At 38.1% G+C, this 72089-nt stretch overlaps 1 protein-coding gene and 1 long non-coding RNA gene across 3 annotated transcripts in view; both read left to right on the top strand.

The window, feature by feature from the left end:
• The window catches only part of MYBL1 (MYB proto-oncogene like 1), a 30703-nt gene extending 1546 nt beyond the window's left edge, over positions 1-29157 (top strand). The window contains exons 2-16 of one of the 2 annotated variants that reach the window (XM_061171375.1): positions 7089-7194; positions 7512-7583; positions 9029-9121; positions 10510-10730; positions 12750-12924; positions 15107-15181; positions 15794-15898; positions 19065-19295; positions 20338-20706; positions 22877-23019; positions 23446-23560; positions 26825-26941; positions 27030-27134; positions 27576-27755; positions 29014-29157. In XM_061171375.1, coding sequence (XP_061027358.1) covers positions 7089-7194; positions 7512-7583; positions 9029-9121; positions 10510-10730; positions 12750-12924; positions 15107-15181; positions 15794-15898; positions 19065-19295; positions 20338-20706; positions 22877-23019; positions 23446-23560; positions 26825-26941; positions 27030-27134; positions 27576-27755; positions 29014-29139 — 2233 coding nt within the window. In that variant the 3' untranslated portion in view covers positions 29140-29157. The remainder of the gene's footprint in view (positions 1-7088; positions 7195-7511; positions 7584-9028; positions 9122-10509; positions 10731-12749; positions 12925-15106; positions 15182-15793; positions 15899-19064; positions 19296-20337; positions 20707-22876; positions 23020-23445; positions 23561-26824; positions 26942-27029; positions 27135-27575; positions 27756-29013) is intronic. The other variant, XM_061171376.1, reaches the window with a different exon arrangement.
• A 24955-nt stretch (positions 29158-54112) lies between these two features.
• Positions 54113-71713, top strand: LOC133076828 (uncharacterized). The gene is made up of 3 exons (XR_009697628.1): positions 54113-54177; positions 66327-66397; positions 71626-71713. It is a non-coding gene; the product is annotated as an uncharacterized LOC133076828 (long non-coding RNA).
• Positions 71714-72089: the final 376 nt, after the last annotated feature.

Raw genomic sequence — 72089 nt, 5'->3', positions numbered from 1 at the left:
GAATTACTACTCTAGAACATCAAGGACCTGATTGACTTCTCAATCTTCAGAAAAGATAGATATTAAAATCTCCTGTAACTATAATTACTGAGGTATTGATTTAGGCCTTTTCTTTTGAATTTTTAAATATACCTTCATTAAGCAAGGTGACAAGTGAATATTGTCAACTCAATAACAGGAGTTTGTTTATATTCAGTGTGTGGCATTATCTACTTATCAGTATTGATGTTAATCTTATTTGAAACAGTTTCTTGGCTAATGCTGTCATTAGCAGTTAGTTATGGTTAGACATGGATGCTTGAATGTCATAACCCTGCCTTCTCCAGTTAGTTTTTCTGTCCATAATTTGTGTATGCTTCATAATAATAGGCTAAGAAAGAAGTGATTTAATGATTAATTTGCCTGTATAAGTTGTTTTATTGACAATACTGTGAGCTTTGAGATCTAAACATTAATTGCACTGTTGACTTTTATTCCTGTCAGCTGTATAAATTAATTGAAATGTATTACAGAATGATTGAAAGAGTCATAAGTCTGGAGTAATTGAATGTGGTGGGGTGAAGCTACACTCCCTATGGGAGTATACAGGTAGAAGATGTGATGAGGAATTATCATCTCTGAATGGTATATTTCTTAGGGTGTTCATACTTGAATGTGTTTTGTGCTCTAAATTATATTTCTTGTATATGTAAATATGACTTATTTATCTTAGAAAATAATAGAATATGAAATGTTTTAAAGGATAAATCTATTTATTGGGCAAAGTCTAGTCTCATGCCTTTAAATATCTTAATAATAAATATGAACCTAATTTATAGTTGAATGAAAAAGGACATAATTCAGTCACTTTAAAATCTCCACTATACAACCATTTAAGTATTTGATTGAAAACTATACTTCGCTGTATAAAAGTTTTGCATAAAACTGCAGGCATAAATCCTGTAATAACCTCTCCTGTATGATCGGGAAAAAAAAAAGGAGTAAAAAATGTTACCTCAGGTTTAAACAACTGAAGGATGTTAGCTCTTTTGATCTTTAAGATAGCTGTATATCTCTGATCTGGATTTACATAAAGGAAAAGGTTTATTTGGTGTTGTGACTTTAAATAGTTTTTAGATCCCACTGGGGGTTTTAATGACATAATTTACAGGCAATACTAAAATTGGTATATCTGTTATTAACATGTATTTGATTTTTAACCATATTTATGTATTAAGTAATTAATTTTAGGTTTTAAAAGCCAGTTCCACTCTTAAAAATAAGCTTTAGAAAGTGTCATTTAGAAGCTAGAAGGCCTGTTTAAGTAGGAACAGATTCAGGTATTTACAGTTGAGGTGACTGGTGACTATACTAAACTGGAAAGACAAAAGCCAGCTCTTGAATTGGAAGATGTTTTTCAGTGCGGTATGTGTGTGTGTAGGAAGCAATTTTACTATGTTTCTAGTGAGATGGGTGTTGTGGGTGAAGAATACTGAAATATGAGAACTGATTTTTAAATCAACTTTGTAATTAGCAATATTGTTTGGGGAAAGCAAGTAAACTCTATAGCCCTGTTTTTTGTCTGTTAATATAAGGGGTTTGGATTTTGTGGTCTATAAGGTACCATCTAGCTTTAATATAGTTCCTCTTTTGAACTCTTTTTGTAATCATCTTTCCTCATTTAAAAATATACACACGCTAATGGAATAAAATAGAAATGTTCTCGCATTGTTTTTGTTTATGGATAGCTAGGTAGAAATCCCTTCAGTATTTATTTCATTATTGCTATTAATGGTCAAATAAAGTCGAATTTGTCTTACTATAATGATGCTAGTTTGCAGTCCAGATTTGGAAATAAAATATTCATGTATGCAGTACATCGTATTAACCACTGGGTGGCCTGATTTCACTTTATTAAATCAAACTGGTAAATTTTCATACCTTGAATTCGACTGAACTTAAAAAAATTCACAGTTATCCTGTCAAGGCAGTATAATAAAGATATATTTTTTGATTATGATAAAAATATTCAGACTTGATGCAGTTTGATTTAAAATATTATCAAGTTGAAGTGATTTTACTGGAGCAAATTTTATAGAACTACTTATATTTCTCTAATTCAAATCAGTTTCTATTCAAATAAAAATAAATTTTAAAAAATCTCAAATTCTTCCTTTGGCACACCACGTTTTACTCTTTTTTAGGTGGAATAATTGTTGTCCTTTAAAATTGAACTTCTCTCGAATGTTTTATCTTAATATTGCCAAGTGTGAATAGTTTGTGTATTATTTCACAGGGAAAGTTATGACTATCACATCCTATTAGCTTACACCCCAGTGTAGAATTACTCGTAACCATTTTCCTGGCCTAATGAGTCATAGTGTTTTTGTGTGTGTGCATATGCTCTTCATTTTGCAGTTTCATAATCACCCTAATCACTTTGTTCATTCATAATCTACAAAAGTTTTTGAATATGGTACTTAGTTTATGTATTAGACAGTTACAGAATAAATATTTTCTTTGACTTAAAAAATAAAACTGGCAGAATGATTCTGGAAACCAAGTCCTGAATGGAGATTCAAAGACCAAATTCCTCTTCAGTTTTTGCTTTGTGACTGGAGAAATAATTTCACCAATTTTTACTGTCTTCTAGATTAGTCACCCTAGGCTAAAAATGGTTTATCTATTTACAGATAGATAGTAGGAAGTTGATTTTATTTAACTATTAGATATTACCAGCATTGATAGCTATAATACAGAAATACTAAAAAAATGAAGTAGAAAGCAGGAAAATAAAGCAAATAAAATAATGATTTGTTTTGATGGTGTCTAACCATTATTAAGCAATGGGACCTTTTCATTGTTAAATGGTGAAAGTAGAATATTGGTGAAGTTATTTGTGGGGTTTTATCTCTTCCCGTTTTTCTTTGCAAATTGTAGGCATTCTCAGGCAACTTTATGTTGTAGCTAGTGATGAGTTTCTAGGATCTTCTGTCACGCTTACTTGAAAGTTTTATCATCCTTTCAACAATTACTTAAATAATATAGAAATAACTTAATGCTAAAACTAAGAAGTATTTAGGTAGATAGATTCTAGGGAAGTTCCAGTGGTAGAGAGATGGATTCTAAGAATTCTACTTTAATCCTCCCTCACACTCAACCACTCAAAAAACCCAGCTTCCTGAACATGATGGCCATACTGATGCAAGACAGAGAATGAAACCTCTTGTAGAAGTAGAAATTTCTCATAAATCAAGTATGTGGTTAAAAAATAAGGCAGGTTTTTGAAGTTAAAATGAACACATTTTCAGGAATATTACTCCTTGGAAACTAGTCTTTTGACCAAAATAACATTTCTGGACTCATATCTTTAACTTAACATATTTTTATAAGAATACTGATAAGGTGAATTTTGTACAGATTAGATGTGATGTTGATATTTTTGTGAATACTCAAAATTTATATGGGTGAGTCCCCAAATTAAAAATTGTTTTCAAATAACCTAATTTTTAAAACAATCTCAAATATGCTGTTATGGAAGGTGTTGGGGTCTGAGGGGAGGGAAGAAAAGAGGGGAACCTGTAAAAAGCATGACTGAGAGCTGTTTGGGATGACAGGAAGTGATAATGTTGCAGGGGACAGTTCTAGGAAAGGTTAGGCAATATTAGTAGACACCGCAAAGGACCCCTTCTGTACTGAATATTTTTTTTATGTTTGTTTCAGCAGGTTATGCTTCTTAAAATTCTACCACTTGGAGGTGCATTTGGATTTTGAAAGTTCTTTTTAATAAATGGGAATGCTTTTTACCTCCTCTTAGAGGTATTTGCATTTGTTAAAAAAAAAAGTTTTCTTTCTCATGTCAACTTGAGATCAGCTGTATTAAGGGAGGTGAAAGTTTTGATTGGGTTAGGAAGGAGTGAGGTAATTTTGGAATACAGAATACTTGGAGGAGGTGAAAGAGTAAGCAGGATCATTCAGTAATTTTACAAATGTTTGAATGGCAGGTACTGTGCTTGATGAAGAGAAGTGAATGTATTAGACATGGTCTTTGTACTCCTGAGTTTACAATCTGGTTGGGAAGGTTGGCAAGTGTGATAGCATTGAGAAGGATGGGTAGGTTCCATGAGTGTGTACAGTGGACAGCAAGCTTCAGTATGGTGTTTTATCTGGTTTACTAGCCTTCTTAGAAATTTATGAAGTCATTGGATCCTGAACCATCTCCAATTTAACAATTTAATCGTGGCTAATCAAGTGATATTTCTGATAGCTGAAGATGGCTGCAAATAACAGGTATTTAATTAAACCAGTGCTTTTATTTTCAGCATAGTTTAACAAAACAATCATATATGGAAATAGGACTGGCAGATTATTAAAATAGACATTAGCTTTAAGGGAGAAAGTATTGGAATACTGAAGTGCATTAAACTAAAGAAGCAGTTAGGTGTCATAGGTAGGTGGGTGGGGGATTTTGGTGTCTTGTTTGGTCGGATAAGAATAATTTTGGTCCTAATGGAATTGACAAATCAAGGGAAATTAAAAGTTCCTGCAAAGGATCTGTAAACAGTATATATTAAATCTAGGCCTTCATTTTCCACAATGTCTGGTACTTAGAAACGTTAAGTAAATATTAGCTCATGTTATTTTCAGATGCTCATAACTTTATTCAGTCCATTGACTACTCAAAATCCTCTAATTCGGTTTATCATAAAGACCTGCCCTCTTTTCTGGGGTTTTGTGCTCTCATGGCTTTAACTGTTCTCTTTGTGCTGGTGATTGCCAAAACTGTATGTCTACCCTAGACCTGTTACCTGAGCAGAAGATCCATGTGCCCAGTTGTCTTCTAGATCGGCTCTGCCTAGTAGGAGAGCCACTAGTCACTTGTGGCTGTTGAGCTCTTGATATGTGGCTAGTCTGAATTGCTATGTACTTTTAATTTTATTTTATTAAAAAAATTTTTTTTATTTAATTTAATTTTTATTTTTCTGATTAGCTCTGTCTGTAGCTAGGAATTCACTTTGTTGCTCCTGGGCTCTTTCTATCAGCTTCATCTTCTTCATTTTTTTCTCTTTCTCTTTTGCCTTTGGCACTCTCTTCCCTCCTGGACAATGCCACACCAGATTTTGAAGACTTAAGTAAGAAGAAAAGAATGTAAAAAATTTTGTGATTATGTTGATTACATGCTGAATTGACAATTTTAAAATATATTGGGTTAAATATTATTTATTATTAAAATTAATTTCACCTGTTTCTATTTTTTTTTAATGTGGCTACTAAGAAATTACATATGTGGCTTGCATTACATTTCTGTTGGACAGTGCTGTTCTGGATATATCCAGTATCCACCTGTATATTTCTCAAGTGCCTTGAAATCAGTCCAGACTGCTTACTCTCCTCATTCCCTTCTACCTCCCAAAGTTCTGTTTCTCCTTCTGTTCCTTATCTCATTGGATAGCTCTATTTATGCTCCCAAAGCCAGAAATTTTGGAGTCGTCCTTGAATCTTCCTCCCATGTCTCTCAGATTCATCAGTTGAAAAATCCTTTTGTTTCTACCTTTTTTGTATCTCAGTTTTTTTAATAAATTTATTTATTTATTTATTTATTTTTGGCTGTGTTGGGTCTTCGTTTCTGTGCGAGGTCTTTCTCCAGTTGCGGCGAGCGGGGGCCACTCTTCATCGCGGTGCGCGGGCCTCTCACTGTTGCGGCCTCTCCCGTTGCGGAGCACAGGCTCAGTAGTTGTGGCTCACGGGCTTAGTCGCTCCGCGGCATGTGGGATCCTCCCAGACCAGGGCTCGAACCCGTGTCCCCTGCATTGGCAGGCAGATTCTCAACCACTGCGCCACCAGGGAAGCCCTCGTATCTCAGTTTTATGTGCTTCTTTCTATAGCTACTATCACGACCTTAGTTGGTTTATTCTTTTATGGTTTCTTGATTTTTGTCACATTTAGATTTCTTCTACTCAAGGATGTAAAAAATAGAATTCTACCCTATTATAGTACTATTATGTTGTAATTTTTTTAAGTGTAAAATATTTGCTTCATCTGAATTTTTTATTTTAAAGTAAGACTTTAGCTTTATTTTTTAAGATAACTACCCAGTGTCTTACCCTTTATTGAAAAGTCCATCTTTACCCCACTGATTGATATGTTACTATTATAATTTACCAAATTCCCATATGGGTTTTGTTTTTTTCCTTAATGTTCTATTCTGTTCCATTGATTTAAGTATCTGCGCATGTGTCAGTACCATTCTGTTTTATTTATTGTTTCTCTACCGTATATTCTGATATTGGGTAGTGCTAATTCTCTCTCTCCTTTTTTAGAACTTTTTTGGCTATTACTGCCTGTTTATTTTTCCATATGAACTGTAGAATCAGCTTGTCTGAGTTCCTCTGAAAATCTATTGGTATTTTTATTCATTTAATCTAAATTTATGAATTAATTTACAGAGAATGGGCATCTATAATATTGTTTTCCTTTCCAAGAATGTGCTCTGAATGTTTTTTCATTTGTTCTTCTGTGTCTCATAATAGTGTTTCATTGTTTACTATAACTTGATCTGTATACTCAAATTATTTCTACATATTTTAACTTTTTTTGTTGTTGGTGTTGTAAATGGCTCATTTCTTCCATTGTGTCTTTTAACTGACTGTGTTTTGTATTTTACCATTATCGTTGCCAGGCCCTAATAATTTCTTACTTGGGGTATTGTGAAAGATTACCAACTGGTCTTCCTTCCTCCATCTCTCCACATTCCTGCCAGTGATTTTTGCTGAAACACAAGATATTGGTCTTTTACTCCCTTACTTAAATTCCTTTAACTCTTTAGGTTAAAGGTCAAATAAAGAATAAAGGCCAAACTCCTTAGCATGACATAAAGGTTATCACTTGGCCTCTGCTGACATATCTAGCTTCATTCCTCTGTGTCAGTAAGAACTACAGCTCCTCTCCATTGTATGACTCTTAATTTTTTTTTATACTTTGAATAATCTCGTCGGACATATGTCTGCTAGTCTGAGTGGCTTCTTTAGTCGTAACTGTGTATTCAGATTCAGTGGTTGAATTCACATATTTAAATAAAATTCTTGATTTCACAATTGTGTTCTTTTCAGTGAGGATGAGGACGATGACCTTCAGTATGCTGATCATGATTATGAAGTCCCACAACAAAAAGGGTTGAAGAAACTCTGGAATAGAGTAAAATGGACAAGAGATGAGGTGATTATGTGATAAGGCTTACTAATTCCATGCTCGTATTTAATGATTAATAATATATATTAAAGATATTTAAAAACAAAACATGAGAAAAGTTATCCATCAACTAATTTGCACATTATTTTTCTTCAACCATACATGAATAACGGGTTGATGTTGAGACTGACAGAATCAGTTTAGTAAATGGGAGAACTTGTGTTATAATGGCTTCAGTCCTTCTAAAAATGGCCACCAGATATGACATGGAAGAATTGGAGAGTATCTATATTCAGGAATAAGGTGAGGGAGAACTTTCTAATTTTTCATACCTGTTTTAATAGGATGATAAGTTAAAGAAGTTGGTTGAACAACATGGAACTGATGATTGGACTCTAATTGCTAGTCATCTTCAAGTAAGTGAAACATTATCTTATATTGCTGACATGAATGATTTAGGCCATGGGGTTACATTTGCTATTTTTCAGAAATGTGTCTACATTATTTTAGATTTAGGTTTCCTTCCTAAAAACATCTCTTTTGTTCTGATTTTCCTACAGTTGGAAGCTTATAAAGTCTGATTTTCTAGTAATTAGTTTATCCAGGGATCTAAAAAGATTACTAATCTAAAACAAAAATGATATGAAGTTTGGGTAGGGCTTTATAAATATTTGCTGATAAATGTTAAAACATTTTGAGAGAAGTTAAATATATTGAAACATTTTGGTAGCTAATTAATAAAACCAGAAAAAGCTACGTTGCTGTGAGAATTAGAAGTAACATATAGGATGTTTGGCACAGTTCCTGACATTAACATGTGTTCAATAAATGGAAGCTAAATTAGAAAAGCTATTTACATTAGCTTTATCAGTTTAATTTCAATGGTATAACAGCAAATGAAGTGAACAGAGAAATGCTGCAAGGCTATACAGGAACAGCCTGATTATTTTGAAAAATTGATAACCTTAAAATGGATCAGCATTGATGTACAGAAGCTGTAAATGAAGAAGCTCAGTTTGAATAAAAATAAGTCCACTAGGCACTAGGACAGAGCTATTGGTAAATAAAGTATTTGTATTTATATGCTTCTAAATTATCTGTAATCCTGTATATGAACTAATATCTTTGGAAACTGAATCACTAATGAAAAGTTAAGTGTTATTATTATTATCCTTGTAATACATAGGAGTTACTAGGTTGTGACTTGACTAAAATAAGGCTACACTTATTAATCATTTTTGGAGTTTGGGATGTTTCTACGTAAGGTTTTATCCTGGTAAATTCATTTTCCTTTTGAACTTCAACACTTAAATAATGTAACTGGTATATAATGCACATCTTCTATCTAGGTATATTTAGTTTTTACTTGATAACTTGGAGGTTGTCATTTATAAACATCCTTTAAATACCATGAGTGGTCTAATAATGCCTTTCAGGATTTTTTAATTGTCTAGAGTTATGTACTGCTATACTATATGAATCCAGACTGCTATGCTGTTTGAGTTTGTATGTCTGCTTTGTATAGTTGTCTGTTTACTCCCTTTTATTCATCAATACATTTCTTTATGGCAGTATCTGTGTTGTAGCTTTGCTTTTTGCTGTGTTATAAGGCAGAGTACAGAGATACATAATTTAACTTCAAATATATGTTGTCTTTATTTATAGTCTAAGCAATGCCGACAACTTTAATTAAAAATGAATTGGGACACAGGCATGTAAAATGAATACTACATTTTTAAAGGATGCTATTGAATGCATTATTCTTGAAAACTTTCTTCTTAAGGTTGTGAGATTTAAGTTTGGGCTGACTTGCTTTCTGGAAGACAATTGTTCAATAACAAAATCATCTGAATTCTTTCAGAATCGTTCTGATTTTCAGTGTCAGCATCGGTGGCAGAAAGTTTTAAATCCAGAATTGATAAAGGGTCCCTGGACTAAAGAAGAAGATCAGAGGGTAACATGTTCATATTCTTTATTTTCACTGTGTAGGTGGACTTGCTTTTTTTCTTCCTAATACATTGGTTTTTTATCACATAAATACATGTTTAAATCACTTTGATTTGTTCTCTGAGTTACTGCTTGCCTAAGAATTGAAACTTGAGTATCTTGAAATGTAGTTTTTTCAGAACTGAGTCAAACCAAATATAATATGTATAGCCTTTGCTGTCTGAAAGTTTGGTTTGCAGAAGGAAAAATACTATCAGCTTAGTCACCTTCTTTAGAGCTTAGGTTAGCAACATTTAGGATATAATTTCTTGTTGAAAATTGAGTTAGCATTTTAAAAACAGAATTTAATTTTATTCTTATTTTATCTGAAAATGTGAGGTGTACGGAGGTCATTCTTAACTTTCCCTCTTGACCTATAATGAACCCCCAAATAAGACAGATATCAGAGCATCATGTTCCCAAAGAGCTGGATGATTCAAAAACCAAGGTAATTCTTTGTGTTATGAAAGTGTGAGAAGAATGGGAGAGTTGCTGTCCTCTGCTGAGAGTTGCTCTTTAGTTCATGCTCTTTATGGCATAAATGTTGTTAATGTAGTTGGGAAATTAGAGTATTCTTACTGCCACTCAAAGTAAAAAAAAAAAACAACAAAAAACAAAACAAAACAAACAAAAAAACCCCAAACTTCACCAGGCTCAGAACTGATCTGATTTACTTGATGGCCAATGGTAAGTTTTAAAATGTATGATTTGTACCCTTTCAGTTTGAGAAAGGAAAAAATGAAAAGACAGTAACTGTAGATCCTTCCTGCTTCCATAATGATTTATTTGGCTTTCAGCTGAAGCTTTAAAAAAAAAAAAAAAAAAGTAAGAGTAGAAAATGCTTAAGTCTCAACATTTTTACTGTTATTTCATATTAATTTTGTATGAAACAATTTAACTTACAAGTCACTTTAATTAACACCTTGTATTTTAGATAAGTTTGGGATCAGTTTTTGAACTTGGCAAATGCTGAAGGAATAGTTACTAGTAAAATTGTTTTTTTAAGTTGCAGTTGTGGTTTGGATTTAATGCATTAAAAATGGCATTCTTGAGTTATGTTTTAAAATTCTGTCAGGGTAGTGCTTTTTAAAAATTGAGATATAATTATGTATTAGTTTCAGATGTACAACATAATGTATATATTGCAAAATGATCACAAGTCTAGTTAATATCTATCCCCATACGTAGTAAAAATTTTTTTTCTTGTGATGAGAACTTTTAAGATCTACTCTCTCAGCAACTTTCAAATATGCAATACTGTATTACTAGCTGTAGCCACTATACTCTACATTATACCCCCATGACTTATTTATTTTAAAAGTAATGCTTTTTTAAACTTTGTTTTCTGTTTCTTAGGTTATTGAATTAGTTCAGAAATATGGGCCAAAAAGATGGTCTTTAATTGCAAAACATTTAAAAGGAAGAATAGGCAAGCAGTGTAGAGAAAGATGGCATAATCATCTGAATCCTGAGGTAAAGAAATCTTCCTGGACAGAAGAGGAGGACAGGATTATCTATGAAGCACATAAGCGGTTGGGAAATCGTTGGGCAGAAATTGCCAAACTACTTCCTGGAAGGTACTTATGTAAATGTATATACATTTTTCTGTACTTAAACTTGATCTTTATTATGTTACTATTAAATATATTTATAAGTACCCCATGACTTTTATTTATAATTAAAATTTAGACTGCAGAATACAAGCAACGCTTTGCGATATTTGTAATATCAGTACATTTTGTGGTAAGGGATATAATTACTTTTTTAATGAAATATTTTATAGCAGTAATTTGTGCAACAAAATGATGGACTTTTAGATTATGTAAACGTTTAATGCACTACCAAAATTGTGTTTACACATCAGTGCCATTTAAGCAACCTTCTTTGTACAAACTAAGTTGGAATGGAATCTGAGTTGAAGAGATTTCTTTCATATTGGATTCTGTGTATAAGACCAGAGAATAACAAATACACTGGCTGAAAAAAATTGCTATGAAAGTGCATTTGAGAAAATTCAATTCTTAATTAATTATGGTATCATTCAGATCATGAGTAGTGTGTATATATCCATGTGGCTAAAATATAGCACTTCCCTCAGGGGCAGTGATGTGCTAAGTACACTGTACACGGCACTGGTTCAAATGTTTCCTAGCTGTCTGTAGTACAGTAGACCAACAATCTCGGGAAAATCCATACCTCACTCGGAAGATGCGCACTTGTTTTTTATTGCTGTAATCTCTGTATAGTACTTAATAGTTTATAAAATGCTTTTACATATATTCTTTTTTTTCTTTTTTTTTTAGAGAAAGAAAACACTTTTACTGTTGAATAAACATTAAATCAGAATGTGATGCCCATCATAGGCAATCTGATAAGAGATTGCAAAAAACGGAGAGAAATCCCACCTTTCACCCACATAGCCAAGCAGATACGACCCATTACATACAGGTTCTCAAGATAAACAATAACTAGTCCTTAAGTCAGAAGACTTGACAGCACCATTTTATTTCACATAGTTCATCCTATTGTACACTTACCTAGCAATTGGAGTGCCCATCTGTGGTAGTTACTTGGCTTTATATAGAGGAAAAACAAACTTCTCGTATCTTTTTTAGAAAGTAGTTTTACAACTTGGATCCAGGTCAGCTAAAGTTGGGCTCCTACCCTCCTGCTGAAACTTGGAGATAGGGTGCTATATTCTTAATTATTCTTCATATACTTGTGAAATATGCAGAGCAAACATTGCTGTCTTTGTTTTATAGATAAGGAAATTAAAGCATAGTGTTAAGGTTTTTTATCCAAGTTACTGAACCTGGTCTAGGAACTTCTGATGTTTTCAATCTTTGATACATCTTTTTACTGTCCATAGAACCTAGCTTAGTGCTTAGCATAAAGTAGATTCTCAGTAAATGTTTATGTATTTTTAAAAATTTATACTACAAGTAGCTGTAGGTTGAAGACTTCCATTTTTACAAGGGGAACTTAGGTAAAAGGGGAGCCAATGAACTCTTTCTTTCATAGGTATTTTGTTGTAAGAAGTGAAAAAGAATACTGGGATTCTGTATTTTGTGGTTTGCATTTTATGACCATGTTTGATCTTGGCTTTAGGGCTTTTGGCCTCACTATGCCCTTTACCTGGAATGCTCTTTTTTTTTTTTTTTTCCTGTTCTTGTATGGCTGGTTCATTCTTGTCATTCAGACCTTAGCTTCACTGTAACCTCACAGAGGACTTCCTGGACCACCTAATCAAAATTACTATAGTTACTCACTTTTCTTATCCTACTTTAAATGATCTGCATTGCACTATTTTTCTTTTTTTTTTTTTTTTTTTTCTCTTCCTTCCTCCTTCCCTGCCCCCATGCTTCCAGTGAGAATTTAAAGCCCCATGAGAGCTGGGACTTCCTTTATCTTATTCACTGCTGTATCTCCAGTCTTTAGAATTTTATCTGACATAGAGACATACAGTTTATTTTTTGAATTAAAAAAAGTGTCTAATTTCACCAGTTGTAAAAATTTGTTTTAAGTACTTTGTATACTTTATACAGTGTTAACATTTATGGAATCCTCTTTTTCTTTTTAAATATATACTTTCTTAGGACTGATAACTCTATCAAAAATCATTGGAATTCTACTATGCGAAGAAAAGTGGAGCAGGAAGGCTACTTACAAGAAGGAATAAAATCAGAACGATCTTCATCTAAACTTCAACACAAACCTTGTGCGACTATGGACCATTTGCAAACCCAGAATCAGTTTTACATACCTGTTCAGGCACATATTTTTAATACCTTTATTATTTAAAAAATATCTTTATTTTTTCTTTAGTTTCTTTAGGGAAGGTGTTTTAGTTTCTTAATAGGACAAAAACAACGTATATTAAGAGGAATGGACATTTAAATTTCCAAACTGAAGAAATATGCCATGACTAGCTGTTAAACCATTAGTGGAAGTTTATCTCTACTTGTTTTGATTGATAAATATTTTGAGAACAAACTCATTAAAATATTTCCTTTTATATATAATTTTTACGTTATCTAGTTAAGAAACTTAGTATGTACATTTCCTAATACTATCATTCTTTGAATCTTCATGATTCAAAGCTAATGATCATTTGTGCTTTAATAGTGATTGTAGTTTACTTTTTAAAAAAATTTTGTGTAATTGTAGTATTGCTTACCTCTAAGAGGTAAGTGTATATAAAATGGTTTAGAGGAGAAGATAGTCAAAAATCATTCAAGCCATCATTTTGGAGTGTGTGGTAAATAATTGGTTCTTTGATGGCATTCAACTTTGCTTTTCCCTCATCACTCAACTGACTGAGTGACTTCAGCCTTTGTTTACACAGGTTCATTGGAGATGACCCACGTTCATCATAGGGCAAGCTGTGTTTTCCTTACAATGCATTTTCCTACCTGCAAGAAATTAGGAGTTTTCATAAGATTTGTTTTACATTTTCCTGTCTATTTGTCTGTCATGCTATTTTTCATGTTGAGCAGTGCTTGGTTCTTGTCACATAAAATGTAAAGATAAAGTATCTACCGAAAGATAAAATTTGGCTAGTTGTTAACAATCTGTGCTAAGTATGCCACAGATTTGATTTTATTCCACTAAGTGGACATTATTTTTTTAGACATAATTTTAAAAGAACCACTTAAAAAAGGTAGTGACATCTTAATTTACAAATAGGAAAACACGTAAAGACGGTATAGTTATCTGCTGATACTCAGTACCTTAAGGTTTTTATGGTCTGTTTCTTTACATTTTTCTTTAGAGTCCTAGATTTCAGCAGCATAAACTGAAACATTCTGCTTCTATCTTAGAAAGGTTATCATTTAAATTTATTTTTTTAACTCATAGGCAGATAATTTTTTAAATTTTTGGGGGCCAATGGAGTGTTTAACACTCTCAATCAAAATATATTGGAAAGTAAGGATATTTCTTGTACTTTAAGAATTATTTACCTTACTTTTAATAATTCTTGACAGGTTTGTGTATTCATAGTTCAATTCATTTAAACTGCTAAAAAGATAATACTAATTTTGACTTGAAAGAAAAAAATGGATTGGTTTGAAATCCTGTCACAGATTAAAATGAAAAGTTTGAGAAAGATAAGTTTCTAATTCGTTGGAAGCTAAGCAATAACTGATACTAATGAAGTGTTGTGAAAATTAAGTTCCATGTTAGAAGTTATATATAATGTTTCTGCATTATATAGTGATTTAGGTAGGCCATTATGGAAAATAGACAATTTCATATTTATATTTATTAGATTTTAAGGTTTTAAAAAACACTTCTCATATTTCTCCCTACCACTGCTCACTAAGTTTGCATGCAACTTCAAAATTTTTATTACAGATGCTTTAGAAAAGAAACAGAATAATTCTTAGTCTATTTTCAGAGTATTAAAAAGTACATGAGTGATTCTGATTGTTTTTCTGAGACAAGTAATAGAAGCAGCCTCTGTTTTCATATCTTTCTGTACAGAGATTGGCATGGGGTGGTGGTAGAAGTAGGAGATAAGAATATTGAAGACTTGCTTTAGGCTCCAACTTCGAGAGTGCTTCATATGGACCAGCCCCTTCCTCTGAAGGATAGGAACACAATTACTTTGTCTTCTCCAGGAGGCAGAGCAATCCTTTAATAGCAGATTTTTAAAAATACTTGGTGGATATTGTAGATAATAGATAGACTGACTGGGTGATAAATCTAGCCCAGGTAATTCTCATATTTCATTCAGGAGAAAATAGGTCTTTGCTAAGAGTTATGACTTTTAATCAGTAGGTCCTAAGATTAAAGATGTAGTTATTAAGGAACTATTATATGTATAAATATTCAAAGTTAATAGAGATACTGAGTTTTTCATGTTGATTTTCAGTTTTTGTGCTTTGCCTCAGATTTTAAAAATTTTCTAGAGTGTTATATGTATGATATTAATGTTTTAATTACTTTTTAGATCCCGGGCTATCAGTATGTGTCACCTGGAGGCAATTGTGTAGAACATGTTCAGCCTTCTTCTGCCTTTATTCAGGTAACTTTTTATTTATAAAAAGCAAAAAACCAAAACAAACCCAAAGGAAACACTTTGAAACATTTTCAGATCTAATAGTGCCTGTTTCCTCATCTATAAAATAAGGGCAAAAATAGTACTATCTGGTCTATTTACTTTGAGTATTATAGCATTAAAGGAGAAAGTTTGTGTGTTTGAGAAATATAAACTGTACAAATGAAAAGTAGTTCACAACACCAGTAAGGTGGTTCTTTCATTCTTCCAACTTAGAGCATTCAGGTTATGAATGGACATATTTTTGCTAAATTGGATAGAATATATCTATTAACATTCAATAAATTAAAACAGACTCCACACATAAGTTTTTAAGTTGATACAGATGATACAATGTAAGGTTTTTCATGCATTTAAATTTCCCAAATCCTTTCTGTTAAATTGAAAATATTTACCAGCACCTCTTTAGATACCAGCAGGATTGTGATACTGAGTATTTGGGATTTAGCAGTATTAAGCTTTATTAGAGAAAATAGATTTTATGTTGCATAGAAGAAAATAAAAATTAGAACATTAATAATAATAATAAAGCAATTTTGTAAGTAGCCTGTTTCTTTTCTTTTATTTAACTTATTTTAGCAACCCTTTGTTGATGAAGACCCTGATAAGGAAAAAAAAATAAAGGAACTTGAGTTGCTTCTTATGTCAGCTGAGAATGAAGTTAGAAGAAAGCGAGTTCCATCAGTAAGAAATAAGCTTAAGTGTTTAGATTTTATTGTTAGAATCTTTTATATGCTTTATATGCTCTTATAGTTTTAATCAGGACTGACTTTCATATGCCAGCAAGTGGAAAGCATATTCAGTGTGACTTCAGATTTTAATATGGACTAAAAATAGTTTTTCTAATTTGCAACTTTAAAGTTGCCTGTTTTTGATATGCATCTCTTTGAACATATTTTACAGTGTTCTGTATTAAGATGCTTCTTGAGTCATAAATATCAAACAAACTTAAGGTATAACCTTCAATATGTATATCTGTGAAAATGTCGTGTGGTTTAGATTAGGCTTTGGTTTTACTTTGGACATTCCATGTGATAATGGCGTTAATAGAAAAAAAAAAAAAAGCTTAAAAAACAAAGAATTTAATAGATGTGTAGAGATTTATGTGCTTCAGAATTATTTTTATTCTCTCTTTGAAAATGTTTTCCTGTTTACTATATTTAGAACACAAATTCAGTAAATTGGAAGAAGTTATAATGTTAAAAATATGGGAAAAGGAAACATTTAGATTTTATGCTCTCTAAAGAAATTTTTCTATGGATGTTGGGTTTTGGTTATCAGGTATGAAAAGTATTGTCTGAGATTTGGTTGATGAGAACAACTAGGAGTATTAAATCAGGATAAATGGTAATGATTCTAGCTAAGTTAAACAGGCTATGCTAGATGGATTAAAAGGAAAAAAAAGTTTATATTTAACTGACAATTTAAAAAGTTTAATACCCTGGGACTTTTTACATTTAGGAAAGTGTTTTTCTTGGTTTGGGGCTGAATGAGGGGACAATATATTTAGAGTAACTAATACAAAATTACTAAACAGAATAACCTGAGGACTTGAAATAGTATTATGAGGCAACTGGTGATGTCTTTATACCATTTCAGAGAGTATTAATAAAAAATGACATTTGTTAATTGTAGTAGATGAGATATACACCATGAGAAAAGTAATTTTTGTTTTGAAACTGCAAAAACCGTGGGCAAATAGGGAGACCTGAAGTGTACTTATTTTAAAGTTAATTTCAGTTTTATTAAGAAGCTGCAAATAAATAATCATGGTTACAGAGTTCACATTTGTAGGTTATCATGTTTAAGCACATTTTAAATTTTTTGATAATAGTCTGTCATTTTTACTGTAACAGGAAAATATAATTAGCTAAAAGAATTGCCATTTGCATTAAAAAGGGAGAAAGTTATTAATTTTTTTCATAGTTTGTCTAAAATCCACTCTCATAAAGATCTGGTTGAATAGGGAGATTGGAGGTTCTAGAGGGAAATTGCTGCACCCAGTATAATAGACTCCATATGCATATAAAGTATTTATTCTAGACAATTATGTGATAATAATGATTGCCACTTTACTGAGTATTCATTATGTCCCACTGTTGTAGATGTGTTATATGTATTCCTGGTGATCCTTATATTAGCTCTGCAAATTAGGTGGTTGGTTGCTAGGGATTCAGAATCGGGCCAGGGGGCCTAGTAACCTCCCTCTTTGAATCTTTTTCCTGCCCGCAAACTTAGTTGAAATGTATATGGTTTGGAAGTTATCTCCAGAAAGTGATTGTAAACTGGAAGGTGGCTGTGCTAGTGAAATAAGATTGCTTTAATTTCTTTTATTTATAGGAATCTTTAAAACAGGTGGAACCTGTTTTGCAACAATGTTGAAAATTTGTTTTTTCACCTTACTTAACTCAAAACTTAACATTTTGCTATTGTGAATATCTAGAATGTTCTAGTAATTTTTTATTTTAATAGTCATAGGTACTGTTTATGGAGTGCTTCCTATGGACTGAGCAGTGTGCTCTCTAAAATATGGTAACTGTTAGATACATTTAATTCGAAATTTAAAAATTCAGCTCCTCAGTTACACTAACCACATTGTTGTTGCTCATGTGGCTGGCGCCCATATTGAGCAGTTTCAGGTGCAGAACATTTTCATCACCTCACAGGTTCTGTTGGACAGTGCTATACACTTTACATCCTGTTTCTTTCTGTTTTTTTCCTAGTTTTTTGGAAATATAATTAACATATAGCACCGTATAAGTTTAAAGTGTGCAGCATAATGATTTTACTTACATATTGTGAAATGATTACCACAATAAGTTTAGTGAACATCCATTGTCTCATATAGGTACCAGAAAAAAAAAAAAAAGAAAAAGGGAAAAAAAGTTTTTTTCCTTGTGATGAGAACTCTTAGGATGTACTACTCTTAACAGTTCTCAAATTACGTAATGTTTCTTGACCATGGCTCTTCAAGGTCTCTCTTCTTGTTTTTCATTTTGAGACACTAGGAAACTAGGCTCAAAAGATAAGTAAATTGGCCAGTGTACATCTCTAGAGAGATAAAGAAAAATGACACAGTCCCTGAATTCAAAGGACAGTGGGGACACAGATAAGAAACAGCATCCAGTGTGATATAATAAGTAACACAGTTTTATGGGAGCTCATAGAAGATTGAGATTTAGGTAGTCAGAAGGGTTCCTGGAAGAAACCCTATTTGAGCTCAGTCTTGAAAGACAGGCGGTGATTATATATTAGCAAAAAGATAAACTAGGACATTATTATAAACGGAAACAGGTAGAAGTGTATAATCAGATGGAGTGCTTTCCAATATTTGAACTGTATCTTAAATGAGGAATAAGAATTTTCCCTGGTCAGTAGGTTGAGCATTCCAGATGAAGGGAGCAGCAGTGTGTGCAAAGGCAGCTCCCTTTATCCAGGGTGAAAGACCAAAACTTACCAGGGAATTGCAAGTACTGTGCTATAGTTGGGTATTCAGTATTCCCTGGGAGGGGGGGCTTGTGTTGGGAGATGAAGTTAGAAAGGTAGAGAAAAGCCAGATTCTAGGAGTTTGGACCTTATGTAGTAGTATATATGGTACATACTAGTTTTATCTCAACATGACTTTATAGATTTTTTTAAAATTTAGTTAGAAAAAAGAAATATCGTCAAGATGAGGTTTAATGAAAAAAGTTTTTATATCAATTTTGAGGAAAGATAGTATATTTGCTACTATATTTTTAGCTGAAATGTTGTGAAGTATGTTGGTCTAGAAAAAATTTTTACTTAAAATCCAAATTTTTGCTTAGATTGGGAATGACAAATAATGTTCCAATTTCTTTTGTACTTTTAGCAACCTGGAAGCTTTTCTAGCTGGTCTGGTAGTTTCCTCGTGGATGATAGCATGTCTAATACTCTAAGCCTCGAGGAGCACACTAGTGAGTTTTACGGTCTGGATGAAAATCAGGCTGTGTCTGCTCAGCAGAACTCACCCACAAAGTTCCTGGCCGTGGAGGCAAATGCTGTGCTGTCCTCTCTACAGACCATCCCAGAATTTGCAGAGACTCTAGAACTTATTGAATCTGTAAGTTTGAAATTGTGAGATTATCAAAAGCTCAGTTTTAGTTATGTGGTTACATGTTCAGAAACTCAGTTTAATGGACACTGACCGGTTTTATGTTACACATTACCTTGTATGTCATGCTTAATTTTGTTCTGATGTTTTGCAGTGGTTTCTGGCAAAAAAAAAAAGTATATATATATATTTATGTATTTATTATACAAGTTGTATATTAGAGATAGTTGGAAAGTAGAGAAAACTGTAGGAAGAAAATTAAAATCCCCCATAAACCCAGAGTTAATAATTTGAGGTATTTCCTTGCAGGCTGTGTTATAGACATATAAAACACATATATATGTATACATTTTTAAACCCAAATATATACTAATGTATTATGTTTGTGAATTTTTTCCCCACATTATATTATGAGCATGTCTCTGTTTTCTTAACTCATTTTTAAACTTGAGTTTTAACGGCTTCATGGTATTCTGTCATATGAATGTAGCAAAATTTATTTATCCAACATACTATTATTACTGGACATTTATGTGGTATCCAGTTTTTCAGTATTACAAATTAAAGTACGTACATAAAGCTTTGTGCAAAATCATGATTATGTCCTGAGGTTAAACTGAATTTTTGGATCACGGTGTATGACCACTTTGAAGATATTCCATACATATTACCAAATGATTATGTAGATGTGGAATAGAGTAAAAAGTTTTCTGATGTGGAATAGAATGCGAAGTTTTATGACAAACTGTACTCTTTTATAAAAATAACTTAAAATAATTTGTTCTTTTCATTTAAAGTACTTTGGCAGTAAGCTTCAGCTACTGAATTAGATGAAATATTACTTTGGAATGTTCCAACTGCAGTTGTCGTAAAAGCATAATCTGTTCCTCTCAAATGGGCTTGCTTAAAAAAAGATGAACCAAGGAAAGCCTATTTCTACTGATAAAAATGAGTAGTTAATTAACTCTGGAAATCATCATCCTATGTTCAAGACTAGATTTAACCAGGTTATAATATTAATAACTTTAGTTAAGAATTTAATTTGTTGCAGGATCCCGTAGCATGGAGTGATGTTACTAGCTTTGATCTCTCTGATGCTGCTGCTTCTCCTGTCAAGTCCACCCCAGTTAAACTAATGCGAATTCAACACAACGAAGGAGCCATGGAATGTCAATTTAACGTCAGTCTTGTACTTGAAGGGAAAAAAAACAGTTGTAACGGTGCAGACAGTGAGGCTGTTCCTTTAACATCCCCAAGTGTGGCTAAGTTTAGCACTCCACCAACCATCCTCAGAAAGAAGAGAAGAATGCGAGTGGGTCAGTCCTCAGGCAGCGAACCTGGCGATGGCTCATTCAATGATGGTGGTAATACGGCACTAAAACACACACCGGTGAAAACACTACCATTTTCTCCTTCACAGGTAGTAGTGTCGTTTTTATTTATGTTTCCAAATGTTGATGAGCTGGATTAAAGTAGATCTTTAACATCCATACTAACAGTTCCTTGCTTTAATAACACAAAAAAATGGATAATGTATTTAAATGTATACAGGAGAGTGCTGAGCTGTGATAAATCAGAAAAGTATCTCACGAAGTGTAGTAGTTGCATTTTATCTTACAATTTTTAGAGCTGAAAGGGATGTTTTAGATATGTAGTTCTACATCTTTATAGAACTCATCAGGAAATAGGCCCAGAAAGACAAAATGATTTGCCCAAAGTTATCTAATGGCAGAGCTGAGACTGGGAGCCAGTTTCCTGACTGACTGTTCAACAGATATCAGGTATATATTCATAGACAACTGCTCCCTATAAGAATTTTATGTGTCAGTAGGTTGTTTAGGGATGTCAGGAACTATCTGCTTTCTCCTATAGTTATATCCCTGGGGAGCAGATATTTATATCAAGGCAAACTGTACCTTTTATTTTATAATACTATCTTTCTTAATGAACACCATGTTCCAGGCTGTGTGCTAAACATTTTTCTTACAGTATCTTAGTTAATGCTCTTTAAGAAAACCTTAGAGGTAGGTAGAATGAAATTCAGAAGTTAGGCAATTTGTCCAAGGTCAGTTATTAAGAAAGAGATGAAGCTGGTGTTTGCTTAAAGTGTCTTGACAGAGGTTAAAAAGTCTTATAGGAGAAGAAGGAAGTTTAATGGCCAAATAAACTTGGAGGATGTTGGGATATTATTGGAGGTATGTTTTTGATGCTGGGAAGATGAGGATCTGGTAGTAAGTACACAGCCACTGTTTTCTCTGAAAATGGCACCCCCTCTGCTTCAGGGGATGCTATTTACATAGGCTACAATGCAGGTAGTGTGTCCCCCCACCCCCACCCCAAGAGTTACAGAGTATCCTGAGGAAGGTGAACCAGGGTTGAGCAGACTAGCAATTTTCTATTTTTGGAGTTTTGCGTAACTGCAATTTTCATTGAACAGTAAATTCTAAGGTGGAAAATGGCTGAGAAGGTGAGGCATGACTGTAAAGATCGTATATCCCGTAGCAAAGAACTTGGATTTTATCCTATGATTTATGGGCATCAGAAGTGATAGAGCTATTATAGAATTCATTCCAGTTATAAGCAGCCTTAAAGCGATTTCCACTTTTTTTTTTAATTTATTTTTTATTATTATTATTATTTTTGGCTGCGTGAGGTCTTAGTTGCAGCATGCGGGATCTTCTTTCCTTGCAGCGTGCGGGCTTCTCTCTAGTTGTGGCATGCAGGTTTTCTCTCTCTAGTTGTGATGCGCGGGCTCCAGAGCGCTCGGGCTCTAGTTTGCGGCACGTGGGCTCTCTAGTTGAAGCACAAGAGCTCAGTAGTTTTGGTGCACGGGCTTAGCTGCCCCGCGGCATTTCCCCGACCAGGGATCGAACCCGTGTCCCCTGCATTGGAAGGCAGATTCTTTACCACTGGACTACCAGGAAAGTCCCTGGCAATTTCCACTTTTTCTTACCATTGCTTCTACTCTGTTGGCTACAGAAATAAAGTAGTATTTCACAATTGTATGTAAGTTAAGATCCAATGAGTAAATTGTATCATTTGGAAAACAGGCTCTATGATACCGATTTTGGCTGCTCAAAGGTTCTGAGCTGTGTTCTAAATAGGCAAATTTGCCGGACAGCTGTACTTCTTCTTAGCAAAGCACTGTTATTATATTCTGAGTTCTAAATATTCTTACAGAAAGGAACACTTAAGATTATTCATTAATAAAATCATAAAACATTTTTTTTCAGTTACACTGTTGTACAAAGCTTACACAGCAGCTATTTATGGTTTCTATAGATTCCTATTTGATAATATGCACTGTTTGGAAATTTTTTTATTGCGTTTTGTTACTTTTGAGTATTTGTTAAGCGGCTATTTTTTGAATACCTGTTACATCTTAAACACTGTTCTGGGGAGGCAGTGATGAACAAAACAAAAATGCCTTCCCTCTTGGAGCTTAATTTTTATGGAGTGGAATGTAAATGTATTATTGATAAGCCTTTCCTAGAAGGAATGGAGAAATAATTTGAAGATCTTATCAGTTTGATACTTGTGTAGGATTTTGACATTTTAGAAATTGTCTTTAAACTCTCTTCCTTTTTTAGTTTTTCAACACGTGTCCTGGAAATGAACAAATTAATATAGAAAATCCTTCATTCACATCAACCCCTATTTGTGGGCAGAAAGTTCTCATTACAACTCCTCTTCATAAGGAAACAACCCCCAAAGATCAAAAGGAAAATGTAGGGTAAGTACATATTAAATAATTATGTTAGAGAAAATGGGAAGCACAATTTCAAGAGCAGATTAGATTTTTGTCCATTTATACATATATCATAATCCCTGTCCATATGGGATTTAGAATTTAAAAAAATCATAACCTTATGTTTTATCCCTAGGAGACTGAAAACCAGCTAAATGTAGTATAAAACTTTGATCTTGAGCAAACAACACTTTTAGTACTTATTTCTGCATTAGTCTTTTTTCTATTTTAAGATGATTGCTTGGAATAAGAATAGTTTAGGCAGGCACACTTTAAAAGTCTTGGAATGTTTAAATAAAGCACGTGTATATACAAGAAAATTTAGTGTGTGCTTTTATTGTGGCTTTGCCTTCCTTAACTCATATGAAATCAAATTTTGACTGTAATACAAATATCTAAATGATTGGATAGGTTTAGAACACCTACTATTAGAAGATCTATATTGGGTACCACACCAAGAACTCCTACTCCTTTTAAGAATGCGCTTGCTGCTCAGGAGAAAAAATATGGACCTCTTAAAATTGTGGTATGTATACTCCTTTTATTTTTAAGAATTTTCCTAATTTTAATAAGACACAAATTTTGATTTTTATCCTTGATTTTTAACACTTTAAAAAAGATGTTCAGTGAACTGGATTAAAAAAATGTTATCTCGATTTATAAGTTTGAATTTGTGTTAATCTTCTTCCTTGTAAGTAAACCTTTGCTTGGCTTCTTTTGAATTCAGACTTTCTTTATATCATGTAGAGAAGGCAAGTCAAGTTTCAGTAGAACTCATTTCTTAATACTAAAACCCACCTTTTAGTAGTTTCAGTAGCAGTTACCTACAGTAGAATAAAATAATTTTAATATTTTGATATACATAAGCACTTTCCTAATAATATTTATGAAACTGATTGATTATGATACCTCTTTAAGGCTCAGTTTCCTCTTCTATTCAGTGGATATCATAAAACACCCCAGCAGGTTATTTGTGAAGATAGATAATAGAAATAAAGGGGCTGGTACTAAGTTTCAAGTAGTATGTGCTTAGTTGCTGCTATTATTATTTTAATAATAGTGGTAACAATAGTAGTACATGAGTGGAGGTGGGAAGTGTTACCTGTGTTAGCACACAGATAATTTTGAAGTACCTTAGGTGAACCATGGGCATTCTGATTCTAGGCAGATAAAGATTTCTGACAAATTAGGTACATTAGAAATAAAATATGATTTTTAAAATATTGGTCACTTCTAGGGTACTTTAGTTATCTTCTATTTTTAGTCACATTTTGAGTAAATCAATTAATAAATTCTAGTTTCCTTGATTTAATCAATTTTCTACCAAAGAGCATGTCTCACACTCAAATCTCCTAGTCCTTTCCTTTTTTTTGAAATACTGTTTTAGAGGGTACATAGTAGGACTGATCAAGTCTTTTTGTCACTTAGTTCCATATGCTACTATGAACAATTATATTCTCTTTAGAGTTCTCTAAACTTTTTAGTTTTTATGCATATACACATAATAAAAGTGGGATCACACTATGTACTCTTTTGTAACCTTTTTAAATTTAATAAATTATATATATTTATCCCATAATTTTTAATGTTTTTGTATTAGTCCATTGTATGGAATTACCTAATTGAGTTAACTAATCTGTTTCAGCATTTTGTTATTCATTTAAAAAATTTATCATTAATTTGATAAATATTGATTGAGTGCCTAATACGTGCCAGGCGCTGGGCTAGGCTTTTGGGGATGTAATGTTAAACATGTCAGGTATGCTTCCTGCCTTCAGAAGGGTGTGTAGCCTAATTGGGAATTTGACAAATAAGCAATAATTTGAAGACAGTTGAAATTCTGACAGTGCCTCAGGGTCATTTGGTCAACATATACGTTGAATAAAAATTATCATTTTAATAATAGTGCATAAGAAATTAAGTTTCAGGTATCTAAGTCCCTGTCAGTTTGTTCATGTTTCGGAAGAATTTATCCATTGCCAAAACAGGTCATTTTCATCAGCAATTTAAGATAAAAAGAAAGTATTGATTTTGTAATTAAAATTCCTAAAGTATCTGTAGGCTCATTTGTAGCGAGCTGACTTTTCATTCCTTCTGCTCCTCCTCCTCCAGTTATTTACTGAGCACCTACTATGTGCTAACCACTCAGCTTTCTTGTGTATCTTACAGTGGGTCAAAGGCACTTCTTAGAGGTTGGCTTTCTAGGACACTTGTATTCTTTCTTTTTTTATTTTTAAACTGAAGTATAGTTGATTTACAGTGTTGTGTTAATTTCTGCTATACAGCTAAGTGATTCAGTTACACACACACATATATATATACTTTCTTTTTCATATTCTTTTCCATTATGGTTTATCACAGGATACTGAATACAGTTCCCTGTGCTATACCGTAGGACCTTGTTATTTATCCATTCTATATATAATAGTTTGCATCTGCTAACCCCAAACTCCTAATCCTTCCCTCCCCCACCCCTCTTCCCCCTTGGCAACCACAAATCTGTTATCTATGTCTGTGAGTCTGCTTCTGATTCATAGATAAGTTCATTTGTGTCTATTTTAGATTCCACATATAAGTGATATCATGTGGTATTTGTCTTTGTCTGACTTACTTAGTATGATCATCTCTACTTTACTTAGTATGATAATCTCTAAGTCCATCCATGTTGCTGCAAATGGTATTATTTCCTTCCTTTTTATGGCTTGAGTATTATTCCATTGTACATATGCACCACATCTTAGGACACTTGTATTCTTACAGGGGAAAAATAGATTCTAGGTTTCTTTTTAAGCACACCTTATCTATATTCTTTGTGAAATGTAATCCTTAAAACAAGACCACTTGGAGCAACACACAGAAATACTGACATAATTCCTGCATGTCTCAGGCTGTAGATGAGAGCACTTTAAAAAAATTCTTTTTCCATTTTTAAAGTTTTTGTAAGTGCTGTGAAATCTCATTTATATATGAATGCTATTCTCCCTAACTTTGTTGACTGGGAACACAAGCTGCTGGTCATTACATGCTGCCAGTTTGTTCTTTTGTTTAGTGGCGCTTTGATTACCTTTTTTTTTTAAACAGATAGATGAATAATATTTTGAGACTATTTCATCATTCAGCCCACATTCACGTTTTTTTTTGTATCCTGCCTTCCCACACTCCAGTACACACATAGACACACACAGACACACATGCACATGAACACACTTCTTGAACACTGTGTCTCAGCTCTAAGCTTAAGGCTAGGTGTGCAGAGATGTATACACAGATGAAAAAGATGTGATCACTGCTCTCAAATAGCTCACATATTTAGTAGTAAGAGAAACATGTAAACTAGTAATTACACACTATACAATAAGTACAATAAAAATAGAAGAAGGAGAGCTACTGTAGTCCCAATTCGTTCTATGTTTCCTATTTTTATATAAAAATACTTGGGGAAATAATCGCTTTTCTGTTTAATTTTGAGGATCCTGATTGAAGCAGGAGCTGTAATAGGTTCCCCAAAAGGAAGACTTTTGTTTAGTGCTCTAGCGTGAAGAAAGTGGCACACTTCATTCAGTGCTTGCAATGTGCAATATTATCTTTGCCAGTAATATTTTGCAATATTATTTTTGCCATAGCTATTTGAGAGCAGTGATCACATCTTTTTCATCTGTGTATGTATCTATAGGGACTGGGAGAAAATTATGCCAATAATGAAAAAGTATAAAAGATGGGTTTCTATATATGGGGAGAAAAAGGAATTGCTATAAAAGACTTTTTAAAAACCCTTTTAAAAATAATTTAGTCACAGCCACTTGCCTTCTTGGAAGAAGATATTCGGGAAGTTTTAAAAGAAGAAACTGGAACAGACATATTCCTCAAAGAGGAAGATGAACCACCTTACAAAAGCTGCAAACAAGAGGTGATCTTTTAGTATTGTTGTTAATAAAAGTCTTACCATGTTCAAGTGACTTGACCATAATGTTCCTGTTGTAAATTATCCATTCTAGCATACTGCTTCTGTAAAGAAGGTCAGAAAATCACTAGTCTTAGATAATTGGGAAAAAGAAGAACCAGCCACTCAACTAGTAACTGAAGACCTTTCAGACATGCAGGTTTGTAAAGAATTTTTCTTATATTAAGATGGTTGCTTTAAGTCCTAGTGGTTCTTGTGTTTTACTCATTGTGTGGCTAATTCATTAGAGCTTCTTAGAGGGTTTCCTTTAGTAGTATTCTGCCTAATTCAGAGAGAAACAATTAACTGTAGAGAATATCTCATTTACTTCCTTGCTTTTTATATTTGTTTGGTTTTGAGAGGAGTTAGCTCTCTTATGTATGATGTCAAAAAATGGTAGTTCTCAAAGCTTTAAATTTCAGTATCTTTGGTTCATTTCTTAAGTATTTAATTTTACTGCATTACTAGAAATTTCATCAGAGCCAGAAGCTTTCTTGGAGGGAAATGAACAGGGCTTCCACTACCACTTACTCAGTAGTCCCTCTATTTGTCTCCATTTTTGAATTAGTTATTTTATTTTCCTCTTTCTTTTTTCTCTTAGTCAGAAAATATATTTACAACATCTTTATTAATGATACCATTATTGGAAATACATGACAATAGGTGCAACTTGACTCCTGAAAAACAAGATATAAATTCAACCAACAAAACATATACACTTAATAAAAAGAAACCAAACCCTAACACTTCCAAAGTTGTCACATTGGAAAAGAATCTTCAGGTATGAATTTATAAATTTCTTTCAGTGATTTTTGTTGTTGTTCATTCAATTATCACTTTGGACCTACTGATCACAAATTATACTTTTTCTTTTAAATTCAAAATTGACTGTAATAGTAACTAGACATTCACCATTGTTTTGTCACTCAAACTAGATTTGGGTTTTTGAGAGACTCACTCATCAGGGCACATACAAACGAAACAATTGGAATGGTAGCCAGAGACTCTTCTGGTGATGTCTTAAGCACTGTTTCATTTTTAAACTAAAAATATCTAAATCTACTTCTGGCACCTCTTCTTCTGTAATAAATAATTGTAGCCCTAATTGCTGCTTTTAAAGGGTAAGTGGTTGGAAGCAGTTTCAAACTTGATTTTGTTGGTATCGATATAATGGTTTCCAGTGAACTTTCTGGCTCAAAGTTGTAAAACAGAATCCTTTTTTCTGATGCTATGCAGCCATTACGTAACTGCAAATGAAGGCTGGAGAAATTTTTACTTTGTTATCTTAAGAATTCAACCCAGAGAATTTGAGAGGTCATTGAGGAGGAAGTTTTCTTCTTTACGCTGCAATGACTGCAGAGCTAGCCTTCCTGACATTCAAGCATTCCTTGAAAACATCTTCGGCAATCAGATGTGGCCACCTCCTCTCTTTCTTGAGCCACTGCTCTTCATAGAGCCATGTAACACATTCTCTGAATCCATTTAAAATGATCCCATTTACCAGTGTTTAACACAGAACTTTTCAGGAAAATTTATTACATAGCAGGTCATACCTATAGAGTAGTAACCTTTACTCTATAATAAGGGAAGAAAACAAATGAAACAAACATAAACTTGACTTTGTGTTATATTTCCTAATTTGCAAGACGTAAAGCATTCTTGGTTCATTTTTTGACATTGCATTCTCTCTTTAAATCTTTTGCAAAACTTTGAAGCAGTAAAGACTGACATTTCTTTCCATGTTTAGACTGATTTGATTTGAGGGGCAGTTGTGGGAACAGAAACTTTAAACTGCCTCCACAGTCCTAGCTAGATAGATAGCTAAAAAATTGACTTAAAAAAATTGATTATAAATACTTTAGTATGTATTTTTGAAACATTATTTAAAAAGAGTCACAATGCTGTATCAAAAACGTTTTTTACAATAATTACTTATCAGATATCCAATCAATTAATTGATTTTTTAAAAGTCTAATTGTGAAGTAGAATGGTTAGTTATCTTAGTAATTTTCACATCACTATTAATATTTCCTTCCTAGTCTTGTGAATGGGAAACAGTGGTTTATGGGAAGACGGAAGACCAACTTATCATGACGGAACAAGCAAGAAGATATTTGAGTACTTATACAACTACAGGCAGTACCTCAAGAGCTCTCATACTGTGATTGTTATTAAAACTGATGAAATGCCCCACTCCCTTATTAGATTCTATACCAAATTAGGCTGCAATGAAATTTTTTTGTTGATTAACTGTTTTTAAAGTTTTAATACAGCCCTAAAACGGTTTGCATCCTTTTTCATATTGGGCAAGCAGAAAGCTAGGCACTTAAGTAAGGGGTAGGCAATTTCATAGTTTATTTTTTAGAACATAAGATTTTTAAAAATTGTTTTTAAAGAACAAGATGGGGAAATCATATTAGAATATTCCTGGATATTCTAAAAGTAAATTCTCACATATTTTCTTCAGAAGATATATGTTGCTACTTTCCTGATGCTGCGGTTTTGTTATAGATAGGTTTTATGAGTATGTATGGTTTCTGAAACTAGTCTCTGTATAGAAAGCACTCATGGTTTTATGAAGTACTTTTGCCTATCTGCTGATTTACTTAGGCTACCATTTACAAAGAAACACAGTGGAAAGGAATTTAAAAGAAAGAAAGTTGCACTACTAATTTTTGGTATTTTTCAAAAAACAGTAAAATTAACTACAGTGTTAAATGTATTTATTTGAGCATAGTACTAAAAACAAAAGGCATTGCAAAATGGTTTTTTCCTTATTAGTAAAGAGTCAGTATTTTCTTCATAAATCTCAGAAGAGCTGAGAGTTTTGTTGAATGTATTGTACAGTATGTAGGAGCAGGAAAACTTTGTAAATTGGAAAGAAGTCTGTTTTTATAATTTATTTTCATTTTTAAAGCTTAAATGTAGATATTTATACCTATACAGGGTGTCTAGAAGCCAATGTTGTTTCCTGTTATTACAAGCTAACATAGTAAAGAACAATTTTGACTTTTAAGTATGAAACAATAGTAAGTTATAGCTGCAAAGAATACAATATCTATACTGTATGTCACATCTACCTAAATATTGCACTATGTCCTTTAAATCATGTTGGTTATATAAAGTAGTTCTAAAAATGTACTAAATAATAATTTAATATTTTCTTTTTAAATTATATGGGGGGTCATATAAATTAATCTGGTGATTTGTATATGTGTTTGAAATTTTTGCATTTTGTTTAAAAAATAATATGGTACTTTGGTCCCTAAAAACAGTCTGCACTTAGACGTTTATTATATTTACTCAATGTTTCAGAAGTAGAGAACATTATCTTTTATTTATAAAAATATATGTCCTTTTATAAATGTTTTGTGTTTCTCTACAGGTTACAACAGTTGCTTCAGTTGCCTGTTTTAGGTGTTTGCACTTATTTTATTTCTTCTTGAAAGAATGTCTTTATTTGCTTTTGTGTAGAGATTTTATGTAATTTTTTTTTGAGACATATAATGGTGTGCTGTCAACTTAAACACTGACAGGTAAATAGAATTGTACACTGTAGTTTTAATTATTTGTAATTGACACACTCTCTCCCTCTCCACTCCTGAAGTATGCTGCTATAGAAGATAGCAGAATCGGCTTGCTGCTATGAGAGAAGGAAAGAGCGACCACCACTTGCACTGTGTGAAAAGATAAAAAGCAAATGATGGCAAGTTCTCAAGTTAACTTAATGGAATCAACCATTACCAGGCAAATTCTTGCAAATACTAAAATGCTATGCCTTAAAACAAAAACAGCTTAAGATTCTCTGATGTTTTTATGTTGATAGAAATGGGAATACTATTTTAATGCCTAGCTTTTGAACAGTAGACCTAAAAGGGTTTTAAGCTATTTAAATCTACTTGCTCATTTTTGCATATTATATGTAGTGAGAAGTGAAGAAAATGTGTGGTACTAAGATTATGCCTTGTTGATACAAACAGATGAACCAATTTGAATCTTCTTAGCATGTTTGTTAAGTATGTTGATTGCTTCCTAATTAGTGAACTTCTCACAGAAATTTCACTTTGTAAAACCAATGATTGTAGCAAAATCATACTGGATCATTTCAATTTCAGTTATCTTGAATAGCACATAATGGTTCCTTTTTTTTTTTTTTTTAAATGTAGCCCTTAGCTGGTTTGGATGAACATAGTCTCCAATTACCAAAGTATAATATCTTGGAAGAGCTATATTTTTTTAAAGCATAATTCTTCTTGAGCATTAAATTATCCCACATGTAATATATTGCAAACCAGCTTGGGCTTTTTGGACAGAGTACATATTTGGGTTGGTATTGGTTGAATCCTCTAGTTAACTGCTTTGTTGCTTTTTGCAAGAAGATTTCTTAATCTTAAACATGTCAGGCATCTTAAATCACCTTTTATACTGTTGTGTTCCTTTGAATTTCTTTCAGTATGTTATAAAAATGCCAGACATACATGTAGCAGCCATACTTGCATGGAAACTGACTACACATATATAATACCACATTTTGTTGTAAGGTTTTCGCATTAATACAGCAATTACCCTGACTAAATTGAGTTTCTTTGATGTATGGGAAAGCTTTCCATTGTAAGAGAATCTTGCATACAATGTTGACTGTTAACATCCAAAATAAAACATCTGTGTACAAGCTGACATGGCATTGCTCATTTCACTTTGGTTTTGTATTTTATGGCATTGATTGAACCTTTAAGGACTTAACCCAACATTCTGTTCGTAGACCATTTTTCTCCTTTAGAGCTCCCTTTACAGGTGATTTTATCTGTTAACACAGCTTGACGTCTTTACTCAAGAAATGGAAATACTTGAGCCTCATTTAGAGCCATATTTTCAACTGCCTTTAGATATGACTCTTTCCCTGTGACTCTTCTGTCAGTACCTTAAATGTAGTATGTTCTCTTTTTCCCAACTTGGACCTGCCCCTTCTTTGTTCTATCTCTTAGTGGTGTTATTTTCCCTTTGATCACCCACTGTGAAATCTCGTGCCTCTCTTTCACCCTGCACATTGAAATCTGTTGTAAAATCTCAGCCCACATAAAGGCACAGCTCTAATTCCATTCCTTCATCTTTTATTTAGATGATTGCACTAATCACTCTGATCTCCATTCTACAGAAATATGAAGAAATTGTTCTGTGACATCAGGGTGTCACCTGGGCAAAACCAACTGGTCACCCAGTCAGGTTTGTGCAGTATTATATCACCTCAGTGAATTTGTCACCATCTAGATTTTACCTTTAGCCTTAGAAATCTGATGGATTAACCCACCAAAAATGAGTTTACCTCTCACTAGAATGCCTATATCAAGTGTGTGAGACTGATGCATGAAACCAGAATGCTAATTTATTAATTTACAATGTGAAGTATAACTGCTGAGAGGAAACACAACTGCTTATATGTGAGTGTAAAGAAACTTATAAAAAACACACAGATTTGATCACATCTCTCCTATTCAAAGACCTTCCATAGTTGTCTGTTGCCTAAATAATAAGACTTCTCCTTCTTCACTTCCTAATCTGGACCTGGTGACTTCGATCTTTCAGGAACATATATGTGCATGCTTCTATCTCCGTGCCTCTCCTCATGGCTGCTTATCTTTATCTCCCTACCTGTTAGAATCCTACTCAGCCTGAAGGCACAGGTCTGTGAATCATTTCCTGATTATCCTGGTGCCTCCATAAAACTTTCCCACTAGACTTCATGTTTTGAAGAGTAGGGATTGCCATTTACAGCTCTTGTGTCTAGCATGGTGCTTAGAAAATCTCAGTAAGTGTTAAATTCAAAGAATGTTAAAAAAAATAGTCATGACGCTTAGGGAATATTAACTATACTTATTTTACACAACAGTTGTGAATAGCTTTGGTCTCTTAGTTATCTGCATAAAACCAGTGTTGCTTTATAGTCAGTAAGCTATCATTTTGTTAAAATCTTTTAGTTCATTTTATAACCATGTGATTTCCTGCCTGATTTATCCAGTTATAGAGTGGTAGGCTTGCCAGCCAATCAGACTTTTAATTGTAATATAAAACAGATGGGAGGTTTTGAAGAGGTACTTCCCACTCTGTGACTCTGTGAGAAGTGAAAAGTTATTTTTAATTAAGTAGTGGAGGGTAAAACGAACCAAGTGCAATTCCATCAGAACATTACACTTTCCCCTTCCCTGGCCGTTTTTGTTTGTTTGTTTGTTTTAATAAATAGATAATGTCAAGAAGATGTTTAAAAATATTGGTGGAAAACCAAGATAAAGTACACCAGGAAAAAAATTATTCATGGCTGATGTGTTGGGAAGAGAGGGTTTTCAAAAACTTTTTAGTATCTTGGCATCAGTACATTAAAAGCTGTTGAGTTTGAGCAAACTCCGTATTAAAAGCAGTGTACTATCCTGCCCTTATTTTTGAAGGTCTCAGATCCGGTATACTTATTCAAGTTCCAAGTACAGAATGTGCTAGATCTGAGTGGATTTTTCTTGCCAGCACAGGGAAAGAAGGAGGGAGATTGACTTTACTCTGGTTTTACTACTGTAATTTTGCCAACCATAGCTCAAAAGACTGGATCAGTTTCTGACATAATTTCCTAAGCCCCGGTACAGTTAGCACTTATTTATTTGTTCAACTAGCAACCAATACTTAACTGTGTGTTTACAGTACCTGGCACTAGGTACTGGGGATGCTGTGGTAAACAGGATAGCTTCCCTTGAGGAAGCTGATATTCTAGAAGAGATGCATAAGTATTTAACAGAAATGGCATCTCTCCTCCTTTGGCCAAAAGTGAGATCAAGTAGCCAAGTTCCGCCCAGGTAGTGTGGATTTCCCCCCTTACACTATGGATAATTGTGCCCAGGGGTCTTCCACCTCCCAGGAAGTTCACAGACTGAAAGTTTGAGTGCAAGTAACAGCTGCAACCATGTGCCAGTCACATACATGATCTCATTTAATCCTCCCAACAACTCTATTAGATAAACATTTTATAATCCACTTCTATGGATATGGAAACAGGCTTAGGTTAAGAGGCTTGTCCAAATTCAGTAAAATGCTGAGCCGGGATTCATTCAGTCATCTGAGATTTGGATTGATTCTTTAAAAATTAAGCATAGGGCACGAAAGAATACATATATGATTCTATTTCTCTAAAAGTATAAAAACAGGCAAAACTAATGTATACTATTGGAAGTCAGGTAGTGGTACCCTGGGTGGGAGGATTGTTGAAGGGAACCTTGAGGGGGGTGTCTGGAGTGCTGCAGTGCTCTATTTCTTGCTCTGGGTGCTGATTTTTTGGGGGGTGGGGCGCACCGCACAGCTTGCAGGATCTTACTTCCCCAAAGAGGGATGGAACCCGGGCCCCGGCAGTGAAAGTGCAGAGTCCTAACCACTGGACCGCCAGGGAATTCCCTGGGTGCTGATTTTATGGATGGTTTTATGTTTATACAAATTCAAGTTCTATTATATGTGCACTTTTCTGTGTTTATGTACATTACACTTCATTAACACGTTTTTAAAAATTAAGCCTAAGTCGGATAGTAGAGGAAAATACAAACGAATTATTCCTTGCACTATTCTGTTCATATGCTTACATGTAAGAGTCTACAATGATAGCACTGTTATGGATGTCTCACCATTATTCTCTAGTATATGTTGGGCCCATTTCTTCTGCCAAATTTATGTTAAAATGCTGCATGGAATAAGTGACTATTTCCTTGGGCTGTATATACCAAATATACCAAAAGTTGACCTGTAAGAGCTTCCTCCACTCCACCAAATGAACTCTTGTCAGAGTCCTCCATAATGGTCCACAGTTACATCTCTGAACCTTGCCGCCACCTTAAAGTTCAAGCTTTCACTCCCGCCCCACTGAAATTTCCATATTCTCCAATTACACGTCTCTCTAATGTGGTCCACTAGTTACTTTGTACTTTGTCAGCTACATTGCTTTATAGCACAATGTGTTATTACCTTGTTTATTTAGTGTTGATGTTCTCTCTCTCTCTCTCGTGCTGGTTTTTTTTTTGTTTTTTTCTGGCCGCGAGACTTGTGGGATCTTAGCTCCCCAACCAGGGATTGAACCCAGGCCCTCAGCAGTGAAAGCACCGAGTCCTAACCACTGGACAGCCAGGGAATTCCCTAATATTGACGTTCTCTTAACCAACATTCACTTAACTTACTCATCTGATTGACGGTTAGTAAGCTAACAGGCCTTCTCCAGGTTATTGAACACTTTTGCTCAATTAACAATGACTGCAAATAATGTCAGATAAGAGGGCGTCTACATTTTTAAAAGTTCAGTAATATATTTTATTTAACCCAATATATCCAAAATATTATCATTTAACATGTGATTAATATACATTATTAATGAGGTAATTTACATTCTTTTTTTTCCCATGCCAAGTCTTTGAAATCCAACGTGCCGATGTGTAATCCAAATCCGATGTGTAATCCAAATCCGATGTGTAATCCAAATCCGATGTGTAATGACGCTGTTGTGTTCATCCAGCCCCACTTGTCCCCTGGGCTGGGTGCACGACCACAGGCAGGACCCTGCACCGAGACACAGTGATGTGTGTCTGCTCTGCCCTTGGTGCCCACCACAGGGGCCCGCTGATCACATGCAGCAGCAGAGGAAGCAGACAGCGTATCCATCTGCCAAATGTATGTGACAAAAAGACTGCGGGGCAAGGGACTGTGGAATGTTATCAAGAGAAGTAATTCATGGAGTAGGCAGGGTAACCTCCACTGGAACTCACTTTGCTTCTTCTGAGTTCCCACTGCACCTTATCTGTCCCTCACTGCTGCTTGTCATTACTTCTGTTTTTTGTTGTAGTTTTTTATGTATGCCTTAGCTCCTCTTGCAGACTTGTAGCTCTCTAAAGAGTTCCAGCTCCCACTGGGCCCTCAACATACATTCTCTAAATGTTCCAGAATGTTGTCTTCTGGTTTTATTTTGACTCACCTACACTGACTTCATTTATAACTTAACCAAGTATTTGTTAGGGGAGGAGGAGGGGAGCCTGGATCTTTTTTTCTGGTTCATTTACTTTTTTTTTTGTTAACATCTTTATTGAAGTATAATTTCTTTACAATGGTGTGTTAGTTTCTGCTTTATAACAAAGTGAATCAGCTATATGTATACATATATCCCCATATCTCCTCCTTCTTGCGTCTCCCTCCCACCCTCCCTATCCCACCCCTCCAGGTGGTCACAAAGGACCGAGCTGATCTCCCTGTGCTATGTGGTTGCTTCCCACTAGCTATCTATTTTACATTTGGTAGTGTATATATGTCCATGCCACTCTCTCACTTTGTCCCATGTTACCCTTCCCCCTCCCCGTATCCTCAAGTCCATTCTCTAGTAGGTCTGCGTCTTTATTCCCATCTTGCCCCTAGGTTCTACATGACCATTTTTTCAGTTTGTTTTTTAGATTCCATATATATGTGTTAGCATAGGGTATTTGTTTTTCTCTTTCTGACTTACTTCGCTCTGTATGACAGACTCTAGGTCCATCCATCTCACTGCAAATAACTCAATTTCGTTTCTTTTTATGGCTGAGTAATATTCCATTGTATATATGTGCCACATCTTCTTTATCCATTCACCTGTTGATGGACACTTAGGTTGCTTCCATGTCCTGGCTATTGTAAATTGAGCTGCAATGAACATTGTGGCACATGACTCTTTATGAATTATGGTTTTCTCAGGGTATATGCCCAGTAGTGGGATTGCTGGGTCGTATGGTAGTTCTATTTTTAGTTTTTTAAGGAACCTCCATACTGTTCTCCATAGTGGCTATATCAATTTACATTCCAACCAACAGTGCAAGAGAGTGCCCTTTTCTCCACACCCTCTCCAGCATTTATTGTTTGTAGATTTTTTTGATGATGGCCATTCTGACTGGTGTGAGGTGATACCTCATTGTAGTTTTGATTTGCATTTCTCTAATGATTAGTGATGTTGAGCATCCTTTCATGTGTTTGTTGGCAATCTGTATATATTCTTTGGAGAAATGTCCATTTAGGTCTTCTGCCCATTTTTGGATTGGGTTGTTTGTTTTTTTAATATTGAGCTGCCTGACCTGCTTGTAAATTATGGAGATTAATCCTTTGTCAGTTGCTTTATTTGCAAATATTTTCTCCCATTCTGAGGGTTGTCTTTTCATCTTGTTTATGTTTTCCTTTGCTGTGCAAAAGCTTTTAAGTTTCATTAGGTCTCATTTGTTTATTTTTGTTTCTATTTCCATTTCTCTAGGAGGTGGGTCACAAAGGATCTTGCTGTGATTTATGTCATAGAGTGTTCTGCCTATGTTTTCCTCTAAGGGTTTTATAGTGTCTGGCCTTACATTTAGGTCTTTAATCCATTTTGAGTTTATTTTTGTGTATGGTGTTAGGGAGTGTTCTAATTTCATTCTTTTACATGTAGCTGTCCAGTTTTCCCAGCACCACTTATTGAAGAGGCTGTCTTTTCTCCATTGTATATTCTTGCCTCCTTTATCAAAGATAAGGTGACCATATGTGCATGGGTTTATCTCTGGGCTTTCTGTCCTGTTCCATTGATTTGTATTTCTGTATTTGTGCCAGTACCATACTGTCTTGATTACTGTAGCTTAGTAGTATAGTCTGAAGTCTGGGAGCCTGATTCCTCCAGCTCCATTTTTCTTTCTCAAGATTGCTTTGGCTATTCGGGGTCTTTTGTGTTTCCATACAAATTGTGAAATTTTTTGTTCTAGTTCTGTGAAAAATGCCACTGGTAGTTTGATAGGGATTGCATTGAATCTGTAGATTGCTTTGGGTAGTAGAGTCATTTTCACAATGTTGATTCTTCCAATCCAAGAACATGGTATATCTCTCCATCTGTTTTTATCATCTTTAAGTTCTTTCATCAGTGTCTTATAGTTTTCTGCATACAGGTCTTTTGTCTTCTTAGGTAGGTTTATTCCTAGGTATTTTATTCTTTTTGTTGCAGTGGTAAATGGGAGTGTTTCCTTAATTTCTCTTTCAGATTTTTCATCATTAGTGCATAGGAATACAAGAGATTTCTGTGCATTAATTTTGTATCCTGCTACTTTACCAAATTCATTGATTAGCTCTAGTAGTTTTCTGGTAGCATCTTTAGGATTCTCTATGTATAGTATCATGTCATCTGCAAACAGTGACAGCTTTACCTCTTCTTTTCCGATTTGGATTCCTTTTATTTCTTTTTCTTCTCTCACTGCTGTGGCTAAAACTTCCAAAACTGTGTTGAATAATAGTGGTGAGAGTGGGCAACCTTGTCTTATTCCTGATTTTAGAGGAACTGGTTTCAGTTTTTCACCATTGAGAACCATGTTGGCTGTGGGTTTGTCATATATGGCCTTTATTATGTTGAGGTAAGTTCCCTCTATGCCTACTTTCTGGAGGGTTTTTATCATAAATGGGTGTTGAATTTTGTCGAAAGCTTTTTCTGCATCTATTGAGATGATCATATGGTTTTTCTCCTTCAGTTTGTTAATATGGTTTATCACACTGATTGATTTGCATATATTGAAGAATCCTTGCATTCCTGGGATAAATCCCACTTGATCATGGTGTATAATCCTTTGAATGTGCTGCTGGATTCTGTATGCTAGTATTTTGTTGAGGATTTTTGCATCTATGTTCATCAGTGATATTGGCCTGTAGTTTTCTTTCTTTGTGACATCTTTGCCTGGTTTTGGTATCAGGGTGATAGCGGCCTCATAGAATGAGTTTGGGAGTGTTCCTACCTCTGGTATATTTTGGAAGAGTTTGAAAAGGATATGTGTTAGCTCTTCTCTAAATGTTTGATAGAATTCGCCTGTGAAGCTGTCTGGTCCTGGGCTTTTGTCTGCTGGAAGATTTTTAATCACAGTCTCAATTTCAGTGCTTGTGAATGGTCTGTTTATATTTTCTATTTTTTCCTGGTTCAGTCTCGGAAGGTTGGGCTTTTCTAAGAATTTGTCCATTTCTTCCAGGTAGTCCATTTTATTGGCATATAGTTGCTTGTAGTACCCTCTCATAATCCTTTGTATTTCTGCAGTGTCAGTTGTTACTTCTCCTTTTTCATTTCTAATTCTATTGATTTGAGTCTTCTCCCTTTTTTTCTTGATGAGTCTGGCTAATGATTTATCAATTTTGTTTATCTTCTCAAAGAACCAGCTTTTAGTTTTATTGATCTTTGCTATTGTTTCCATCATTTCTTTTTCATTTATTTCTGATCTGATCTTTATGATTTCTTTCCTCTACTAACTCTGGGGTTTTTTTGTTCTTCTTTCTCTAATTGCTTTAGGTGTAAGGTTAGGTTGTTTATTTGAGATTTTTCTTGTTTCTTGAGGTAGGATTGTATCACTATAAACTTGCCTCTTAGAACTGCTTTTGTTGCATCCCACAGGTTTTGGGTCGTCGTGTTTTCATTGTCATTTGTTTCTAGGTATTGTTTGATTTCCTCTTTGATTTCTTCAGTGATCTCTTGGTTATTAAGTAGTGTATTGTTTAGACTCTGTGTGTTTGTATTTTTTACAGATTTTTTCCTGTAATTGATATCTAGTCTCATAGCGTTGTGGTCGGAAAAGATACTTGATACGATTTCAATTTTCTTAAATTTACCAAGACTTGATTTGTGACCCAAGATATGATCTATCCTGGAGAATGTTCCATGAGCACTTGAGAAGAAAGTGTATTCTGTTGTTTTGGGATGGAATGTCCTATAAATATCAATTAAGTCCATCTTGTTTAATGTATCATTTAAAGCTTGTGTTTCCTTATTTATTTTCATTTTGGATGATCTGTCCATTGGTGAAAGTGGGGTGTTAAAGTCCCCTACTGTGACTGTGTTACTGTTGTTTTCCCCTTTTATGGATGTTAGCATTTGCCTTATGTATTGAGGTGCTCCTATGTTGGGTGCATAAATATTTACAATTGTTATATCCTCTTCTTGGATTGATCCCTTGATCATTGTGTAGTGTCCTTCTTTGTCTCTTGTAATAGTCTTTATTTTAAAATCTATTTTGTCTGATACGAGAATTGCTACTCTAGCGTTTTTTGATTTCCATTTGCATGGACTATTCTTTTCCATCCCCTCACTTTCAGTCTGTATGTGTCCCTAGGTCTGAAGTGGGTCTCTTGTGGACAGCATATATATGGGTCTTGTTTTTGTATCCATTCAGCCAGTCTTTGTCTTTTGGTTGGAGCATTTAATCCATTTACATTTAAGGTAATTATCAATATGTATGTTCCTGTTACCATTTTCTTAATTGTTTTAGGTTTGCTATTGTAGGTCTTTTCCTTCTCCTGTGTTTCCTGCCTAGAGAAGTTCCTTTAGCATTTGTTGTAAAGCTGGTTTGGTGGTACTAAATTCTCTTAGCTTTTGCTTGTCTGTAAAGGTTTTAATTTCTTGGTCAAATCTGAATGAGATACTTGCTGGGTAGAGTAATCTTTGTTGTAGGTTTTTCTCCTTTATCACTTTAAATATGTCCTGCCACTCCCTTCTGGCTTGCAGAGTTTCTGCTGAAAGATCAGCTGTTAACCTTATGGGGATTCCCTTTTATGTTATTTGTTGTTTTTCCCTTGCTGCTTTTAATACTTTTTCTTTGTATTTAATTTTTGATAGTTTGATTAATATGTGTCTTGGCATGTTTCTCCTTGGATTTACCCTGTATGGGACTCTCTGTGCTTCCTGGACTTGATTGACTATTTCCTTTCCCATATTAGGGAAGTTTTCAACTATAATCTCTTCAAATATTTTCTCAGTCCCTTTCTTTTTCTCTTCTTCTTCTGGGACCCCTATAGTTCGAAAGTTGGTGGGTTTAATGTTGTCCCAGAGGTCTCTGAGACTGTCCTCAATTCTTTTCATTCTGTTTTTTTTATTCTGCTCTGCGGTAGTTATTTCCACTCTTTTATCTTCCAGGTCACTTATTTGTTCTTCTGCCTCAGTTATTCTGCTGTGGATTCCTTCTAGAGAATTTTAAATTTCATTTATTGTGTTGTTCATCATTGTTTGTTTGCTCTTTAGTTCTTCTAGGTGCTTGTTAAACGTTTCTTGTATTTTCTCCATTCTATTTCCAAGATTTTGGATCATGTTTACTATCATTACTCTGAATTCTTTTTGAGGTAGACTACCTATTTCCTCTTCATTTGTTTGGTCTGGTGGGTTTTTACCTTGCTCCTTCATCTGCTGTGTGTTTCTCTGTCTTCTCATTTTCCTTAACTTACTGTGTTTGGGGTCTCCTTTTTGCAGGCTGCAGGTTCGCAGTTCTCGTTGTTTTTGGTGTCTGCCCCCAGTGGCTAAGGTTGGTTCAGTGGGTTGTGTAGGCTTCCTGGTGGAGGGGACTGGTGCCTGTGTTCTGGTGTATGAGGCTGGATCTTGTCTTTCTTGTGGGCAGGGCTGCGTCTGGTCGTGTGTTTTGGGGTGTCTGTGACCTTATTATGATTTTAGGCAGCCTCTCTGCTAATGGGTGGGTTTATGTTCCTGTCTTGCTAGTTGTTTGGCATAGGGTGCTCAGCACTGTAGCTTGCTGGTCGTTGTGTGGAACTGGGTCTTAGCGTTGAGATGGAGATCTCTGGGAGAGCTTTTGCCATTTGATATTACTTGGAGCCGGGAAGTCTCTGGTGGACCAATGTCCTGATCTCAGCTCTCCCACCTCAGAGGCACAGGCCTGACATCCAGCCGGAGCACCAAGACCCTGTCAGCCACACGGCTCAGAAGAAAAGGGAGAAAAAAAGAAAGAATAAAATAAAATAAAATAAAATAAAGTTATTAAAATAAAAAATTTAAAAATTATTAGGAATAAAAAATTTTTTTAAGTAATAAAAAAAGAAAAAAAAAAAGAGAGACAGAACCCTAGGACATATGGTAAAAGCAAAGCTATACAGACAAAATCACACAAAGAAGCATACACATAGCCACTCACAAAAAGAGAAAAAGGAAAAAAAAAAATATATCTATATATATACCAAAAAAAGGTAGAGAGCAACCAAATCAATTATCAAATCTACCAGTGATAATAAACTCTAAATACTAAGATAAGTAATACTAAGATAAGATAAACCTAAAACCAGAAACAAATTAGATGCAGGAAGCAAACACCAAGTCTACAGTTGCTCCCAAAGTCCACCTCCTCAGTGTGGGATGATTCGTTATCTATTCAGGTATTCCAGAGATGCAGGGTACATCAAGTTGATTGTGGAGATTTAATCCGCTGCTCCTGAGGCTACTGGCAGAGATTTCCCTTTCTCTTCTTTGTTCGCACAGCTCCTGGGGTCAGCCTTGGATTTGGACCCACCGCTGCATGTAGGTCGCCTGAGGGCGTCTGTTCTTCGCTCAGACAGGACGGGGTTAAAGGAGCAGCTACTTCGGGGGCTCTGGCTCACTCAGGCCGGGGGGAGGGAGGGGTACAGGGCCGGGGCCGGGAGGAGGCGGGGCGAGCCTGCGCGGCAGAAGCCGGCGTGACGTTGCAGCAGCCTGAGGCGCGCCGCGCGTTCTCCCGGGGAAGTTGTCCCTGGCTCACGGGAGCCTGGCAGTGGTGGGCTGCACAGGCTCCCGGGAGGGGCGGTGTGGAGAGTGACCTGTGCTCGCACACAGGCTTCCTGGTGGCGGCAGCAGCAGCCTTAGCGTCCCATGCCCGTCTCTGGGGTCCGCGCTGATAGCCGCGGCTCACGCTTGTCTCTGGAGCTCGCTTAGGCGGCGCTCTGAATCCTCTCTGCTCGCGCACCAGGAAACAAAGAGGGAAGAAAAAGTCTCTTGTCTCTTCGGCAGCTCCAGACCTTTTCCCGGACTCCCTCCTGGCTAGCTGTGGCGCACTAACCCCTTCAGGCTGTGTTCACGCCGCCAACCCCAATCCTCTCCCTGGGGTCTGACCTCCGAAGCCCGAGCCTCAGCTCCCAGCCCCCGCCCGCCCCGGCGGGAGAGCAGACAAGCCTCTCGGGCTGGTGAGTGCTGGTCGGCGCCGCTCCTCTGTGCGGGAATCTCTCCGCTGTGCCCTCTGCACCCCTGTGGCTGCGCTCTCCTCCGTGGCTCCGAAGCTTTCCCCCCTCCGCCACCCGCAGTCTCCGCCTGAGAAGGGGCTTCCTAGTGTGTGGAAACTTTTCCTCCTTCACAGCTCCCTCCCACTGGTGCACGTCCCGTCCCTATTCTTTTGTCTCTGTTTTTTTCTTTTTTCTTTTGCCCTACCCAGGTAAGTGGAGAATTTCTTGCCTTTTGGGAAGTCTGAGGTCTTCTGCCAGCGTTCAGTGGGTGTGCTGTAGGAGTTGTTCCACACGTAGATGTATTTCTGATGTATTTGTGGGGAGGAAGGTGATCTCCACGTTTTACTCCTCCGCCATCTTTAGGGTCTCCCCTAAAGAATTTTTCATTCCCTGTAGATTGTGCCAGCGAGGTGACAGTCTGGACAGATGATGACTGTAGATCAGCCCCCTCAACCCAGTGCTTTGACACTATGTAAGCTGGGTCACTTGGAACAGTGGGAGGTGGTCTGCCTCTTTCTTCAGTCTCTCCTTTCCCTCTGTGTACAGGGGCCATTTTGGGAACCAACAATTATGATTACCAACTAAGTAAAATTATACATATATTTGGATGAGAAATCTGGGTATCTAGAAAGGAAGTCTTCATTTCACTCTCATGCCATTGCTACTGACCCTTTGGAGTCAGGCCCAACAGGGGTCCTCCTGACCAATGTCTTGCTCACCAATATAATGAGACCAAGTTTGGTTCGGAAGCAAAGGAAAGCGTAATTCTAGGATCCAAGAATGGAGAGTTTCGAGCTCCAGCTCTAGAGTATACCGTTCTCCCTGACAGGCCAGCAGCGGGGCTGCTTTATAGGATTACATCCCATGTTCTTATTCATTCATTCTCTCAACAAATGTTGACCATAACCATAAACTAGTAGGGACAGATAAGACCTGGTTCCAATCTTACCCGATTTAATGTTTAGTGGGGAGAAAGACACACTAAACAAACAATGACTCTAACGAGTATATAACCACAAACCATGATGAACGTTCTGAAGGAAAGGAATGCCATGTTTTATGGATGTCTATAATGCCAACTAGATGGGTGGTCAGGCAGAGAAGGTTTCCCCAGGGAAATGATGCTTGAGCAGAATCTCTCCCGAGAGAGAGATATAAAATATAACAATATGAACAGAACGAAGCTAAACTTATTTATTGGCTGGCATTTGCTCTCCAGGCTCTATGTCGAACACACCTCCAGTCTGCACAACCCCTCAGCAGGGCAGGCTCTCTCGGCTTGTACTGCATCCACTGAAACACCGCATTCTAAGATCAGAGGCCACAGCTGCAGGATGTGTAGGGTGCACACCTGAACATGACCTCAGCATCTTTCAAAGTTTCAGGAGGGCACCTAGTTGGGGAGTGTTGGAAGAAGGAATGCCAGCTCTCAGGAAAGCTCTTTAACCTCTGGTTCTCAATTACCAACTCTAGCTACTTCTGGCCGAAACTTCCTCTCCAAACATGTGCAGTCTATTACTATAACTATATTGAATCTAGAAAAATCAAGCTCAACATATACTATTGGGGCCTTATCAGTTATTGTAATTGTCAGAATATTGTGTTTACTATTATCACTAAGTCCCATAGGACTCTAGAGTTTATTGAAATAGTATTTTTTAAAAAAACTTGAAATGGCTTGAGAGGTATATAAAAGCAGTTTTTGGGTGAATTCTTTCTTTAAAAACAATGTAATAATAAATAAAGAGTCTCATTGGATTATGTTAACGGATTTTCCTTAGACAATTTTAACTTCTAGGTTGGTTGGCTTTTATTGGTTGGTTTTTATCACCCACCTGGCTCTTGCCCATAATCTTGTCATGCCTGCTCAAGGAATATTGAAACCGGGCCCCACAGAGTGAACAGAAGCCGGTGGCTAACAGGAATTCTTGATCTCGTCTTGCAGAGCAACAGATAGGGAAACAGCTTGTTAAAACACTTCTGCCCTTAGACTGCCTTCACTGATTAAGCTTCCTTCCTTCCTTCCTTCCTTCCTTCCTTCCTTTCTTCTTTCTTTCCTTATTTTTTCTCTCTTTAATTGCATGCCTTCCCAGCTTCACGTAGCCCCATTGTTTTACAGGAAATTGGAGGCAGCTCTTGTCTAGTGTCAGCCGGCTAAGGCTGGTTGGGACCACTGACCCTAAAACTGGGCTTGTGCAGGTGTCCAGTGGATGGTCTTTTGACATCAGAGGACTGGAAAACTCTACCCCAAGATCATGTTAAGTGCCTCCATTTTTTTTTTTTTTGGTGACTACCTGCTGAGCTGTAGAGTTCAAAGGCATTTCCCTCCACTCCAGGGTGCTTTCTAATGCAATTTCTCTCCTCCTATGGGTCTAGAAATGGTAGTACAGCTTCCTATTACCTCATTGTATTAAAAGAATATACCATCCCTCTAAAAACATCACCCAAGTTTTTGCCCTCAGGATGAACTTGAGTGCCTCCATTAAAAAAAAAAAAATTATTTATCAATCAATTAATACACAGTATATTCATTGTTTATAACATTATATAATATATTGCTATTTATTATATAGTTTTATTTATTTATTTATTTTGGCTGCACCAGTCTTAGTTGCGGCATGTAGGATCTTTCAATTGCGGCACGCGGACTTATTTGTGGCATGCAGACTCTTAGTTGTGGCATGCAGAATCTTAGTTGCAGCATGCAGACTCTTAGTTGTGGCATGCATGTGGGATCTAGTTCCCCGACCAGGGAGCAAACCCGGGTCCCCTGCATTGGGAGCACGGAGTCTAACCCACTGGACCACCAGGGAAGTCCCAAGTGCCTCCATTTTTGAATATGAGAAGCATGTAACCCAGATATGCCTGTGCAGAACACATTATCTTGCCTTTTCCCCTGCCCCCAGTCACCTTTCCCCACGCCTAAGACCTCCCTGCTTATCCCTTAAATATCCCATACCCCTCGACTTCAGGGAGGTGGATATGAGACTTGTTCTCCCATCCCTGTACTTGGCCGCCTTGTGAGTAAATTCTTTCTTGGTTGTGAACCTTGGCATCTCAGCACTTGGCTTGCTGTGAGTTGGCCAACGGACCTGCTTTGGTAACAATATCAACTCATTCAAGTCACTGTGCTCAACTATTTTGGCTCATAGAAGATTGAAATAGAAAGACCTTAGGTCTCTCTCTGTAAAATGGGAATTAATACACTATACTCTGCTGTATTAATTTCCAATTGCTGCTGTAACAAATTACCACAAATTCAGTGGCTTAAAACAATGCAAATTTATTATCTTACAGTTTGGAAGTCAGAAATTTGAAGTCAGTTTCAACGGGCTAAAGTCAAGGTGTCAGAAAGCCTGCATTCTTTCTGGAGGCTCTAGGGGAAAATCTATTTCCTTGCATTTTCTAGCTCCAAGAGGCTGCCTACATTCCTTGGCAGTTAGCCCCTTCCTCCATCTTCAAAGTTAGGAGTGGTTGGTGGAACCTTCCTCATGCTACATCCCTCTGACATTCCTCTTTCTAGTCAAACCTCCCTCTGTCTCCTTTGTGATTACACTGGGTCCACCTGGGTAATCTAGGCTACTCTTCCCCATGTCAAGACCCTTAACTTAATTACATCTGCCAAGTCCTTTTTTACCATGTAAGGTAACATGTTTACAGGTTCTGGGGATTTGCACATCAACGTCTTGGGGGGTCATTATTCAGTCTCTCATATTAGGCTACTATAACAGTGTGAATTGTTGCATTTGTGGTAAATACGTAGTCCATGGGCAAATTTTTAACAATGAAGTAAATATAACATAAATGACGTAATGCTCAGAAATTGTAGTCAATGAAAAGAAGCTATCCAGATAGCCCCTTGTGAGATGAATTTTATCTTTAAAGAATTTTAAAAATTTGTTTGGACTTTATCTTAAATGCTCTTTTTTCTATTACGGTATTTTAGTTTCATTCTTAACTTTTTTTTTTTTTTTAACAAGGTTGGATGCACTCTCCTTATTAGGAATTCATCAAGTTACATTGATGTAACCGGAAAGAAAAATCAGGTCAGCCTAACGTTTGAAGAATATGAAAGCCAAAATTCAAGATGTGGAGAAGAAACCTGGGTTGAAGCTTTCGGAAAATTTAATTTAAAATTTGAGGTCAATTCTCTCTCTAACAGAAGGCACCGTTATTAGATATTTACTTTCAGTATTTAAGGAAATTCACTTATAAGTGTTCAATTATCTCCAAATATTAAAAAAAATATACTTTTTAAATTATGAAAGCGAAAACTGTAGTCTCAGGAAAATCCTGGGAAGTGATAGTTATGCCTCACCACCCACTCTTTAAAATTAGTTAATTGGTTTCTTGTCTCCTCTCTCTAGCACACAGAGGTGGTATCTGGCCTGTCCTCCTGCCCCTTAGTCTGATCTGCTTGGAAGGTGGCGCCCAGCCTCCCTGTTACGTTCATCCGTTCATCTCTCCTGCCCACCATGTGGTCCTTGGGCTCCATTCCTTCCTCCTTTGTTGTGTAGGTAAGGTAACTGAGCTGAGGCTGGAGTAGTTGTAATTGCAGAAGCTTTTTTTTTTTTTTTCATAAAGGCAGGACTAAAACCGAGGTAAATTGTTTAAAATGAGACACTTGGCATCTCTTGCCTGTTGAGGTATTAACACCATTCCCAGATTGTGTATTATTTTACAGGTACCTAATTAATCCCTGTTTGTCAGAGCCAGTAGGCTATCAGGTAAAATGCAGCTGCATGAAAATGATCATTGGAGGGCTCTATATTGTAAAACCTGGAAGAAATCACTTAGGGACAACTTTCAGGGGTCACCTTCAGATTTTAGCATTTTGGAAAAGTTGCCCCAGAAGAGGGTGCCTTTCTTGGTGAGGCTGCAGTAACAGGAAATAGTTCATTGAAACCTTTGTGGGTTACTTGTAAGATAAAAAGGACTGTGGCGAAGTCCCAGTGGTATGAAGGAAAGCGTTTATGTGTTGTCTAAACTGAATTTCCCTGCAGTGATTTGTAAAAGCCAAATTGCTGAGGGCAGCGAGTCCCTCTGTTGAATACAGGCCACCAGAGAGGCCAGCCCTGGCAGTGTGCACCTCCAATGGGGCGTGAAACAGACACATATCCAGGCTTTTGTTCCATAAGCAGACCGGCTTGGGTAGGAAATTCATCTGAGACTGCTCTGAATTAGAAACTACAAAGTTATGAATGGCCCGTCTGCTCACAGGCCAGAGCCGTTGAATCTCTTGAGTCCTTTAACATTTTTCTAATTGCTTCAATGCATCCCCGCCCCTCCAAGAAAAAGATTTTTTTTCAGGCATTGTTTTCAGAAGAAATAATTAAGGGGATGACCCAGATAAATTGTTGCTTTACCTACTTCCTCCTTTAACTGCAAATTGCTAGAGAAGACTTTATAAAAACTCACAAAATCTATTGGTCTAAAAATCCATTAAAAGTGTCATAAGGAAGGCAGGCATAGATTGTTGAAAAATGGCAATAATCTATCTAACTGGAAGGAAACTGGTCTCTATGAGGAACAGTGCAGGGTGTCCCATACATAGCCTCCACCTCCCAGTCATTGGCGTTAGAGGAATAATAACCAGACTGTGTGGTCCCCACGGGTTCCAGCACTGATTTCTGCATTATTTTCTTTGGTCCTCACAGCAACCTTCGCAGGTAGCTATTATGATTACATTTTGTAGATGAGCAAACTGAGGACCAGAGAAGTTCTGTGACCTGCCCAAGATCACACGGACGGGGTGGACTTACTATAAAGCAAATGAAGCTTAAACTTCAGGGCCCCCACTTGCATGGGCCCCTGTGAGCGGGGAAGTCGCATGGGGAGGTGGGACGTTGTGGCTGGGATGGGGGCGGGGGGACAGATTGTAGTCAGAGAGCATTTCTGTATAAGCATTTCTGGTAAATTGTCTAAAGAGATCTCAGAAGAAAAGACTGAAACCTCCAGAAATGTGTTGTGATTTCCTTTTTCATTCCAAAGAAATATTCAATTCTGCTCTCACTTTTGTATTCTTAAAGAGTGGCCCCCAAGCCTTGGGCCCCATAAGACCTACATCTGCCTTTGTAGGTAGGTGGTAAGTGGTAGAGCTGCATTTGAACTTGGGTCTTCTGATTCCAAGGCCTGTTCTATTTTCAGACTATGTAGATACAAACACAGAAAAGTATAAACAGAACATCAGGTGAAAAAAAAGCTGGATATGAGAACTATAATTGTAATAATGTAAAACTTGTGTCCCCAGCGGACCCCCCACCCTTTGGCTCGGAAGCGCTGTGCTCTGTGTCCACAGCTCATCTTCCTTCTCAGAGACGGTATCGAATTCACGTCTGTTCCCTCACAGGACGCAGGAAGGGCAGCGCACCAGCAGGTGGTTGATAAACATCAGGGAACCAATGTAAAGGAGTAAATGTGATTTATACTTTCATATTTGGTTTACTGTTCACTTTCTAAAGGAGAAAGTGTATGATGTCACCAGGGTGTCATAAATGAATCTGGGGGATAGATGTGATGATAAAATCTATATTTCCTGCAATGGCTGAGCTCTGTAGGTCTAGTGGGAACTTATTTGTGTGGTTTTGAGTCTTTTAGTCAGTTTCTTTTGCTGTAACTTTTCACGATGTGGTGATAAAGATGAACGTTTTCTCAGGTTTGCTGATGGAGAAAGAGTGGCAAAGGGAATTATTTCCCTAGGCCATCATACAAATTAAGGAGGTGGGGATGGATAGGATAAGAACATAGGATCTCTGGCATTCACTAGAATTGCAGCACCATATTTTATTGCCTGAATTCTAGCATTCAGTTTGGGATCGTTTTTATCAATTTTTGATCTAGGTAGAGAATTAAAAACAAATGTTTTTCTAATTCCATTGCCTACATGAAAGACAATATTGGTCTATTTGGGGAGAGGATATGCTCTTATTTGAGGAAAGTGGGTGGGCATACGTTTTTAAGTAAAAAAAGTTTTTTTTAATTGAAGTACAGCTGATTTACAGTGTTGTGTTAATTTCTGCTGTACAGCAAAGTGATTCATTTATATATATATATATTCTCATTTATAAAACAAAATTTAATTAACTTATCAAATAGTCATTTATTCTGAGAACATGTTCTTCTCATTTTGGGAGTGCTTAAATAGTAATCCTTCTTTTTAAAACAATGAGGATATCTTTATTTGATAAGATACGCCAGACTTCAAATCTATGTCACTCCCCCAAATCCTCAATATTTTTGAAATCTTACAGGTCCATGAAATTTGAAAGTTTGAGAACCACTCCTGGGGCTCTTGGGTAAGAAATATCATCTCCATAGCTTTTTGCTGGAGGGTTCTAGAAAGACTTTTACCCTCTTCTAGGCAATTCCTTGTATTTTTTTTTTCTTTAATTAATTAACATTTATTTTTGGCTGTGTTGGGTCTTCGTTGCCGTGCGCGGGCTTCTCAGTGCGGTGGCTTCTCTTGCTGCAGAGCATGGGCTCTAGGCCCGCGGGCTTCAGTAGTGGTGGCATGTGGGCTCAGTAGTTGTGGCTCACGGGCTCTAGAGCACAGGCTCAGTAGTTGTGGCACACGGGCTTAGTTGCTCCACAGCATGTGGGATCTTCCTGGACCAGGGCTTGAACCTATGTCCCCTGCATTGGCAGGCAGATTCTTAACCACTGCGCCACCAGGGAAGTCCTTCCTTGTATTGTTGATATTCTTGAATGTGTTTGGTGGCCAGTGAACTAGGACATCAAGCTTGGTGAGAGGTTAGGATTTAACCCTTGTTGCCATTAAGTTTTCTTGGCACATGGATATCAGACACTGCACTCAGCAGAGTAGCTGATTTCATAATATTAATGTAGAAGAACATGGTGGTGGTAGAAATCAGTGCAGCCATGATGATGTCTTTTTAGGTTCTGTGATGAAAGAGAAGTTAATCGGCAAATTTCAACCTGAATCCTCATATAGAATGTTGACTGTGACAAATATCACAGAGGCTCACGGGAAATAAGGCGCATTACATTCCCCACGGCTGCATGCATTTTCCTCTCTTATAATGCAGAGAAAATGGCTCTGAGTGACAAGGCAGTGTGTCTGTTTGCTAATAACCATAAAGGGTGAGTGGCTGGCTGAGGAGGTACAGCGCTTGAGGAGAGGGATGAGAGGGACCTGGGAGGCAGAACTTCTCTGAGTCACGTAATTAAATTATCAGTTGTCAGCTATTGCCTGTCTCCTACATTGTAAGGAGAGAGCTGTCTTCTCAGTTATGCTATTTTCCCCCCTTTGCATGAAAACATAAGATGGCGTGTGTCCTGGAAAAAATACTAACAGACTATTATGCTCGAGAATATGATCATTATTTTATAATTCCCATTTATTAAGCGCTGAGATGAAGTCATTTCCTGAGACAGATATAAATTAGTGCAAAATTGAAGGGGAGAGAGAGAGAGGTATATGGAGTATATATTTGGGGATGGAGTTGTGTGCATGAAGTAATTCATGTTAATAGGAAACTCAAGATGTGAATGATTTCCATTATATAAATAAAATTAATCCAATTATTGTAGTGTTGGTTACACAGTTCTGTGAATTTACTAAAAATTGTTGAACTGAACACTTAAAATGAGCGAATTTTATGGTATATTAATTATACCTCAAAAAAGGTGTTAAAAATTCATCTAGTTTTGTTTGGAATGTATAATCAGTAAAACAGTAACAAAATAAGAGAATAGGAGCAAAACATTTAAAAATCAATACAGCAGGACGTCCCTGGCTGTCCACTGGTTAAGACTCCGCGCTTCTACTGCAGGGGGTGCGGTTTCCATCCCTGGTCGGGGATCTAAGATCCCACATGCCCTGAGGCTTGGCCAAAAAAAAAAAATGATGATAATAATAAAATAAAAATAATGTAGCCCAGTTCACACTCATATTTAATACTGAGGGCTATGCGGGGATGGTCAAAAGGGAGAATCTGATACTGAACCACATGAAAGTATGATAAAGGTTGAATTTTCAGTTTGCAGGTGGTTCTGAATGCTTTGACTCAAGTACCCACCCCCAGTCGGAACTCAGTGCCCACTGATGACTCCATTCGGTTGGCAAGGTGCCAACGGGAGTGTTTTCAAGGGAGGGTGACTCCGGGGGCCTTTGTTGACTTGCTGTAGTAGCTCTATATAGTATAACTGGGTGACCAAATAATTGATCACCTAACCCAGGGACAGTTTGGAGCTTGAAATGTGGTGCTATTAATCATTACGTGGCGACAATAAGCATAAGCTAATCATATGCAAGGTCCCTGTAGCTCTAATCGTGTCTGATAATACAATACATATTTCTATGCAACTCTTGGTTGATTTTATATGCAGGGTTTGGAATCAGAAGACCTATGTTTACCTTTCTGAGCTTTGATTTCCTCAATTCTAAAACACAGACGCTTCCTCCTCCTTCCCTCTCCCGCCTCTTTCTTCCCTTCCTTCCTTCAACACCTATTTATTGAGCTACTATTTTTTTTTTTAAGTTCTGTACTAAGAATTCAAGAGATAAAGGACCTCCTAGTTTAATTTTAGAAACAGGCTTAGTGACAGCACCTCCCTCACCTTTCTGGAGGGTGCAGCCCTTAAGTCTTAAGTCAGAATAGGCTTTAGGCAGGGGTGGGAGAAGCTCCTTCCAGTAATGGGCTGAAGCACTTTGCAGAGCAGCTAGAGGCAAACACACAACGGTACCAGCTGATCTTTTGTAAAATGTACATCGATGTCCAAGCTCAAGCAGCTGCCGCACATCCTAGAAATACCTCATCTCACCCCGGCCACACCTACCAAACTGCCTGCACTCGAGCCCACCTAAGCTCTGCTTTCTTTCTCCTTGTGGAGGGTGAGCTGTCCCAGGAGCTGGACCGCTGGCCTCTCACCCACCCTAGCTGGTTGCCCTTGCAAATCCTCCTTCTCTGCCCAGCATCCCTAGCTACTGGATCACTGACTCCCTCTTTACCTAATGGTTCTCATCATCCTACAGCAATGTTGAAATTTTTTTCACTCTGAGAAAACAACCCTCCCTTGGTGGACACCGCCCTCCACATATCGCATTTCTCTGCAGAACTCCACTTCCTTGCCTTCCCTCTTATCTGATAAAATTCCATCTTGCCAACCCATGCCCAATTTGCTGTCCTAATCTTATTCTCTGACCTCTCAGGGACAAGTGACAGTGCCTGAGCCACTTCTTTCTCTTGGCCTCTGGGAACCTTCTGGTTTTTCTCTCTTCTTACTGGCTGCCCCTTCTTGGATTCCTTTCCTGTCTTCTCATCTGTCCAGTTTCTAAACCCTGGAGTCCCCAGGCCTCTGTCCTGGACCTCCTTCTCTTTTCTATATTTCCCCTCATCTGGTCCATGGCTTTAAATAATATCTATAAGTAAATGAGAAAGCTGTCTCCAGCATTCATTTTTTAAATTTCTTTTTTTATTATACAATTAAGGACATGTGTAAAAATCAGAAAATATGATCAAATATAGGAAGATAAAATCAACCATAAACTCAATATCCAGAAATAATCATTTAACCTCTTGGCATAGATACTTTTTCTACATACATACATATATGTGTATATATATATATTTTTTATATAACAAAACAGAATCACATTATACATATTACTTTGAAACTTGCTATTGATATTTAAGAGTGTTTTTGTGGATGTCCTTTGATGCCAACGGACACACAGGTCTCCAGCATCATCTGTAATCGCTGTTTCCACGATCGATGAAACCCAACCCATTCTTAACTGTCAGAGTTGTTTCCAGATTTTTGCCGTTGTGCAGAAAGGTAGTGCTGCGGCTCCGTGGCAGCTGGGTCTTTGCGCCCTCGTAAATTGCAGTCCAGGCCGCGTTCGTTCCCGGGAGTTGGGAACTGCTGAGTCAGAGGCGCGCGTGTTAATCCTTCGTGCCAGCGCCTGATGGGTCCCAGGGCTCGGACACCCGCTGACGTCACCTGTCGGTCCTCGGGCTGTGGGGCGCGCGGGGAGCAGCACCTCGCGTGGGGAGGGCCTGAGTGACGGGACGACCGGTGGCCGCTGGCGGGGTGCGGCCGCCCCAGAGCACCCTGGGCTGCAGAAAGGGTGGGGTGGGGCGGGGCGGCCGGGGGCCTTTGTGTGCGCCAGACACCAGATGGGACGCGAAGAGGGACGTATGAGCAGGTCAGATGGCAGGCTTTCCACGGACCTGCTGCTGCTGCTGCTGCCTCGGGTACGAGATATTTTGGCGGGAAGAGAAAATGCTTAAAAACAAAAAACAAAAAAACAAAAGTTTTCCCTGTGACAGGCCCTTTGGACAAATGTCTTTTTGACTCCGTGTGTGCTTGGGGGCGGGGTTGCCGCTCAGAACCGGTCTCTTTCCTTCTGAGATAAAAGCCTTTTGCTCTGTCAGATGTGGACCCACAAACGAGGGGTGGGGGGCTATCCATCTGGCATTTCAGGGAGCGGAGCGCGGAGCGATCTTTGCACTCCGGTGAGCACGGCTGGCCCTTGTTAGGAGGACTCTGAATGCAAAGGATGTCAACGAGGGGTGGATCTGTGCCGGGTCCAGGGGGCCTGCACGTGCAGAGAGAAAGGATGGTGGTGAGGAGGGACCCCCCAGAGAGAATCCCCCAATTTACATCTTAGCCCAGTGTTCATGGGCAGAGCAAAACCTGGCAGGTAGGAGATGTGGCAGCTCCTTGACCAAGTGTTGATTTGCAGAGTGTGTGTGTATGTGTGTGTGTGGGGGGGGGGGTGAGATGAGGGGAGGGTGGTGGGAGATGCAGAGGAAAGCAGAGCCTTCCTCTATCTGTTGCCATATGCCCCAGGGTCTCCACCATCTGGGGTGACCCTTTCTAACTATAATAAACGTGACTTATCCAGGCCTGCGGCTTGGGCATCGTTTAGATGAAGTGGTGAAGGCCCTGTTGTTTCTATCTGAATGGAGCGTTGAGTTCTAGAACATCAGTCTTGGACCAGTAGCCATGAGGGAGGCTGTGTGAAAACCCCTCTCTCTCTTCTGAATATCTGCCCCGCTGCCTTGCCCTCTGCAGGTCTCGGTGTTCCCTCTGGAGGCCCTGTTGTGCTGGCAGTGGTGTCCCCGAGTCTAGCACGTTAGCACGTCCCATCACTTAAGCGGAGAGCTTCGCTCCCAGCGCAAATGCACTACGGGGACCCGAGGGGCTGGGAGAGGCCTGGGGTGAGCGTGAGAGAGGACAGGCAGAGCAGGTGAGGGCCCAGCAGGTGTGTCATGGGTCATCTAAAAAGAGAGTGAATTCTGTGTGGGACAGGACAGAACAAAGCCACGAGAGTCCCTTGGAATTTCAGGAATTGTCGCCTGGAAGCAGGCTCTTCCAGAGCACTGTATGGCCAGCACGAGGAGTCAGGAGTCCTGGGTTTGAATCCCACATCCCACATCCCACATCCACTTGTTCATGGTGTGACCTTGGACCAACCCTCAGACTACTGACCCTGTTTCCTTATCGTTAATCAGGAGCGAATAATCCCCAGTTCACAGGGTCAGGGTGAAGGTGGAACAAGCTCTCTGAAGACCATGAAGATGACAGTGATATTTCCATCAATACTTGTGATGGCCTCTTCCCCTACTGCAATAGGCAGGCAAGATGAATACTGGTGTCCTTAGGTTATTTTTTCCCTTTATTTTTTATTTTTTTTAAATTTATTTTATTTATTTTTGGCTGCATTGGGTCTTTGTTGCTGCACTCGGGTTTTCTCTAGTTGCAGCGAGCGGGGGCTACTCTTCATTGCTGTGCGCAGGCTTCTCACTGTGGTGGCTTCTCTTGTTGCGGAGCACGGGCTCTAGGCGCGTGGGCTTCAGTAGTTGTGGCACGTGGGCTCGGTAGTTGTGGCTCGCGGGCTTAGTTGCTCCGCGGCATGTGGGATCTTCCCAGACTAGGGCTCGAACCCATGCCTTCTGCGTTGGCAGGCGGATTCTTAACCACTGAGCCACCAGGGAAGCCCCTTTTTCCCTTTATTTTTAATTCCCTGACTCTGAGAGGTGCAGTACAATAGCCATTAACTGCATGTGTCTGTTCATTACTTGAAATGTGGCTGGTTTGAATTGAGATGCACTCTTTATTTTTTATTTTTTATTTTTATTTTGTTATTGAAGTATAGTTGATTTACAATGTTGTGTTAGTTTCAGGTGTACAGCAAAGCGATTCAGTTATATATATTATATATTCTTATATTATTCAGTTATATGTATTTGTCATATGTACATATTCTTTTTCAGATTCTTTTCCATTATAGGTTATTATAAGATACTGAAAATAGTTCCCTGTGCTAATAGTAAGTCCTTGATGTTTATCTCTTTTATCTATATCTATATATATATTTTAATATATATAGCAGTTTATATCTGTTAATCCCAAACTTCTAATTTATCCCTGCCCCCCTTTTCCCCATTGGTAACCATAAATTTGTTTTCTATGTCTGTGAGTCTATTTCTCTTTCATAAATAAGTTCATTTCTATCATTTTTTTAGATTCCACTTGTAAGTGATATATGATATTTATCTCACGTAGTATGATAATCTCTAGTTGCATCCATGTTGCTGCAAATGGCATTATTTCATTCTTTTTAATGGCTGAGTACTATTCCATTGTATATATGTACCACATGTTCCTCATTCATCTGTTGATGGACATTTAGGTTGCTTCCATGTCTTGGCTATTATAAATAGTGCTGCTATAAACATTGGGGTACATGTAGCTTTTTGAATTAGAGATTTCATCTTTTCTGGAGTGGGATTGCTGGATCATGTGGTATGTGCTCTAAGTATAAAATACATGCCAGATTTCAAAGACTTAGCACAAAAGAGAATGTGAAAGATTTCATTAATAATTTTTATGTTGACTACATGATAAAATGATAATATTTTGGATACATTGGGCTAAATAAAAATATGAAAATTAATTTTCTGTTTATTTTTGCTTTTTTATGTGTGGCTTCTAGAAAAATTAAAATTATATATATGGAATGCATTATATTAAATTGGACACTGCTAACATAAATATCAGGAAGACTACAGTTGGCCCTCTGTATCTGCAGGTTCCGCATCTGTAGATTCAACCAACTATGGATTGAAAATATTAAGAAAAAAAATTCCAGAAAGTTCCAGAAAGCAAAACTTGAATTTGCCTCACTCCAGCAACTAGTCATATGGTGTTTACATTGTATTTCCAACTATTTACACAGCATTTACAGTGTATTTACAACTGTTTACATAGCATTTACATTGTATTAGGTATTGTAAGTAATCTAGAGATGATTTAAAGTATACAAGAGGATGTGTGTAGAGAATATATGTAAATTTATGCCATTTTATATAAGGGTCTTGAGCATCAGCTGATTTTGGTATTCGTGGAGGGTTCTGGCACCAGCCTCCAGTGGACACTGAGGGCAGCTTACCTTTCTTACTGTCCAGCCCTGTCCTCCCTCATGAGCCTGGCTGGTTGGGTGACAGAATTCTCTCATCTGCCTTTATCTTACTCTTTAGGAAACTCAGTCTTTCTGGCCTCAGTGTTTTCTCCTCTTTTTCTTTTTTTGTTTGTTTTGTTTTGTTTTATATTTTTTTTTCTGGCTTCAGTGTTTTCTGACGTGAGATTGTTTTGAGGCTGTGAATCTTGCCTTGTTTCTATAAGTCAAGACCAAAGCAAAGCTCTGCCCTCAGGTTGACCCATGCTGTTTCAGAAATGGGACTCTGGCTCCTGCACCTTACGTTTTAGCACAGGTGATTAGAGAAAGCCCAGGACAAAAGGAAAATCTGCCAAGACCTTCCTGTATTTCATGCCTTATTTAACTGACCATTGCTTTTCTCCTTTATAAGTTTAAATCAAAGCAGAAGATGGTTAGGGCCCAAGGGAATGTTTTGATGTAGTGAGACTCGTGGCCACATGTTGGAGAAGGTGTCTTTCTTTCCCTCTCTGAGCACTTCGTCAGGAGTGACTGTCCCCCGCACGTACAGTGATTCTCTACAAGAATGCCTAGGGAGAACAACTCCTTCTCACCCCCTCTGGGAAGCAACCAAGGATGTCTCACTTAGTTCTCACCAAGGAAGTGATTTCACACCAACCTCTTTGTACTTTGGTCTAGGCCAGGCAGAATAAGTTCCGTTTTCTTAGCTTAAAATTTTCGTCTGGACAGTTTAAAATTCCATTACATTTCTGTTTTTCAGAGTGAAAGCAGGGTCTCAGAACATTGGATGGGAGTCAGTCCAGGGGTTGGGATGTCCAAGTTGGGTCCCGAGGGTGGGGCTCCTGCTTCTGCTGTCAGAGGTACTGCCGCCCTGGCACCTGGTGGGAGGACCCTCCCGCTGGCCTGCGGCCCAGAGTGAGGCTGGAGCTGGCCCTTCCTGGACACAAAACAGCCTTGTGGACATGGTTGACAGAGAAGCCCTCGCTTCCAAGGGTGGGAGGATGTGAGGGCCCCCTCTAGCTTTTATAATTTATATATTTTTAAAAGGCTCTTCTCTGGCCCGGCCAACTGCAACTGGACAAGTCATTCAGCCTCCCCATTAAAGAAGGGAATTGGCAAGATGGACTCGCCAGTTCCATCCAGTCCCCAAGTTTTGTGATGCTATTAGGAGAAAGAAGAAACAGCTGGCTCAGGGGAACCAGGTTCACAGGAAAAAGGACTGAAGGTTTCTTCTTAGAACAGCACGTACCCAGAAACAAGCATAGGTGAAAGGAGATTACTGTCAAATGGGGCTTCTTATCTGATCAGCCCTCCTTTCTGATGATAAACATGCCCAATGACAGTCATCACAGCCCTTGACTTTGATAAATAGGTTGCTTTCATACTTGCCATCAGAGCACACCCGTGCTCCATGGCTGTCTTGCTGGACACAGGGCTGGTACCACTTCCCAAGCCTCAGGGCAGGCCTCCGTGGGGGCTGGAGTCTCATCCAGCCCCAGTTAACTTTGAGATGCTGAGCATCTGTTAACTGCATGGTTGGCAGGAAGGCGAGGGTGGTACTGGTGTGGGGAGAGGAAGGACACGAAAGAAGAGTATAATAACTATGTCTTCAACTGGGAATCTAGGAAGCAATAGGAGAGTCTCATAAATTCTGCCTCCCTCCTTCCCCAGAAAAGAGTGCCTGGTGTATAAGAACTCCAAAGCACAGATACGGTGCTGTCATTGCTCTACTCAAAAATCCTTGGTGGCTTCCTGCTGCCCACATTTGGGCATTTGGGGCCATCTATAACTACCCCCAAATCTTCTTTCCATCTTTCTCTCTCACACTCCTCCTCAGAGAAATCCTTCATCTTCCCACCTCCTTACTTTTTCTGGACTAGATACTCTTTCTCAAAAACTCTAATCCCAGATCTACCTCTTGAAATCCTCATCATCATTCAAGGCCCAGCTGGTTTTGCTGCCTCCTTCATGAAGCCTTCCTGGATTTCCTGAGCCAGGAATTTTCCCTCCCTTATCTGAGCATTCATAGCCTTTGGTTTGTATCTCTCTTTTGGTACAACTTGCTTTCTATCTATTCTTATAATTATTTCTACACACCTTTGACTATGCCTATGTGGACCTTAGAGCATTTAGCCCATGCTGTGCCTTTAGTAGGTGCTCAACAAATGTTTCTAGATCCACATATGAAATAAAAGTGGCAAAAAAGCCCATGCATTGGTGCTGATGTAGCAGTGCAGGACAGCTGCCAGGCCAGGTGAAACAAAGATCTAAGAGCAAATGGCCTCAGACCACCTCAAAGCACGGAGGCTTTATTTTCCAGAACAGAATCTGCTGGTAGCTTGCCAGCCCTGTCTGCCTCCCAGAGGGCACCTATTTTTTTCCCCTTCTCTTTTCTTTGAGCCCCCCACACCTGCATCCTTCTCATATTGAATAAAGGAAGAATTGGAAATACAAGATGCACTTAAGGAAAAGAAGTACTAATTTTGAAGATTATGTTGTGGTTAGGATAATCTCACAATATGAGAAGTTTAGTTTTGATCACTTTCTGCTTATCATTTACTTGAAAAAGACAATCATCATATTTAAAACAAACTTTGGGACCTTGGAGGTTCTAAGCCAGTGCCTTCCACACTTGGATGAGCATACACACCTCTGGAGGATCTCACTAAAATGCAGACTCGGACTTGGTAGGTCTGGGTAGAGTCTATCATTTCACATTTCTAACAAGCTCCCAGGTGATGCCTGTGCTCTGGTTCTGTGGACCACACCTTGAGAAATACATCATTTTCAAATTATGTGCAGTAACTAAGTTTCTCAAATCACCTTTCTCACTTTGAGCCCCCATAATGGTGCTGTTCTTTTTTTTTTTAATTTAATTTTATATTAGTTGACTTACAATGTTGTGTTACTTTCAGGTGTACAGCAAAGTGATTCAGTTATACATATATCCATTCTTTTTCAGATTCTTTTCCCATATAGGTTATTAGAGAAGATTGAGTAGAGTTCCCTGTGATATACAGTAGGTCCTTGTTGATTACCTTTTTTTTTTTTAAAGGAATTCCTTTATTTTTATTTATTTATTTATTTATTTTTGGCTGTGTTGGGTTTTCATTTCTGTGCGAGGGCTCTCTCTAGTTGCGGCAAGTGGGGGCCACTTTTCATCGCGGTGTGCGGGCCTCTCACTATCGCGGCCTCTCTTGTTGTGGAGCACGAGCTCCAGACGTGCAGGCTCAGTAGTTGTGGCTCACGGGCCTAGTTGCTCCGCGGCATGTGGGATTTTCCCAGACCAGGGCTTGAACCCGAGTCCCCTGCATTGGCAGGCAGATTCTCAACCACTGTGCCACCAGGGAAGCCCTTGATTACCTATTTTATATATAGTAGTGTGTATTTGTTAATCCCAAACTCCTAATTTATCCCTCCCCCTCCCATATTTTCCCTTTGATAACCGTAAGTTTGTTTTTGATGTCTGTGAGTCTGTTTCTGTTTTGTAAATAAGTTCATTTGTATCATTTTTTTTTTAGATTCCACCTATAAATGCTACCATATGACATTTGGGTTTCTCTGTCTGATTTACTTCATTTAGTATGATAATCTCTAGGTCCATCCATGTTGCTGCAAATGGCATTATTTCATTCTTTTTTATGGCTGAGTAATATTCCATTGTATATATATACCACATCTTCTCTATCCATTCCTCTCTCAATGGACATTTAGGTTGCTTCAATGTCTTGGCTATGGTAAATTTTTTGTCGCTGTTCTTAAGGCCCATTTAGCAGACTTCATTTTGTTATAGCTATGTATACGTTAGGAGCAATTGCTTTGAAGGTAGAAGCCATCTCTTCCTGTTATCTTCACATTTTCTTTTATAACCCTCATACTAGCAGCACACAGTAAGTCTTCACAAATGTTTGTTCTATGAATAAGTGAGTGAATGAATGGGCAAAGCAAAACTACAAAACTGTATTCCAGGGCACAGTTGTGCCCCTCAGAGAAAGCTGAGTCCAAGAAAACAAATCAAGGTGTTCTACGGAAACTGACCTCTGTCAGGAGCTGACCTCATTGCTTAGGCAGAGGGACCATTTTGAACTGACTGGACCATATGCCCTTTTGGATACCGTAGGCTCCCAGTTATACTTTGGAATGCGCCACTAGGAAGGACACACCACATAACATATGGCAGTCACCATACACTGGGTTTTAGTGTTATGAACCTCTGGCAACTTCTCACTACAATCCTGTGTAGTTATTCAAATGCTAATTAGAGAGCCCATGGAGTATCCAGGCTCTTAGCCTTTTTTGCTTATTTCTCCCTCCTTGTTTCTTTTTGGTCACTTTTCAACATTTTGGCACTATTCATCATGTCATATGCAGAGCTGCTAGTGCGAGCTTACTGTAACAGAGATCTCTTCAGAGCCCTTGTCTTCCTGGGCTTCAAATGCCTGCCCACTGCCAACCAGAGTCAAGACCCCTGCTGAGCAGGGCCTCCTAGGCCCTTAGGTGCCCGCCCTGTGCCCTTTCTCCGCTTTATCTTTCAGCCTTTGCCACCATACTCTCCACTCCCTCCAGACAGACTGTTTTCCAATCCCTGAGCACATGCTTAGGCTCCGTGTGTTTGCTTTTCCTGTTTGCTTTGCCTAAAATGCCTTCTCTCCACCTGGCAACCTCCCTTTCCCCGCCCTGTCCAATCGCCCAATCCCACCTTCCCCTGGGGTCCTCCTGAAACTCCAGAAAGAACAAGTCAGTCTTCCGGGGGCCCTGCCTCTTTGCTGCTCCTCTGTTTCTTCATTCATCCCATTGCGTTATCGATGGAGCCCTACTCTGGCCCACCTACCTTCTCCTTTTGTCTCCAGCCCCACCGTGGGCACCCAACTCATGCTCGTTGAAGAAATGGAGTCCACGGGAAAGCACTTTAACCACCGCTATTCACGATAATCCCTCTTCCTTTCTCCTGGCCGTCCAGAAGGAATTCCCATCAATCCAGGACCTGCTTCATGCCAACTTCATTACCTCCTGTCTTATTTCTTCTTCACAGCTTCTCCGCATGGTAGGTATTATTAACCTTATTGTGTTCACGGGAATGCTGTGGTTCAGGGAAGCTAAAGCACTTGCCCCAGAGCTTTCTGAAGATTTTGTCTGCAGACCTGGGACCCATATTTAGCCATATGCTAAAAATTGGGGCTCTGGAAGCCTAAGTCCCATAAAGTATGTGCTGGAAGCTAGTGCCTCCTTAATAAGGCTGTTGGTTGGGTAGGAAGTCTGTCAGCGGCATCTGAGTCACTCATTCCTGAAACAAGACCTCAGTGTCGAATGGAATTCCCCCTCTTTCCTGCCCCTGGTTCATTTATATGACTCAAGAGGAGGGCACGGTATGTAGGGAGCTCACTGACTTGGTAGGTATGACTTTGAGGGTGGGGCAGCATTTTCGAACCACAAGTAGCCAGATTATTTCCCCTTTCCAGAGGGGTTATTGTTGGTCATGCTCATGGAGCCATCATTTCAAAATATTTTCAAGAGGTTTTTTTCTTTTGCCATTAATTTAAAGACAAGTGATTTCACGCTTGCTTGTTTCCTTCTTTAGATAGATTGCACCTGTGGGTAATTGACCACTCTAGGATTGATGCAACACAAACACACCTAGTATCTGTGTGATCTTGGACAAATTATCAAACCTCTCTGAGCCTTCACTTCCTCATTTAGAAAATGAGGTTGCTGGGGGCACTACCTGAGAGCACGCATTCGTGAAAACAGGTGCTGAGCCTACAGTAGCCGCTCACAAATATTTGCCGAACCTGAGGTCCCAGCACCTAGTTTTCCCCAACGCTTCTTTCTCATCAAAATCCTGCTCAGGCACTGAAGTGCTTAAGCAATTCTAGAAACAGTTTGGATATAAATTACGAGCAAATAGTCAATGATATATCTGAATATTTAAATAAGGGTGTCCTTTGGGATTCTGTTTCTTCTCCAGAAGAATGTGGGCCACAGTGAAGTGAAGGTAAAATAAAAATGAATGAAACTCATTCACTCACTGAGGATTGAGAGCCAATTGGACCATTAGCATCAGAATCCCCTTTAATGCCCCATCCTAACCTAGGATAATCTCTAGCTGAGGAGTCCTAGAGTTTGGGTGAGTATCAAGAAAGGAGATGTAACTTTAGTGAGAAACAAACTCATCAGGTGATTCTTATAAGGATTAAGAGTTTAGGATGACTCAGCTGCTTTTCTTAACTCAGTCAAACTAACAAAAGGTGCTATGGAGAACTAGTCTACCTGCTGTGGGCAGGGTTCTTCCTTCAGGAGACCTCAGACCCATGTTTGGCATTTGTCACACCCCTTGTTGGTTTCTGTATACAAACCTTTTAAGCCTGAAAGTGGTAAACTGACATGTGTTTTGGAAGGAAGGCGATGGAGATGGTAGAATTGCAGCACTGGGTTTTAAATCACAGCCTGTGATTAGAAGCAAGCAAGAAGATCATTCTGATATTACTATTTGGCATTGATTTAGAAAATTCAGAAATTCTGAGAGTCTCTACAGGGAATGCAAAATGAATGAATCAACTCTGTTTGGGTGGAGGGCATTTAATCCAGGGAAATCGGTTTGTGTAAGTTACAACGTGCACTTTGGGGGCCGAATGGTCCTTCCACCTGTGTCTGCTTCCATTTCCTGTCCTTGGAGCAACAGGTGTACTAGCATCCCCTTAAGTCGGGGAGGGCACATGGCATTTTGACGCCATTGTTTTGATACAAGTACATTTGATACAGCCTTAAAATTGAAGCCTAAAAAAAGCCTTAAAAAATCTCTTAGTTTTTAGTTGTTTTATTACCAAATGAAGTAAGACAAAGAGCTTTACCCATCCCCGCCCATCCAGTCCCAGAACGTCACCTCTGTGCTAATCCTCCGGAACTCCTCTGATGTAGGAACTGGGAATAAGCTGGGCACCAGGGGTGTGTCAGGTCATCAGGGTGGGCGGTAGCTGGTGGAAAATCGCTAGTAACGACACAGCAGTGATGTGCCCTCAGGAAGGGCATTGTCATCCTGAGTGAGTGTCGTTTCTTGTCTGAGAATCTGGGAGTTCTCTGTCTCGTGTCCTCTAATTTTGCTCTCTGAGTTGCAACACCCATAATTATTACTTTCGATTAATAATAGATTGGCAAATACCTCTGCTTTGTGTAAGTTTCTTGATTATGTCAACTTAATTATTTAGACACTAGAGGGGGTGGAGGGAAAGGAAGTTATTTGGGACACAGTGTAGTCCTTTTTCCTTAGGCTGTCCGGAAAATGTTCATTTATGTTTTTAATAATTTTCTCAATACACATTTTATAGAGGTTTGTTCAATATTGTTAAATTCCCTTATGATGACAGTTCGGAGGGGGCCCTCCTGTGAGACTCAGTTTGAATAGACTTTTCAAAAATATTTTTGCTGCCTTAAAAGTGGTTTTTGAAAAATGAGTAAAAGATACACACGGCAAAAGAAAAATCAAACGCACGACTATGGCAATGGTAGAATGATCAGTCTTTGCTGGGGCTTAGAGGGAAGGAGGGAGGAATGGGTGGGCAGAGGGGATGTTGAGGGCAGTGAAACTGTTCTGTGTGATACGATAAGGGCAAACACACGTCATATACATTTGTCAAAACCCACAGAATGTTCAACATCAAGTGAACCCTAATGTGCACTGGGGGCTTTCATAATCACTTATCAGTATTGGCTCATCAATTGTAAGACGGGAACCCCACACCAGTGCACGACGTTAGTGATGGGGTGTGGTAGCTGAGGGGGTACATCCTGTACTTCCTGCCCATTTCTTCTGTAAACCTGAAACTGCTCAAAAATAAATTAAAAAAAAAAGACTTTAGAAAATAAGTAAAAGATGCATATGGTAAAAAATGTACAATGTATAAAATAGATGACTAATGAGAACCTACTGTATAGCACAGGGAACTCTACTCAATGCTCTGTGGTGATCTAAATGGGAAGGAAATCTAAAAAAGAGGGGATATATGTATACGTATAACTGATTCACTTTGCTGTATAGCAGAAACTAACACAACATTGTAAAGCAACTATGCTCCAATAAAAACTATTTTTAAAAAAAATACAGAGTTTGTGGGGAGGGAGTTGTCCCCATTTCTGATTCTCAGTCCTCTGCATCCCACCCCGGAGGCAGTGATGTTTGTCAGTTTAAAAAATATCCTTCCAGAGATATTCTCTCCGAGCACACGCACGTGTAAATATGATCTCCTATCTTTTTAAATACAAATATTGCATGTTATATATAATTTTCATTAAAAGGAAATAAAATATAAGACTAATACAGAACAGAAAACAATAGAGTAGGCAAAAATCCCCCATAAATGGTGGAGGCAGGGATGGAGCAAGGTCAAGGGTGCAAATGGGGTTTGGTGATACCCGAGAGAGGTGTTTGACAGGGTGGTTCTGAGGCAGTTCTGGCAAAATCGCTGCCCCCCAAAGCTGTATCAAAACAGCCTGCTTCTGTCTCTGATTAGACAGTACTGTGAAAGCTGTATAATCTAAGGGTTGTTCTCTTCAAGACCTTGGCAAGCAGTCCATTCATTCCGGTGACATCATCTCTCAAATGTTTTTGGAAACTCTCCTCTGTAATTGGCCTTCAGAGCCTGCCAGACAGTTTGTTTTGTTGCATTTTTTAAAACTGAGAAAGGGGATCATCTGATGACTCTGAGCCCGGGGGGTGTGTGAGCCCCGGGGACAAAAACGTGGAGCTGTCTGTGCACCTGAATTTGTTAATGTGGTCGTGCTGTTGTTTGCTTTTTGTGTAACAGAAAAAGCAAACAAACCAACACCCCCAGCCTGCTCCCACCACCTGCATTGCGGTAGGATAAACATGGATGCAGGGGGCTGCTTTGCATCTGAGAAAAATGAATGCTAATATGGCAGCTTGATTTGTTTCTGACATTTTTCCAGGTTAAATTAAATGACATCCAAGGAATGAAGACCTTAGACCTGCGCTGTCCAATACAATAGCTACAAGCCACGTGAGTTGAGTACTTGCCACTCGGTAATGTACTAAACACAATTTACTTGTTTATTAGCTTATTGTTCATTGTCTCTCCTTGCCCTCACCTCACCCCACCCCGCTAAAGTATAAGCTCTGTAAGCCAGGGATCTTCGATTTATCTACTTATGTATCTAAGTATTTGCACACAGTAGGTTCTCAATAAATGTTTGTTGAATGAATGAATGAAAGACCTCACCTTCATGCCTGAAAACCTTTCTCTCTGGTTGGGAAGGGAGCAAAGGTACACACAGGAAACATGTCTAGAAGAACACAGGAGATACATATACACATACATATACATGCATGCACGTGTACATACAGAGTGTGTGGTATGGGTTATAAATGCTATTAGAATTCACAGAAAGGAAATAGTGAGATCTGGAGGCAGGCTTGAGCTGAAACGTGAGCATGGGACCTGGAGTCTGTGTGAGAATCAAGAAAGGAGACGTTAGTGAGACAGATGGTAAGTGAAGCTCCAAGAGGGTGCTTGTGAAGAGGAGGAGCAAAGGGCTGAGACCTTGGTTTTAGGGGGACACCTACAGTTAGGGCGTGGGAGCAGGAAGAGAAACCAGCCAAGGAGTGAGGAAAGAGAAAGTCAAGGGGATAAGGGAACCCAGGGGTGCTCTGTGGCCAGAAGCCTAGGAAGCAAATCTGAAGAAAGGGAATGCAATCATGCGGATTCCGTGCGGGAGCCAGTACGGAATATAAACACACACAGTGAAGGTAGCTTTTGACCTAAGGGAAGTTACTAGATTTTTAAAATTTATTTATTTATTTATTTATTTATTTATTTATGGCTGTGTTGGGTCTTCGTTTCTGTGCGAGGGCTTTCTCTAGTTGTGGCAAGCGGGGGCCGCTCCTCATCACGGTGCGTGGGCCTCTCACTGTCGCGGCCTCTCTTGTTGCGGAGCACAGGCTTCAGACATGCAGGCTCAGTAATTGTGGCTCACGGACCTAGTTGCTCCGCGACATGTGGGATCTTCCCAGACCAGGGCTCGAACCCGTGTCCCCTGCATTAGCAGGCAGATTCTCAACCACTGCGCCACCAGGAAAGCCCGGGAGCTACTAGATTTTGTTGTCACTTGCTAGATTTTGAACTGCCAGGTATAGTTATTGCAGTTTGGATAGTTGCCAGTAGGTGCTACCCTGCTTAAGTTTGATTGGTTCATGAATAACCGGGAGACCATAGATGGATCTCCCTACCATCCAGTCTCTTAGCATTTTCCTCTAAAATAGAAATCTCCTCTAAAATATTTATCTCCTTTGTAAAAATAAGCTATTATTAATTTCTGCTTATAAAGAAAGTGCTACATAATTTAGAGTAACTAAATATAGGTTAAATTCCATTGACATTAAACTCAATTATATTATTAGTCTTTCCTTAGCTAAGTCTTGGCTTTTTTGCTTTCTCCTAATTTAAAGGAATTTTTCTAATTTAAAGGAATCATACTTATTAGAGTAAAACTATAGGTCTAGGCTTGCTTGAGACAGTCCCTGATTTTGCCTCTTATTCTGGCATCCTGTCTGGATTAGCCTTTGTCCCAGATGTTCCTTTTTTTTTTTTTTTTTAATAAATTAATTTTTTTATTTTTGGCTGTGTTGGGTCTTCATTGCTGTGCGTGGACTTTCTCTAGTTGCGGCAAGCGGGGGCTACTCTTCGTTGCGGTGTGTGGGCTTCTCATTGCGGTGGCTTCTCTTGTTGTGGAGCACGGGCTCTAGGCGCGCAGGCTTCAGTAGTTGTGGCACGCGGGCTCAGTAGTTGTGGCGCACAGGCTTAACTGCTCTGTGGCATGTGGGATCTTCCCGGACCAGGGCTCGAACCTGTGTCCCCTGCATTGGCAGGCGGATTCTTAACCACTGTGCCACCAGGGAAGTCCCCAGATGTTCTTTTTTAAGGGAGGTACTGTTTCTACTAGTACAGAGATAAGCAGGGGTGGGTTTGGTAGCTTTTACTCCTTGACCAATAGTATGTGAGACACAGTGCAGCAGCCAGAGTTCTCCCTTCAACACATGGTTAAGTCTGAAACACAGCTAAGCATCAGGCCTCTTTTCTAGTAGCTTTCCAGATGTAGCCTAACTCCTTTTCAAAGACAGTATGCAGCATGTTTGCTGATGAAATGAAGTGCTCTGGACAGGGGCAGCTAGGGATAACGAACGCCCTTTCTTCCCAGGTGCTGGCAGTTGATGCTGCTGGACCAGGTGCTGGTTGCTGCTGCTGACTTGGTAAACCAGCCAGTTGTGCTGTGACCCATCCTTTGGTCTGTGCGACGCTCTATCCTCAAAGTGCCGGTCTGCAGTCAATGGGGCCAATGTGAAATATGAGAAAATACAGGCTAATATAGGTGTACCTGAGATATGTTCAGGAAAGAGGCTAAGAAGTTCTACCTCAGAGCTTAGAGGGAGTATCTGAAAGCTGCTGCTACACTGGTTGTGTCGTTTACCGTATTGTGTAAATCTGCATCTAGTGTTTATATTGCTTAGTGTGGTAGGCTGGAAAATGTCCTCCTCCCCCTGAAGATATTCCTGTCCCAATCCCTGGAACCTGTGAATATATTACATCTCACATGTCAAAAGGCATTTTGAAAATGTAGGTCAGTTATGGGTCTTGAAATGGAGAGATTATTCTGGATGATCTAGGTGGGCCTGATGTACTCAAGGGTCCTTATATGAGGGACACAGGAGCTCAGAGTCAGTAGTAGATGTTATCACCAAACCAAGAGTTTGGAGTGATGTGAGGACGGGGTCATGAGCTAAGGAATACAAGTGGACTCAAGAAATTGAAAAAGGCAAGGAAATGGATTCTCCCCTCTGAGCCTCCAGAAGGAACCAGCTTAACTGACATTTTGACTTTAGCCCAGTGAGACTGATTTTGGACTTCTGACCTCCAGAACTGTAAGACAATACATTCGTATTATTTTAAGTCACTAAGTTTGTGGTAATTTGTTATAGCAGTAATGGGAAACTAGCCCATTTAGAATGCCTTTTTATTTTGCAATAAATCTTTCTGCCAACAATCAGCTAAAAAAATGAAAAGTTCGTACTTAATGAAAAATTAGATGCTCAGATGTCTGTGTCTCAATGATAGTCGATAATGAAACTATAACGTGAACAAAGCATTTGTCAACATTTATTGTCCACAGTGGGGGAACCATAATGATATCACTGACTACAGAAAAAGCAGAAGACACACATCTGTTGAGGCTGCCTCAGCATCTACTTAAAAGTTTTGCTCAGGGGCTTCCCTGGTGGCGCAGTGGTTGAGAATCTGCCTGCCAATGCAGGGGACACGGGTTCGAGCCCTGGTCTGGGAAGATCCCACATGCCGCAGAGCAACTGAGCCCGTGAGCCACAACTACTGAGCCTGAGCGTCTGGAGCCTGTGCTCCGCAACAAGAGAGGCCGCGATAGTGAGAGGCCCGCGCACCATGATGAAGAGTGGCCCCCGTTCGCCGCAACTAGAGAAAGCCCTCGCACAGAAACGACCCAACACAGCCAAAATAAATAAATTAATAAATAAATTAATTAATTTAAAAAAAAAGTTTTGCTCAGCTGCAGAAGATGTATTTACATATTGCTCAGTGAAGCGTGACTTTTTATTTAGATCAAATACCATTTCTTCTAGATTAATTTCACTCATTTTCAATTCCAAGTTTTCTTATATATGTACTAAAAAGAGAAGCAATTAATGTGGCTTCATTGGTAGCAGAAGAAACTTTTTTTTTTTAATAAATAAGTCTTCTGATTGCTTTTAGATTAAAATCAATTTTAAATGTTTAATCGAAGTAGTCAATGAAGGAAGGGCCAAAAAACTTTAATGTTGGAAGCTTTTAACAAACTGAAGCCATCAAAAACCAAGTTGCAAATAGGGATATATTGAAAATTATCCCTAAAAAGGCAAAGGAGAAATTGAAAAATTAAACATTGAGGGCTCAGATGTTGTACAAGATTTAATTTTAAAAATCTATATATTATTTGTCGTTTTTCCCTTCCTGCTTTCAATAATTTTTCTTTGTCTTTAATTTTTGCCAGTTTGAATACTGTGTGTCTCGGTGTGTTTCTCCTTGGGTTTATCCTGTATGGGACTCTCTGTGCTTTCTGGACTCGGGTGGCTATTTCCTTTCCCCTGTTAGGGAAGTTTTCGACTATAAGCTCTTCGAATATTTTCTCGGGTCCTTTCTCTCTCTCTTCTCCTTCTGGGACCCCTATAATGCAAATGTTGTTGCATTTAATGTTGTCCCAGAGGTCTCTTAGGCTATCTTCATTTCTTTTCATTCTTTTTTCTTTATTCTCTTCTGCAGCAGTGAATTCCACCGTTCTGTCTTCCAGGTCACTTATCCATTCTTCTGCCTCAGTTATTCTGCTATTGATTCCTTCTAGTGTATTTTTCATTTCAGTTATTGAATTGTTCATCTCTCTTTGTTTGTTCTTTAATTCTTCTAGGTTTTTGTTAAACATTTCTTGCATCTTCTCGATCTTTGCCTCCATTCTTTTTCCGAGGTCCTGGATCATCATCACTATTATTACTCTGAATTCTTTTTCTGGAAGGTTGCCTATCTACACTTCATTTAGTTGTTTTTCTGGGGTTTTATCTCGTTCCTTCATCTGATACATAGCCTTCTGCCTTTTCATCTTGTCTATCTTTCTGTGAATGTGGTTTTTGTTCCACAGGCTGCAGAATTGTAGTTCTTCTTGCTTCTGCTGTCTGCCCTCTGGTGGATGAGGCTATCTCAGAGGGTTGTGCAAGTTTCCTGATCTTGGCTACTTTTAAAGAAAGAATTTTACTTTTGAAAATAACTTTGGAATATAACTATTTTATAAGTTCATCAATACAATAAATTCAATTTGCCCATTAAAAATACATATTTCAAAGTTTATATAATTTTAATTTATTTTTGTGTTCGTTTTCACTTTCAAAAGTGTATAGGTTTGAGAGATAAATAGTTAGCCTGCTTACGGGTTTTCTCATTTATCTATAAGTCCTGGGGCACTGGCTGCCTGTTGACCTCTCTGTTAGTCACATGGATTTTTGTCTTTGCTGATTTATTTGAGAATCATTGATGACCTGCCTGCTTCATGATTGTACTCTGGGTTTAACTTCTTCCAACCAGCTAATATTACTCTTGCTAAAACTACTTTGTTAATCTCAAGAAAGCCCTTAGGGACTTCCCTGGTGGTGCAGCGGTTAAGAATCTGCCTGTCAATGCAGGGGGCATGGGTTCCAGCCCTGGTCCGGGAGGATACCACCTGCCACGGAGCAACTAAGCTGGTGCACCACAACTGCTGAGCCTGCGCTCTAGAGCCCATGAGCCACAACTATTGAAGCCTGTGCACGTAGAGCCCGTCCGCAAGAAGACAAGCCGCCACCGCAGTGAGAAGCCTGAGCACCGCAACGAAGGTATCCTGAGCACCGCAATGAAGAGTATCCCCCGCTCACCACAACTAGAGAAAGCCCGCGTGCAGCGACGAAGACCCAACACAGCCAAAAATAAATAATAAATAAATAAATAAATTTATATTAAAAAGAAGGAAGCCCTCAAATTCCTTTTTCCTGGATGAGTCCTACTTCACATTTCCTCTTTTGGAGGATACACACACATGCACACGCACACACACGCAAACACACACACGAGAAAAGAGCCTATCTCAACTTGGCTCCAGTGATTTTTTTCC

Source organism: Eubalaena glacialis, chromosome 17 (assembly GCF_028564815.1).
Source record: "Eubalaena glacialis isolate mEubGla1 chromosome 17, mEubGla1.1.hap2.+ XY, whole genome shotgun sequence".
In the NCBI taxonomy this organism is placed as follows: Eukaryota; Metazoa; Chordata; class Mammalia; order Artiodactyla; family Balaenidae; genus Eubalaena; species Eubalaena glacialis.
The sequence above is the reverse complement of the archived record's forward strand: the minus strand, read 5'-3'. Positions and strand labels throughout refer to the sequence as shown.